Source organism: Nelumbo nucifera, chromosome 5 (genome assembly GCF_055504915.1).
Source record: "Nelumbo nucifera cultivar China Antique chromosome 5, China Antique-T2T, whole genome shotgun sequence".
NCBI lineage: Eukaryota > Viridiplantae > Streptophyta > Magnoliopsida > Proteales > Nelumbonaceae > Nelumbo > Nelumbo nucifera.
In genome coordinates, this window is record NC_142653.1 from 76,181,281 (window position 1) to 76,253,369 (window position 72,089).

Sequence of the window (72,089 nt, forward strand, 5' to 3'; positions counted from 1 at the left end):
GTAATCATCTTTTCTAGATCAATCAACTCCATTATGACAAGTAAATCAACTTTAGGCCTTTTAAAAGAATAAAAAGCTTAGTCGATAATGATGTTAAGTTATTTGAAGCTTAATAGCCATCTTAGACAAATATATTGTTCTATCCCTATTCTATCACCTGCATCTACCTGATTCCCATGGATGCTATCATTTAAGGGTGCTCATGGTTTGATTGAAACGTGGGTCTTTTTTCAAACTGAACCAATGGTATTGATTTTTGGAAAATCGGTAACCAAAACTGAATTGAAGTCGATCGATTAACCGATTGATCGATTCAGTTCATTGGGTTTTTGGTTTTTTTGATTTTTATAATATTATATATAATAAATATAAAATATTATATTATAAAAAGACTAGAAATACATATAAAACATTATATTATAAATAATAAGTAATACATTATACATTATAAATATGTATTATAATATATAGATAATATAAAATATATATGAAAGCTATATATAATATACGTAAATATATATAAATATTGCATATCAGCCGATTCGGTTAACCAAAATTTTTTGTTCAATTTCATTGATTCAATTCGGTTTTTTGATTTTTCTTGCTCACTCCTATTATTATCTTTTTTGTTTGATAGTGATAAAGTGTTCAACGCAGCATCACAACTTTGTTGTGATCCTCGGTGATGGTGCTTCCCATACCTATGGACACTAAAATTGCCACTTACACCCTTTAATACTTTATAGTTCTTAATCTCTTATCAATTACTTTCTTTTTCATCTTTAAAATCTCTTTTAGTATGGCTGAAGGAACTTATAACAAAAAAAAAAAAATTATTGTGGTTAAGCTATCATTGAACAAAATAATTTTACTCCAATAGTTGTGGAGGATCATAAACTTGCTATATGTGGTATTGATCAATTATTGTGTGGCAGTGTGTGTGCATGTCTGATTTTCACATTTTAAATGAGTATCATTATCTTGTAAATTTTTAATGAGAATTATAAACATCTAAGAAATTAAAGGAAGCTGCTTAATAGTTATCCTATAGATTTTAATAGTTATTAGAACCAGATGGGAGGTTGACCATGGTGTTGACAAAGCTATAGAGCCTTTTGTATGGTTTTTGGGCTCCTAGCCCCCCTTCATGATTTATCATTGTTTCCCACCATAGCATATTAAGATAGAATATGCTTGTGGATCTAATAGTAAAGAGGTGCCTAATCAATCATCATCCTTACATAGCTTGGATGAATATTAGAGGTAGCTTCTAGTAAGAACATCTAATAATAAACTTGGATTTGCAAACTTAAGTTAGAACATTTGAATATTGAATGGTTCTGACCAGTCATTTGCTCATTCAAATTTGAATCAGACTAGTATACCCATGTTACTAAGGTTGTGATGTGTGTTTTCTTTTGCTCATTCAAAGGCTTAGGCCATCTTTGTTTCATTTCCTTAGGCCTCATTTTTTTTGAATTCTTTTTCATTGTATACAAAAATGAATAATATGAGTGTTTGGCTACAAAATTCATGTCATTGGCATCATTGCTTTTAGAATGCAAAATTGACCACCACTAATGATCTCTGCTACCTATGAAGATCAAGTAGACACTTTCTTTGTACTAAGAAGCTCTAGAGGACAATAACATGAGATAAGAAGGATACCATTTGCTCGAAATCTTATAGGTTATTTAAAATGCACCATACACTATAGCCATAATGTAGGTAGGAAGAGAATATTAGCCTTGTACTATTGAGCCATATTTACTTCAAATTACTCTTGTCAAAGTACATAAGTGTCCACATAAAACCACTAGATCCTTTTAGACAGCAATACATTAATCATCACTTTCAAGAGGGAAAATTTTTAGAAGGCCAATGGCCATACTTGTCAATGATGGATCAGTTATATAAGAAAGCTCAATAAAGGGAATGCCCTTGGGTCCTAGTTATTTATATAGTTATATAAGAACAGTGATAATACATTGACATTGTGATGAACAAGGGATATTTTGTACATGCTACATAGAATTTGTGATGAATATGGGATATTGAAAAGGAAAAAATGCAAACCAATTTCTTTAACATGACTATTGTGATGTGTTAACTGTGATATCACATTATGTTGTAAGTGATGATGTCCATTTTATAATCAGAAATTACACTTCAAGCTTCAAAATGCTTTGTTATGGATAGGTGATGCTGACCTTCAAAAGTCTGGTTCAAATTATAGTCTTGAAGCCTAAACCTTTTGAGAAGGATGGTGTTGCAATTAGGCAATGCAATTGGTTCCAAAAAGATTTCCTTTGGTTTTCCATCCAATGGGATCTCCTAATCAGCTTCTCCATGTATTGTTTCATGGCTAGGAAAGCCAAATAACTAGTCTAAATCTTCCCATGTGAAACATAATAAATCCATGTTAGTATGGGAGGAAATGTGCTTTTCAGAATTCCACTTTGAGTTTTAATATGATCACTATGAAGTATAAATCTAGGAGTAAATGTACTAATCGCTTCCATCTAACATTTCTCAAGTGACTTAAAGTGAATGGTTTGATTCTATAAAATTTTGAAATTTCTCTTCTCCTCTGTTCTCAGATATTTAGTTATTTAACTAGCATTTCTCATTACAAGTCACATTTCTCAAGTGAGTTAAAGTGAATAGTTTGATTATATAAGATTTTGATATTTCTCTTTTCTTCTCTATTGATATTTCTTAGATCTTTAGCTAGCATTTCTCATAAAAGTCACATTTCTCAAGTGAGTTAAAGTGAATGGTTTGATTCCTATAAAATTTTTAAATTTCTATTCTCTTCTCTATTGATATTTCTCAAATCTTTAGCATCTGATAATTCTCTAATTGATGTTTTCTTACTTCAAACAGGTTGGGATGTGCCATAATAATTCGTCATTGTTGCAATATCGCATTGTTCACTATATGATGGTTTATAACTTGAGTAATCATGACACTCTTTTGTAGAAGTTTTAGGTACTAATCATGCATAAGAGGCACTAGTTTAGGCCCTTTGTTGCTAGTCTTGGAACCACTAATTTTGTTCTTCCTTATCTTCTAAATTAGATAGAAATGGTTAGACCCCAATGACAGTTGAGATTGTTTAAGACACTATATGCACAAGTGCTCCAAGGAACTAGTGATTTGAATTCGTATCATAATCAACAAAAAACATGACATATTCATTAGAACCCTGTTGTATACAAACATTTCAAGAAACAAACTATGGCTTCATCAACACATGATTCATTAACAACCAAACTCTTGACATGCTCAAAAAACAACTAGCTAATATATAATCCTACACTCTAGTTCTTGTACATGCATATGACAAAGAACACAAGGAACACAATGATTAAGGCCCTCGTTGTCTTCAACCCTTCAATAACTATTTGTTGGGATGACTCCAAAGCCTTCAAACGATAGTCCAAATCAGCCACCAATTTCTAAAGCTCTCTAATATGGTCATCTATATTAACCACTGAGTTGGCTTCATTAGAAAAGTTTGTGGGAATTGCCCATAAAAAAAATGCATGGCGGAGTTATGCTGCCCTAAAATCAATCAAATGTAATGGAGGTCAGTATCCCATCACTGTAATAAAGATCATTCAACATGAGATATCTAAATTACTTACAAGACTAATAAGGCAGTTGTAAAATATCCTATTTGGATTATACTTTGTCTTCGACACTTGAATCGCATCCCTCTTTCCACATTTACAATACTTTGGCTTGTATTTAAGGTATCTAGTATGTTGATTGTCACTTGTGGGTTGAGAAGAAGGCATCCCTACACAATATACATTGCAAATCATTCTAACCGAAGCAAGAAAATAAGCAAATGGTAGGAGGATACAAATGGATGGAATCTAATGGTTTCAAGATAGTTCATTCAGCGGGATAGAACCTAATGCATTCCTTGCCCTGTTACAATAGGTACACAACCTGTAACAAGGCAAGAGAAGAGAATAAAGAATCAACACACCTTTAGAACCTATTGCTTTCAAAGTTGTTCATTGGAACAAAAGGTAGCTTCATCTTTGCAAGTTTCAGTAGTGAAGAACCCTAGAACCCTTCTTCACTTGTCCAAAAGTGAAGAAAGCTTCTTCGTTCATTTGTTTAGATTATTGAAAAGGAAACAATTGTAACTTTTAACGTTTAAAGGACAAGGGAAAAATGATCTCAAAAAAAATTTAAAGGGCAATTTTTCCATTTTGTAAAATTTTAACTAGCACATGATACATATAACTAATGGTCGATTAATGATAGGTACTAAGTTGGCATGTTTTGAAAGTTTAGGTACCGAATTGGCATGTTTTGAAGTTCAGGGACCAAAGTGAGACTAGGCCCAAAATATAGGGTACTAATATGCAATTTTACTATTTAGAATTCATAACCCACTCATGAATTTTCAATTTTGTTGAAAATTTTCAATATTAAATAAGTGAATAATTATAGAATTATAGAGCATGAACAATTGTTCTAGATTAGGTTATACATATGGTACTTTATTCTTTTTTAATTTTTTATTTATGACATCGTAGGCCGACCCATCTGACTAGACGGTTGAACCGTTGATCTATCACCTAGAGAAAAAAAGGGGTCAACCTCCGTGTCGATTTTAAAAACATTGGATGGTTTATTAAAAACTTAGCATAATATCATAACTTAAATTACACATCAATAACAATTTACTATATAAATATAATTTTAATAAAAAATTATTAATTTAAAACTCAAATTAAATTTAATTTTATAACAATGAAAAATAAACATAACAAGTTAATTAAGTGCAGGTTTTCTTTCACCTTACCCAGGCCCCTCATTTTGCAACATCAGGAGGCTCTTAGCCTTTGGCCACGTCACCTTGCATCCTATTTCACCGCTATAACAAAGGCAAAAACTAACCATACATTGAACATATAGGATAATTAAAATATCAATTTATTTTCATGCTTTAGTGATTAATTATTCATAAATACATATTTTTTTAAATTAATTTATTTATATCAATAATTATTGAACAAGCAATAATAAATGAAATATTAATAATTACTGAAATTTATTGAAAATTTTCAATATTTAAATAGTAACTTATTTTTAATATATGAAATTAATCATATATTAGTATTATCTAAAATTGATAATTATTACCTACAAATTTTAGTAATTTTGGATAATTATTTATTTTGAAATTTTCAAAAAAATATTTTTAGTAATTTCCAATAATTTTTATGTGATTTCATAATTTTATTTATTTTAAAAATTAGTTTGTTAATAAAATTATTTATTGATATTTTCATTTACATTGGTTTTGGTAGTTAGTAAATATTAAATTTGAAAATTATTGAGGAATTTGAACTATATTTATAATTTCTATAACTATTTAGAAAAATTAATATTTTTTAAAAATAATTAAATTAGAAAATTTTAATATATTCCATAATTAATTATTGTTAATTTAAATTGTTTTTTGGTAATTATTAAATTAGAAAATTATTGGAGAATTTTAATATTGATAATTTACAATTGGTAATTATTAACAATTTCCATAGTTATTGGTATATATTAGAAAATTTTAATTTAGTTATTTCCATAAACTAATTTTCATATTTTTGGTAATTTAATTTAGTTAAAGTTGCTTTAAAAATCTGATTTATTGATTTTTTTAATATTTTTAGTAATTAATTATTCAAAAATCATATTCTGTTTGGAAAATTAATTTTTTCATTTCAATAAAATTTGATTTTTTTTTCATATCAATTCAAAAATTTATTCATAAAATTTTGAAAAACAATTAGTTTGTACTAAGCATTTTTTAAGATATTCAAGTTATTCTATATATTTTTTATTTTTTGTTGTGCAAATAACAATAAATATAGGTTTTTTATTAGTTTTTTTGATAAGTTAGATTTTTTATTAAGGTATCCTACTGGTTGTAGAATAGACTTAGGACCAAATCCAGCTTACGCTAGGGTTGAGGGGCTTTATGGTTTAGGGGGTGATTGGATAACCTAGAAATTGGGTAAGGAGATTTTTTTATTCAACAACAAAATTGATTTTATTTATATTAAATGACCTCAAAATCCAAAAATAATAGAAGATTGTACTATGGCTTGAGAAAAGAGAAGAGAACATAGAAAAACACATATTACATATTTTTATTATACAAAATATTATTGAGCTAGGCCATTTTGAGAAAGCTTAAGCCTGACACAATAAAAGAAAGAAAAAGTCAGGCCTAGTGTTTTAGGCCAAGCCCGAGCCACATGCCTAAAACCATGTTCGAGCCGAGCCGGGCTGGCCCATCGGGCCCTTGATCCATGAACAAGTATACTTGAAATGCAATATATACAATAGAATTGAAGATTTTGTGCTAAGGCAGGTTTTATGATTACCTATTAATTATGAATAGGGATATTAAGTATTGGATCTATACATGTAAACTATGGCTAATGCATTAACTTTATAATCTTCTTAGGTAGTGTAAACTTGGTGAATTTATAGACTTATAGTCCTTCTTGTAAACTAGTTGATCTTGTTTATTTTTATACCGATCTAAGGATTAAGGAAGTTTGTACAGTAAATGTTGTTTGGAAATGAATCATTTGGAGACTAGGAAATTTGTTGTGTGCATTTGATGTGTGAGTTAAGATGTTATATAGGTTTTATTTGTTTATATCTTCATGATCAATTTTTCATCTTCATCTAGATCTTCCTTACATGAGATTAAGGCTCCATTTAGTTTATGGGAATAGGGGTCAGGAATTGGAATCGGAATGGGCTATCTTATTCCAACTGTTTGGTTGGGCGGAATTGGGATCCCATTCCCACTCTTGCTGGAATGGCCATTCCCCCTGTCCCTCCCTTGAGAATGAAATCCCATTCCTACTTATTTTAATTCCCATTCCCATTTTTGTCTGAACCAAACAGATTATGGGAATGGACAATTTTGATGCCGATTCCGATTCCAATTTTGACTGTAAACCAAATAGACCCTAATTCTCATTATTACAAAGGTACATAAAACAACAAAAATGTTACTTCTTTTGATAGACCATTTCTTAGGATCCGTTTGATTCATAGTCATAATCAGAATTGAAATCCTCCAAAATTGGAATCAGAATAGTCTATTCCCATATTTTATTTGGTTCAGATAGAAATGAGAATGAAAATTAGAATCAGTATGAATGAGATTTCATTCTCAAAAAAAGGGCAAGAAATGACCATTCCCTCAAATGGAAAAAAGCCATTCCAAAATAAGAATGAGATTTTGATTACATCCAACCAAACAGTTGGAATTAGAATAGCCCATTCTAGACGCCTATTCTTGCTTAACAAATGGGGCCTTAGTTAATATTCCAAAAGCTAAAACTATAATTTATTCCGATTCCTCACCGAACGCTCCTCACAGTATAGCGTCCTCGCAACACGTCACCGCCTCCCCACATGGCCCTTGGCCCCTGGCCCCTTTCCCGCTAAACATTCAAATCGACTTTTCAGCTCTCCATAAATTTTGGCTTCCCAAAATTTCAAATCTCCATTTTAACCGCCTTTCCCAAATTTTGAATTCCAAACCAAGTACATAAACTTTTAATTTCCGCTTCCTCCCGGGCCTCCTTTTGTAATTTCCCAAACTCCCCAACCAATCCGCCCGTTCCGTTCCGTTCCTTTCGAGGCTGCGAATCTTCGCTTCGTACTACCCAAAAACATATGTTTTTTTTTTTTTTTTTTCACTTTTACCGCTCCGATTTTCAGGCGGGCCCACGACCAGTTTGTTTATTTCCAGTTTTTTTAACCCGTTCAACGTTCCAAAATCTATCGGGGTATTTTCGTCTTTTTACGTAAATACAGGGCATTCTCGTCTTTTTATCAGCTACAACACTACACAAAAAGATAACTGCCTCTCCACTCCAGTCCCCCCCCAAAGGGGAAGGTCAGTTAATTTCGTAAAAGTACGAGGATATTTTAGTAATTTAACTGAGTAATTTACCTCCACTTTCAAAAGACATTGAAGCAGCACAAATTCACAAAAGACGTTCTAAATTTTAATTAATTAATGTTATCAATTAATACTTAAAAAAAAGTAAAAAACCATAAAAAACACAAACGATTCGACTTAAGAGTTAAGAGGAACAGAAACGCTATCCGTACCGGTTGCCAACCCGTGTTTGGATACGGATAGGTTCAAAACCGTCATCTGGTATAACAGGTGGGCCCCAAGTGCTTTGACCAAACCCTGCAAATAGAATGGGTCCCATATGATGTTCCGGAAGAGTGGTGTTCGAGCTACCCGTGTATCAATACGGGTTGAACACGAACAACGAAAAGTAGGAAAAAAAAACAAACTCCAACACCGACTCGAGAGTCTGCTTTATCGAAACCCGAAATAAACAAATAAAAAGCAAAAGCAGAAAGGAAAGAAAAAAAAGGAGAGAGAGAGGTGGAGAGAGAAAGATAAAAGAAAGAGAAGCAACGCGGATTAGGGCAACGCTGTCTCCTTCCCCTTTTCTTTCTCCTGTTTCGAAACTGAAAACCCTAATTTTCCCGACTCTCCCCCTTCTTCTTCGTTTCTTCATCTACGTCCCTAATCAAACCCCCATCCTCATCTTCTTCTTCTTCCTCCCTCTTCTCGACGAAATCGAACCTATCTCGAACCCCAGATCTTCTCCAAGAACCCCAAAGAGAGATCTCTTGCATAGAGTGTACAGTCAGTCAAGATCGCCGGACAAACGCGAGATCTGACGTGCGTCTGCACCAGATCTAGATCTAAAAGAGCAACATCGACACCATGGTTGTGAACGGAAGGCCCTTGAAGCGGATGAAGAGGAGGGTGACTGCCGATCTCTACGACTTCCTGACGTTCCCGGCAGCAGCAGACGGAGTCTCCGTCAGCCTCGAAGGGCCTTTCCGGTCGAACGTTCGGACCTTCCTCTCGAACCACGCATACCTACCGCCTCCCTCGTCCCTGTTCCCGCACCTCCTCACGTGGCAGATCGTGTTCCGGATCGGAGATTTGGTTGACGGCGTCCATGACTCGTCGCCGGCCGTCGTCGCTCTCGATGTCGTCGAAGAGGACGTCACCAGGTCTAGGTCGGTCTACTGCGACCAGTGCCGAGTCGTTGGTGAGTACTCGCCGACTCGCGCTCGCCATTCCCGTGATTCTTTAGTTTCCACTTTCCAGTTCTCTCCCGGTCGTGGGTCAGATTCCGGTCGCTGCCGGATTCCTAACCACCGCTAGGCGGGAACGTTGATTTCATGCTGACGTGGCTATAGCTTAAAATAACGCGAAACGCGAGATTTTGGTTTTATCGCGAGATGTGTCGCTTTCCCCCGTGATACCAAATCATAGTCATTGGTCCCCTGCTGTTGATTTTTCCTTGCTTCCTTTTAATCGGACGTTCCGTAATTCACATGCCAGCTGTCCGTCCTCTTGGCGCGAGATTTCATGAGCTTTAGAAAATTTAAAATATCGCGAGATGGAGATAGTTATATTATTTTCTCACGAGATTTTAGGTAGCTACCGTAATTTCCGGCGAAGTGGTCGTTGCCGGTCGCCGGCTAGCGTGGTTGGGCCCACCGGTCACGTTGTCCACACTTGAATTTTATTATAATAATAGAAGGAAAAAAAAGGAGAAGCCAAATATCGTTGCAGCTGAAAGGTGGATAATGAAGCTTCGCGTTTATCGTACGTACACTGGGTGACTGGTAATTCAGGCTTTTTGTGTACTATATAGTGGTGGGCGGGACACGTGTACATAGATTTAAGATGGGATAATCTAGATAGATGGTAATGGACTGAAACTGGACACGTGGTGGCATCAAAGCGGCCAGGGTTGGCAACTGATTGAAGGTGGCCCCCACCCACGTAAAGGGTTGGTCTGATTTTTGGACACTTGCGTTCTGTCCCATTTTATATATTTTAGTCGTGATTGCTTTTGCCATCCATTTGGACAGTTTCAAAGGTCAGAGTCGTTGAAATGGAACCTTTTTGGTTGGGGTGGTTTGGTTAGAACTCCAAATGATAAGTGAAAACCCGTTAGATTGGAATATTTTTTATCAATCAACGTCGACTAAGTTCGCAATCGTGCATCAAACGGCTAAAAGGTTTCTGTAGCAAGGAATTAAGCCAAATAAGAGGACAGCTGAGCAAGTGGATGCCGCTACGGCTCTTTTTTCTTCTTTATTTATATTTTATGGTTATTATTATTATTATTATTATAGCAAGGTTGCTGTGTTGGTTCGACTCGGTCATGCTTCCGTCGTTGACGACAATGGATGGATCATAGATGGCAACTGTCATGTTCAACCTCGTATGACTATTCTGTTTGATGGGTGGATTCTTTATTGACTTTTTGTTTTATCTTAATTTTGAAGGGTGGAGTGGGCATCCAGTCTGCGGAAAGCGCTTCCATTTCATAATTCGAGCAGACTGCAATTCCTTTGATGGGTATCACAAGCCATGCACAAGCTGTGGAGAATTGCTGCACTTGTCAGATCTGAGGTAAGAATCCATTGTACTCTTGAGATTCTTCATTTATCTATGTTTTTATCTTATAAAATTTTTAAGTGGCATTTTGCTAAATTTTTATGGGTCTCAAGGTGACAGTTAACTTTGTTGCATTACTGACCTTGGGGGCTTTTAAGATGGTACTGGAGGATCTAATTTTGTAATAACAAAATTAAGGCTGAAAACCAGTTTTATGACTTTCATTCATTCATTTTTGTTTATCAGATATGCCATGGTTATTCTTTTGGGTGGGGTCTTGTTTTTTTTTTTCTTTATGCTGATGGATTTACCTTGGGGCGATATCATGTCGTGATGGTAAAGGCTTAGGCTGACAAGAGTGAGAACCTGGGTTTAAGTCATAGATTGGACAATTTACCCTTCCCAAGAATTATCTTGCTGGGACAGGCATTTTTGAGTGGCGGCCCTTTCAGGCTGATGGAAGCTTAGCTAAATCATGTATCTAGCAACAATGTGCCAATAAGGGCAGCTAGGAAATTTTAGTGTCTTTTGACACTGAATGTCATTCCCTTTATTTATTATTTTTCTTGCATGTTTTCACAACATTTTTTGATGTTCTTCGTAACAGTTTTGTATTCCTAGTGTTTCTTCTCCAACACAGGGTGTTTGCTGCATTATCTTGACACCATTTTTTCTCGTGATGTATCCTCCTTGGTTATAACCTTACAGGGGACCTTTCCTGTTTCCTATCTAAAGGATGAAATTTATCACCATTAGAGCTCAAGACTGGATTTCTTGGCTTGTGGTGCTACCAGAAAGATTTGTCCTATGGCCTCAGTTTTTGGCATTACTTTACTCTTCTTGGATCCAAGGGTTTCCGTGTGGCAGGGTCATTGGATGAAATTGCTACCATTTCCATAGCGCCCAGGATCTCATATACAGTACAAAAATTACATTTGGCTTTCTAAATGGTCACATCCAGGGATTTTGTGATGTTGCCTAGGGGGACTACCCTCTGATAGATTTCAGGTGTGTTTTCTGGTTGCTCATGTCACATGTCTTTGTCCTTCTCTAGTTTATGAAATGAATATGTTTTGATTTGTTGGTTGCACTTTTGTAATTGCAGCTTAAATACATAGCCATCCTAAAGGTTAATCTGCAATTATGAGCCCGGGGTTTTTTTGGTTGGGATTAGATCTAGTGCGCCTTCTCCATGCTGATCTTATTGCCAAATGGAGCATCCTGTGCCAGTCATGTTTCTCGTTGTGTTGGAAGATTTGTCTAGGAGATTGGATGTCTGGAATATCTCTGTCAACAAGATAGATAAAATTGCCCTGTAACCTTAATAAGGAAATAAGCTAAGGAAAGCATCTCTGTTAATGGCTAGGCATGTTAGCCATATACATATTTGGAAATGTGTTTAGTCTGTTGTATATACATGATCCATGCAATTTCATTTTTTTATCTGTTGTTATAGGTAATGTTGTATTTGTTATTATAGTTGATTGATTAATTATATGTTTTGAAGTTGTAGCAAGGAGGGTGTTGTCTCTGTGTTATGTGTTTTATGTGGATTGAGTTTTAATTAGTATCATTTGATTGCATATGGAAGTATATCCGTGGAGAATGGATGGATTTGAAGTGTTTTTATCAAAAACAATAAAAAAAAAGATTGCAAGCAATTGAGTTATGTTGGTAAAAAAAGAACCAAAAGAAAAAAAGATGATAGACTTGAGAAATTTCTATGCAAGCATCTCTTTATTTGATCATTTCCTCCAAGAAAGATGTCATAATATTATGGCTATTGTTTCTTACAGGTGCAAGTCGTGCAACTATCTTATGACTGCAGATGATTTGGAAGATTGGGTGTACCACCAATTGGAGGATACTTCTCATCTGTTGCATGGTGTTGTTCACACCAACGGTTATGGGCATCTTCTTAGAGTCAATGGCAAAGAAGGCGGGTCAAAGTTTCTATCGGGATGTGCCATAATGGACTTCTGGGATCGGTTATGTAGAATGCTTGGAGTTAGGTAAGGATCCATTTGCTTTACTTGTTGGGTTCACTGTTAATCCTCGAGGCTTGCATGTATAAAACTTGTGTGAATAGGAAAAAGAGTTTCATAAGCAAATTTGCTTATAGGAATTTTATGCACCTTTACAATTTTGGAAATTAGAAAACCCAGAAATGAAGACGTTATAAAAGGAAAAATATTTATATAGGTGAAAAAATTTGTTAGCAGCTAAAAATTAATTTCGTCTTAATAATCAAATTGATCTTTAAAGGGTGAGGTCAATGTAATAGTCAACAAGAAAACAGGAGTGAAGCAAAGAGAAATAGAGAATTGACTCTCATGGTCTTTTAATTGACATTTTTGGTGCTCAAGGGCATAATGTGAAGGGTGGCAAGAATATATTCTAGATATTATTTTCTGTTGGTGTTTGATCTTTTTTCTATTTTAGAGGCATTTCATAGACGCTAAATGGATTTCTGGAACTACTACATATGCTATTGAGGTTATAAAAAATCTTGGGATGTTTGCTACAGATTGATTGGTTCCTCCTACTCATTCTTACAAATCCACTCAATTGCAACCTTTTTTCTCTCCTAACCAGGAAGGTGAGTGTGATGGACGTGTCAAAGAAGTACGGGTTAGAGTATCGGCTGCTTCATGCAGTAACCAAGGGCCGGCCATGGTATGGTGACTGGGGTTATGAGTTTGGTGCTGGGAGTTTTGCTCTCACAATTGAAGCTTACTCAAAGGCAGTCAATACCCTATCAAACATGCCCCTGGCCATCTTTCTATCCCAAGCCCGGAAACCACGCTCACGACTCCAAGACGTAATTGCATTTTACCAGTCGCTATCAGAATCCGAATTAACGACCACAAGGGATCTCTTCCGCTTTTTGATGAGGCTAATTCATGATGCCCATGAACGTCGGTGTTGTGTTTCTGAGGCCACCATGAAAAAGCCTGGGTTTGTTAACTCAACAGTGTTGTGTGTTTGGACAAGGGATGACGTCGAGCGTGTTGAACATGCCATGATTAAAGTTCTACGAGCCGTTGGTGGGTCACGCTGGGTTACTTGGCGTGCTCTCAAAGGTGCTGTGAGTAGAACGGCATCAGCGGAGCTTCTCGACTATTGCCTCAAGGATCTGGGAGGGAAATCAGTACCCGATGGTATGGTGGTCGGTGTCAGGTGTAATCCTGATACGGATGCAGTTGAATTCAAGTAAGCAACGACGTACATTTTTCTTTCCACGATTATCGAGTCTGTCAAAGGTTTTTTTTTTGTCCCACTAAAATCGCATTTCCCTAAAATAATTCATTTATGCAGGCTTGAGTCCGCGAGTTGCAGGACGAATGATGATGGTGTAGCCGGTGTTTCATCTGATGAATTGGCGAACTCGAACTGCCTGTCCGAAGATCATCTATTGAGGGACCTCAGGTTTCTATACGAGTCCCTTCTGCATCCGCATACAATGACTAGTTACAGGCCACAGAGCACCCGTGAACTAGCAATTAGTTCGGCTGCAAAGCTGTTGGATTGCAAGCAATTCGTTAAAGACTACGAACCCATTCACAAAGCTCTTGTAAACAATCCATTTGCAATACGTCTGTCGTGCCTGGTGGAACTGGTGGATCAACCCAAAGACTATACGGCACCCCCACCAGAGCTCATTGTGTTACCCCTGAATGCTACAGTGGCCGATCTCAAGGATGAAGCCGCCAAGGCATTCCAAGAAGTGTATGTGATGTTTAAAAGGTTTCAGGCCGAGGAAGTGCTTGACTATGGTTTTGTGGACGATTCAACTCATGTCAAGTTCCTAATCGGAGTGAGTGGGTTGGTGCGTGTCCGAGGTAGATGCCTTGGGAAGCACGGGCTGAATCGCTTCCGGATGGAGAGGGGGACAGAGAGTTGGACGGTTGATTGTACCTGTGGAGCAAGGGATGATGATGGGGAGAGGATGCTAGCTTGTGATACGTGTGGAGTCTGGCAGCATACGAGATGTGCTGGAATTGATGACTTCGAAGCAGTACCGGCTAGGTTCATTTGCGGTAGATGTAAAAGCTCCCGGAAGGGCTCATCGTCCAATGTTTCCAAATCTGGCAGAAACTGCAAGGATGAGACTGTTGTCACTACCAACCCGACCGTTGAATTTCGAAATAATTTCACTTTGCCTTTTGGTGTACGCTGAGTGTACCTACCTTTTGTAATTTGTACAGTTTCTCTTCTCGCCTACAAGGATGTACAGTATGACCTGGGTTGAGTTTGTTGAGGAGAGCTGCGAGCCTTTTTTTTCTCAAGTTTTCATCCATGACCATGACCAATGACCATGACCGTCTTTTTTTTGTGTAAATTGAAAAAAAAAATGTTCTCCCAGCCAAAAAAAAAAGTCCTAGCAAAAATTTCAATTATGGACTAGCTTTGTAGTTCCGTTGTGTTTTCTATATTTTGCCTTTTAGAAGCTTATATAGATTTAGCTTTAATAAGAAAAAGAAAAGCAACAGGGAAACAAATCAAGTGTCGCATACGAAACAACAATGAAAGATAAACTCACTAACTCCTTTTTTTACTTAGCCTCGGTGATGTCTGACGCATCTTGTTGCTTTGGCTGCTGGGGTAAAATTAACTGTGCTTCTTGTTGCCTGGGTTGCCGTGGCAAAGTGTCTTGGGCTTCCAAAAAATGTAACGCCGGTTCTTTGGCCAAGGGAAGGCTTTTTACTGCCCTACGCAACCTTGAATACTTGGTAACAACCTCTTTGTATAGATTCAGCAGCTTTTCAACATCTGCCACTGTTAACTCTCCAGGATCTGCTCTCATGAATGGATAGTCTTCCTCCACTGAAATGCAAAAAGAATATCTACCTAGTTAGTACCATTGGATTAGACAAAGCCGTAAAGGTTCAAATGAAAGTATAATCATATAAATGCATCAATAAAGCTAAGTTAGAAACATTTTAAAAGTTTCTGTGAGAGTTCGGCTTCAGTCAGTGCAAAGTCCGTTCCAACAGCCTCCTGCAGCTTTGCATTGGGAATATCTCCCCATGAAATAAAGCACATAAGTACAGAGATATTCCCAATGCAGGGCTATAAAGGCTGTTGGAACGGAAGTTGCACTAACTGAAGCTGATCTCATCTTAGGAGTCTATGTATAAAAAGGCCATAAGCAATGTTGGTCCCAGCTATTTGGGGTCATGGGAGGAACAGTGGAAAGACCTTAGGAAACCAAGCTACCTTTAATTTTGAAGTTCATAAAATTTAGATTAAAAGCAAAAATTTAAACAAAAAGCTACCTTTAACATAGCATTGTATGGTGTAGCAGTGAGATTGTTATTTGCTTTACAAGAGAATTGTGTTAATTCTCTAATAGTGGAACATTTTTAATATAAATATGCATCAAATATAGAGTTAACAGGGAGCAATTAATATGGTAATAATAGTTTAGGATGGAATGACGACTTAATAAAATTACATGCTTTTGAAAACTGGACCAGAGTGGACGGTCAGACCGGTTGACCTAGGAACTGGTCATGGTGGTCTGGTTTTGGACCTCAAACCCGTCTGACGGGTTTGGACCAGACGGTCAAGACCATTTGACCCGGGAACTGGTGACCAAAGCGGTTCCATTTCCGTGTTGGTTTTTAAAACCATAATAAAAATATGGAAAACAATTATATGTAATGCAATAAAGTGCAATTATGGATAATCGAAAAGGTGAGGATTTAGCAAGGTCCCCCAACAGCAGGTATAATACTATTCTGACTGCCTTACAAGATGTGGAAATAGTAAAGCTTTGGCATTTTAGGACTCACCAACCATGTTGATCTCCATCTCATGCCTCCTTGTGGAAGGACCAGGCCCAGCCATATCCTCCAATTTGGGGCAGGGTTCTATACACTTCTCTTGTTTGTCCAACCTAGCTTGAATCATTTTCTCCTGGAACTCAGATTCATTTATGGAAAGAGATTTGGCATCTAAGTCAATGATAAAAGATTTTGCAGACATAAGATTCGTGAAATAATAAGCAGCTTCTGAGATCAGTTTTGACTGCCGCCTATATAGTTGTATGAATTTGAGGTTTGAATGCAACTGAGGAGGATTTGCCTGCCAATGGTGAAATCCTATGTGTGAATAAAACTTAGATAAGCAAGTTAGTGCTATAAACAACATGAATAGACAAATGGCAAAATGCTTGAAAAAAAGAGCTCCAACCAATACAACCAGATTTTTTCTGTTTTATAAATAACAGTTCCTAATAATCCTCAATAATCATTCCATGGATGTAAATTGAGCAATACTTTATTCAAGTTGCCTGAGCAAGCATGTCCTGAACTCACCATTCAAGATGCTAATACTAGAATATTTTGAATTTACATTTAATACTTTTGGGCCCTCAAAGGACATTACAACTATGAAAACCATGCTATTTAAATTGCCTAATAGAAGTCATAGGAGCACCCATTCTAGGTGCAAAAGAAATCAGAAATGCAATATCTACTTCATTCAAATCTGAGCTAGAGATTTAATAAAAGAAGTGCTAGATAAAAGGGAAGTACCATTAGCTTTTCTTACTCATTTAAAAGCAGCCAACCTACAATGTTTTATTTAAGCATTTGTGGAAGAAACTAATACTAAAAATTTCCGTTGTACATGACAACATTTAAGTCAAAAAACAAGAGTTGAAACCACCTTGGTAAAGCTGTGCAAAAGAAGCTTAAAAGGTTTAAAATGGAGAAATAAATGTACCCTAACACCTATTTGATGTAAGGATCTGATTCCAGGCATCCAGCCCTTATTGAGGTTCCACTGGCACATATACAAGCCATCAAAACATGTGGGAGGCCTGCTAGACTGTGTAATTTCCATAATGTACTGTTGCAAACAGAACAGTTAATTGGCGCCTTTGGATTGGCGCAGGTGGTTGCTAATTTCCGAAATTTACTGTTGCAAACAGAACAAAACAGAACAAAACTTATTCTTATCCAGTTAATCAATTGTTATGTATGTAACAAGATTAACAAAGAATTTATAAATGAAGTTAAACTTATGTAATATGGACATGAAAAGACAATTTTTGTTTTCTTTTAATAACTTAAGGTTGATGCAAAAGTCCTTGTAACTTCAGATATTTTAATTGACAAAAATAAGAATGATATAGGCAGAATTACTTATTACCAAGGAGGCCTTGCCTTGATGGTGACATAAATAAGAATTGGAAGAAAGTCATCAGCCCCAGCTGGTACATTATCTGATGACATTGCCACATTGAGCAGCAAATTGTTGATGACCCTGCAACAGTTTAAAATGCAAAGAAGCTTCTCACGTGGAGCTTTGAAAGCATTCATTTTCTGCAGTTCTTTCTGAGCAAACTACATCAAAGAAAAAGAGAATGAAAGATTGTTTCTTCTAGATAAAGGCAAATTAATTATAAGTTGAGAGATAATCCCTCACAAACAGCTCTAGACAATACAATGATGACAAGTTCAGAAAGGTTATGAAGAATACATATTGATGGTCCAAGGCAAAAAGACATCCCTAATTCATCATCATCATCATCCATGCCTTATCCTAACTAATATGGGGTTGGTTACATGAATACTGTTTTGCCAATCCATTCTATTTAAAGCCATAGCCAAATTGTAAAATACATCTCTAGTTACTTTATAATATTAAGTAATTTCAAGAGGACAGGACTTGATTATTGTCGACAATGACAAAATTATTCATCAAATAAAATAAATTCCAAAAGAAAGAAAAGGAAGAGATGGGCGAAAATAAACTCATGTATGTCTTAACAATCTTTTGACAATCATCCAATTTGTCAGCGAAGGAATTCTAGTCTATTTTAGTTACTACTTAGATTATGAAATTATCACATGGTCCGAATTGTATAATAATCTTTCTATATGAACTTGTTTAACTACATCATTGTACAAATACTAATGCATCAATTGTTTATATAGATTAGGACCTACTCTAAATAGAATGCAACAATACTTTGATTTAGTGTTTTAAAATGCACGCCTCAGGCACATGGGCAAGGCACGTGCACCTCACTTCAATCCAGGTGAAGCCCCTTTCAAAAGCTTGATGCCTGGTGCACTCTGTGTCTCAGCTCAAGTGTGCACCTCTTTTAAATGTCTTTTCTTTTTTGCTTTTTTTTTGGTAGAAGAAGATTTTTCTACTTTTTATACCTTTGGTAATGGTTTGTGAACTTTTAAATTTCTTTTTGTTGTTGTTTATATGATACAATGGTCTATCAACTTAAAAAAACAAAAACAAAAACAAAGAGCATTTTTATACCTAAAGCCTTAGTTCTTGCAAATAGAAATTCAAATAGAGGAATTTGAAATCTTGAACTAAAGAAGCAACAAAAATACAACTAATATTTGATACCCAATCATAAAATAGAATGAACTGTCGCCAAAATTACAAAATGAACCCCTTTATATATACAGACTGAAAGCTTAGGTTGGTGACTAGTGCTGTCAATGGATCAGGTCTGGTCTAGGTCAAGGTACACCCAATACCAACCTGATAAGCAAATATGCAGAACCAGTTGCAAACTAGACCTTATAGGGTCTGTAACCGGGAGTTGGGTCTAACCTAATAAAACCTGATTATAATTGAAAATTATGCTTTTAACTTGCAATTTGACAATAAACCTACTTATTTGTTAAATCAACACATACGGACATCATAATATGATAACATTACAAGAATATCATGAGAAAAAAAAGTATTTTTATGGTGAAAAAGAAAAAATATATTAGACTGAGGGTATTTTGTAATATATCAATATGCATATAAAATTATATATATAGTTGGTTCGAGTCTTAATCCATTTAGAACAACCAAAACTGGTTTGACTCAATTATAATTAGGACATAGCGCAGACCCAGACACTATATAATTGGGTTGGTTCAATTTGTGTCTGTTGGATCTACTTGACCCATTGTTGGCAGCACTGTCCCAAACCCCTGCATGGACTTGCTTGGGCTTGCCTCAAGGGGCCTTTATGGAGGCAGTGGGCCAATCTCCTAGGATTAAGAGCGTAAGATGTTTAACATCACACTAGCTACTTGAAATAATGCAACTAGCAGATAAATAAATACATCGAAATTTTCACTTACCTGGATTGTTGAGTCCTTGAAGCACTTTGGAATGATTTAGATATATTTGATTTCACTTTCATCTTATGTACTTTAATTTGAGTCAATAGATTTTTTAAATATGTAATTTCCTTTAAAATTCAAGTTTGCATTTTTATGCATAATTTTTGGAAGGTGCAAACATGGTTACACAAGCCCACTATAGGAAAGAAATCAGGGTGTCTCTAGAAAAGAAGCATAACTGATGCATTAGGCCATGCCTCTCCCTCTCTCTCTATACATGCAGACAAGCATGCTACATGCATAAGTAGATAGATGAACACACAATAATCTTCAAATCAGATGCTTCAAAAATGAATGCCCAATATAAACACACATGAAACAGAGAAGATGAGTTACATGACAATTTCTGTAGTACCATTTTGATTCTTCTACATACATCACTTAAACCAGGTTTAAATATACAAACTACAAGGTAAAACACTAGTAGAAAGTATATAACAATATAAAATGAGTTCACAACAGATAAATTATAATAACAAGAAAACATCAGGAATTATATAACATTACAATTAGAGAAGGAAAAGGGAACATCATGTATACCAGCCATGAAGTTTCGTTATGATAAGGTCCAGGTATATCTAAATGTTCAGGTTTAATAAAATGTTGCAACAGGCATATTTTCTCTGAGATCTCTTGGTCAACTTTAGTGTCCTCTGAAGAGGCAAATGTACGAGTGAACAGTTTTGTCATCACATACTTTTCCAAACCCTGTAGTACACACCCATAGACATACACCAACCAGAGAAATATAAGAACAAAAAGAAAACAACACAAAAATAGAAAAGGATTAAATAAATTTTACTAGAAAAATGTAATTTGCAATCCAGATAAACCATTATGAATTGCAGAAATATTTTCCTATGGAAGTGGTAAAATTTTTTTGATCAGTACCCATCAAAGTTGTAAGTATATCATTCTTTTTCTACCAAGGTCCTAATAAAAAATAAAAGCTTTCCTTGGTGTAATTATAGATTCTGTTGTAATTATTATTATATGTGCTGCAAGGACACTCTTGCCTTTTTCACTTTTAATTGTATGCCATCTAATATAAATAAGACCCTAGGTACCGCCAGCCTAGTTTTTTGGTTCTCAAACTTTTCTTCTTCTTCCTACCTTGATTTCTTGTGGAATAATATGGCATCTGAGCAATTCTCTGGGATCAAAGAGCAGTCTGGTCGTTCTCCTTTATTCTTACCTTTTTTGGACTGAAAGTTTAAGGAACTCCAGTCGGCCAGGTCTGAGACAAATTTTAGTGCTTTCCCCTCTAGGAAGAAAGGGAAAATTGCTACTTTGATAGTTTATGTTGATGATATAGTTATTATTGGTGATTGAACCTCAGAAATACAGAGACTGAAGGAATTCTTGGCCACTCAGTCCGAAGTAAAGGATCTAGGTCCCTTACGTTATTTCCTTAGAATTAAAATTGCCTGCTCTCAAAAAGGGATTTTCATTTCACAAAGGAAGTATATCTTGGATCTCTTGCAGGACACAGGTAAATTAGGGGTGAAGCATGCTAACACTCGTATTGATACAAATCACAGACTAGGTCCCTTACATTATTTCCTTGGAATTGAAGTTGCCTGCGAGGAAATATTTCCTAGATCTCTTGCAGGACACAAATAAACTAGGGGTAAAGCTTACTAACACTCCTATTGATGCAAATTATAGACTGGGTGATGGAGAACCCATAAAAGATGTCAAATAGTTGTAGACTATAGAGGCCTGTGGGAAGACTTCTATATTTATCAATGACCTGGAAAGACAAAGCTTATGTTGTAGGTGTCCTCTTGGAACCATATGCTTTTTTCATTTATTTTAAGTTGCTTTGATCTGTTATTTTTTTTTTATGAATAATAGTAAGTTTATTGATTCAGAAGCAAATTAGAGTGAGTTCATTCATCATCCCAGTGAGAGGCGCAAGCTGCAGCCCCTCCTTGAAACTTACAAGTAAACTAGGAAAAAAAAACAAGAATCACAACTGAGCCCAAAATAATTCTTCCCTATTTACCCCTTGCTTAGCTAACACATCTGACAAGGTATTTGCTGATCTCCCCACCCACTGTACAGTGACCAACATATTCCTTGTCAACCAACTAAATTTCTTCATTTCATTCTTGTATTGCCACATAGCCTCTTCAGAATTTTTCAACCAACCCACCACCACTTTGGAATCCCCCTCAATTATTAGTTGTTGTACCCCTAGCTGGTTTGCAAATTGGACCCCTTGTACAGCAACTAAAAGTTCTGCCCTGATGGAATTCCCAATTCCCAAAGGACCTGAGTAGAGCAACAAAATCTCTCCCTTCTCATTTCTCAAAGCATCCCCCATTCCGGATAATCCTGGATTACCCATGCTGCTTCCATCAAAGTTCAACTTAATTGAGCCTTCGGGTGGAGGAGACCAGCTTGTAATTGATTTGGCCTTTAAAGATGAGCACCTTGCTACTACTAACCAATTTCTCCAAATGTCATTAAAGGAGAATTGACGAAAGATTTCCAAGGTCTTCAGCCAATATATTGCCCTGTTTAACACACAGTCTTTCAAATCTTGGTTGTTCCTTTCCTTATCTTGAAAAATTCTGAGATTCCTTTCTTCCCAAAGAGTCCAAGTCAAGGCAGCACGAGCACATCTCCACATATTTCTCCCTATTTTTGTAGGCCAATAAAAGGTAGAATGGTTGAAGAGCATGTGAACTTCTGCTGGTAGACTCCAACTACCCCCAAACAACGAAAGTAGCCAAGCCCAAAGGTCTGCAGAAAAGGGACAAGATACTAATAGATGGTAACAATCCTCACCGTGAGCTCTACAGAGGATACACCAATTAGGAGAAATACAGAGAAAAGGTCGTCTCTTTTGTAGGTTGTCTAAAGTGTTTACTTTCCCATGGAAAACTTCCCAACAAAAAGCCATAATTTTTAGGGGGATTGGCCTACACCAAATTTCTTTTGACGGAAAGGGTTGGTGAGTAGAAAGTTGAGAGATGGACTTGAAAAAAGAAGCACAAGTGAAGGTTCCATTGGGTCTAGGAGTCCAAACCCTCTTATCTGGCTTTGGGGGATCCAAACAAACCTGATTAAGACACCCAAGCAAAAAAGAAAGAGACTCAATTTCAGCATCCCTAACTCCTCTACGAAAACCAAAATCCCAAGTAGGATCTAAGGGTGTTCCCAAGGGTGAGACAAATTTTGAGACCACCTCTTTTTTGTACAAAGAAATAGAAAAAAGTGAGGGGAACAAATCCTTTAATGGTGAGTCTCCTACCCAAATATCCTCCCAAAAAAGGATAGAGTTGCCAGAACAAACTTCATACCTGATAAAATTGAGGAATTGAGGAAGGGTGTTGTGAATAGCCCTCCAAGGTGCTGCTAGGTTAGATTGCCTCGATACACCAGCATCCCATCCATTCTCTGACCTCCCATGAATGCTTCCCACCACCTCATGCCACAATCTCTCTCTTTCCAAAGGCCATCTCCACAACCATTTCCCTAACAGAGCTTGATTCTTTCTAATTACCCTCCCAATTCCCAAACCCCCCTCTTCTTTACTTTTGCACACAATTTCCCAATTAACCAAGTGATCCTTTTTCTCTTGTCCCGGCTCCCATAAGAAGTCTCTCATCAACTTCTCCAACTTCCTAGCTTCCCTAACTGGTATCCTAAAGACAGACAAATAATAGGTAGGTAAGTTAGCCAAGGTAGCTCTTATTAGGGTAATTCTTCCTCCTAAAGAGATATAGTTCCTCTTCCAAGAGACTAATCTCTTCTCAAATTTTTCTAACACTGGGGTCCAAAATCTACTCTCCCTAGGATTTGCCCCTAAAGGAAGCCCTAAATATGACATAGGCCAAGCAGAGGTGGAACACTCAAGACACTCTGCAATAGCCTCGACCTCCCCTACCTCCAAATTTATACCTGCTACGCAACTCTTTTCCAGATTTATTCTCAAATTAGAGACACTTTCAAATCCTTTTATTAGCTCCTTTAGGTTTGCTACCTTTTCACTAAGACCTCCTTCACAAAAAATCATTAGGTCGTCTGCAAACTGAAGGTGGGTGATGGGGACTTGGTGTCTCCCTATTCTCCAACCCCTGATGGCATCTTCGCTGTCAGCCTTAGTAATGATCCTACTAAGGGAAGCAGCCAACAAAAAAGGGAAGCAGCCAACCAGCCATTTATACCATATATAATGGTATGTATGTATGTATATATATATATATATATATGTATGTATGTATGCATGTATGTATGTATCAATTTTCTAGATATCACCTATTAGTTATCATTTTTAATGACATAATCAGGACCAACCTAAGCATCTGAGAAGATTACACAATGTATCAACTGCAGGGAAGCTCTTGGGAAATCTTGGAAAATCTTGGAAATTGATGGGTTGTTATGTCTATGCACAAATAAATAGACATGAGTACCATATTCTAAAGAAGTTTGCGCAGAATCTTCCAAGTATCTAACTCTTCTCCATTTTGAAGGACCTCAATCACATCAAATACACACACAAAGTCTCAACTAAGTCCATATCATGCTTGAAACCTACTAATCTAGACATGTATAACATGGAATAGGTGTAAATATTAAGTCTTGATGCTAATATAAAGAAACAGTTCATGGCATGAGTGGTAACAGAGAGAACTTGGACTTGAACAAGTCACACTATATGACATCAATACATTCAGGCATCTATTAATACATTTTTTATGACATAATCAAGCAGAGAGGTTTCGTCCATTTTGGGAAACATATGATAAAATTTTAGATAAATGATAACATGAATATCGATACACACTTATAACTCATTGTATAATCAAAACTCCCATTTAGAATAAGATATGACAAGGAAAATACATTGTAATGCATGACCAACCCTGAAAATACAAGTTGGACATAATTACTTGACGTTTGAAAGATGGGAAGAGAGGAAACTAAGCTCACAGATATGTTGATGGCACTGTGTTGTTTAATGATGAAATTGGAGTACAAGGGGCAAAAAAATTGCACTCTTTGATAAAAGGCTTTGAGATGATCTTGAATCTCCTTACCCAACCCCCTCCCCCCCCCAAAAAAAAAAAAAGAAAAGTCTTGAATCTGAAAGTTAATCTTAATAAAAGCTGCATTGCTGGAGTAAACATGCGTGAGGAGGAAGTAGGTAGAATTGCAGGACATATGAGGCATTCAACTAACTGGATGGCCAATGAAATAATCTTGGATTCCCATTAGGAGGAAAGCTGAAGAGTAGCAGTTTTTTGAATCCCATCATGGAAAGGTGTGCAAAGAAATTGTCCACTTGGAAGAGAAGATATGCTATCTTAGGAGATAGGATAAACCTAATTAATTCAAACTTTAGAAAATCTACCAGTCTACCATCTTTCAGTGTTTAAGATGCTGGTCGTAATACTAATATCCAAAAGATTGGGGAACATCATGAGGGACTTCTTATGGGAGCCAAGAGAATCTAAAAGTATCACTTGCTAGACTGGAAAATTGTGTGCACTAAGAAGACAAAAGGGGGTCTAGGTATGGTTGGATTGATGAAGAGGAATTTAGCACTTTTTTTTTTCTTGAAGAGTAAAGCAAAAAAAAAATATTAAAAATAAAAGGAGAGGATACAATCTGGTTAGGTGTCAAGATGACACTCCAATACACTTAGTCCAAATTAAAAAAGATTCACATTGCAAGCTTGGATCTCAAGAATATCCCAAAAGTTTTCTATGAAGTCTGAAATATTAATTTTCTCAAATTCTTGAAGAGATAGGATCCAGCTTGTGACATGCTTTCTGACTGAAGCCACAACCACTTAAACTCTTTTCTTTGTCCTAAAAAAATCCTTCTGTTCCTTTCGGATCACAATGTCCAACACATTGCAAATGGGATGCAGCTCAATATAATTTTAGCTTTCTTGCTTCCTCTGAACCTTAGCCAAGAAGAAAATATTTCGGCTGTTGAGGAGGGGTGGAATATTGGGAGTCCAAAGAGGAGAGAGTAAAACTTCCATATGAAGTTTGCCACTTTGCATGAGAAGAACAAGTGAAAAGCAGATTCCTCCTCCTATTTACATAAGTAGCAGTAACTAGCCATGTTGAAACCTCTGCTCTTCAAGTGTTCTGTTAGGGAAATGATGGAGGTTTGCCATAGACTCGGGCAACTATGGCATTATGTGGTGGCAAGCATTCATGGGAGACATCTTAATAGTTGGGATATCAGTTTAAATGCAAGGGTTCTTCCTATTGTCCTTGGAACTGCTTCCTTGGTTCCTAACCCACACTTGGCTCTTTGTCAACTCTAGGGATAAGGTCAATTTTTGAGAGGACTACTGGTGGTGGGGAGATAGATGACTGAGAAACTGCTAGGACTTTTATAACTTAATTGAAAAACAAACCTATTTCATATTCTTCTTTGACCCCCCACAACCACTTATTTACATATGTAAGGGCCCACAACAATACATGAAGGCTTATCAGAATTATATAGGCTTTCACAAAAAAAAAGGCTCCATTGCAGAGAATTTTGAGATCAATCAAGGTAGAGCAGTATGGTGTCCAAAATTTACGAGATCTCTCTTTGATTGGGAAATTCAAGAGTGTGTGGATCTTCTGGCAAAACCATAGGCAGCTGAACCTCAGGCAGAAAGGAAAGATTCAAGATGGTGGAAAGAATGTAGAAATGGTCTATTTTCAGTCAAATCCTTCTATAAGTCTTTGTCAAGGTCAAATGGAGAAAATTTAGAATCGAAAGGCATCTGGGGAAACCTTGTCCCCCCAAGGGTGGAAACTTTTGCTTGGCTAGTGGCATTGGATAGCATTTTGACATTAAACCATCTTCAAAACAGAGGTTTTCACTTAGCTGGTAGATGCTTTCTGTATTTGTCTGTATTCAGTTCTATAGAAGAAGAAGAAGAGAATAGAAGAAATGGGCTGCACATCTCTCCAGCTCTCCAAGACAGCTTTTATACTATGGCAATAAGAAAGAGATACAATGACAAACCTGCCCCTGATTAGTAGGCAGTAAGAAAACATAAAAAACAAAGTAGGCACAGGCCGATTTAGCCCAGGAAGGAAGTTACACAAGTAAATGTTACGACATAACATAAATAGGCCCAAGCCCACAATGCTAGGCTACACAACAGATGCTATCTTTGTGCAAATGTAGAGGAGAATGTCTATCATTTGCTTGTTGAGTGCCTTTTCACCAAATTCATTTGGGGCTTCTTTAGGCTTTTCAAGGTTGGTGGGTGGTCTCCCAATTCTGCGGAGATCTTTTCCAAATGGCCAAAGGTAAAAGCAAATGTCAAGGCAAAGACTACTTGGAGCGGCATTCCTTTTGCAGTCTATTGGGAATTATGGAAAGAAAGAAATAGAAAAATATTTGATAAGAAGGCTTGAACAAGGGAGCATATCACACTTCTATGCGGCAAAAGAATTATGGACTGGGCTCTCATTCTCCCAGGGTTTGAAGGAATCTCAAAGGAAGACCTTGATTCTGGATTGTGGAACATTCTGGAGTTGGATTAATTGTTTCCCTTTTGTTCGGTTTATGTTTCTTCTCCTTTTTTCTTCTTAGTGTATCCTTTTTATTTGCTCCACTCTCCTTTGTAGCTTTGTTTTCTAGTGATATTTCATCACTATCAGATGTACTTAAATCTCTTATCAATAAATTTTCTTTTTTATTTACTACCAAAAAAAAGTTTAGATCTTTTAAGTAGCAGCTTACTTAAGAGACCTATTACATATTATGCATAGATTTTATCAGTAGAAAGAACCTATTAATCTAAATTTATACCAAATATAGGGAAACAAATCATTTATTTTACTATTAGCAACCAAACCAGAAGACCATATGCTTCTGCACCATATAATAACAAGTTTCTGAGAGAAAATTGTTCTTGTTGTCAGGATTTTAGTGACTTAATCTTCAATGGAGATTTTTCTCCAATTAATTTGTTAGGTTGTCATTTAATTATATGGACATGGATGGTAAATTGTAATTGACATTTTACCAAGGGTAATACCATGTTAAGAAGCTATTGCCATGTAACCACCAAATAGACATCTTGCATATTACACACCAGACAAAATAATTGGGAATTTTTGTATCTCTAACAAGGTTGAATTCTTTTTTCTTTATGTGGACAACTTTGCTCAGATTGGATTCTGACTTTGAACCACCTAGCTTTTTGAAACTATTTATCCCTAATATGTATTTCATGTACAAGGAGAAGCATGAACCAGCCTCCCATTTTATGCTTCATTTCCTTTTCATCTACAAGAATGAAATTATTTCTTGGCAGAATTTGGTATAACTTGACCGTTCCTCAGGTCATTACAGAGCTATTTTTAGTAGGGGTGCAAATTTGGGAACATGGCTCAAAAAATTTCAATATTGTTGCTTCTTTGAAAATCTGACAAATGCTCAACCCAGGTCTTTCCAAGTTGCATCCACTAAATTTTAGGAGGGCTTATCTTCCAGAATCCTTTTTCCATTATAACATTATGTTTGAAAATTAGTGCATCTTTAAACACAACTGTTTACATGAGAATTTGTTGGGAAAGAATAAGATCACTGACCACCTTTTTTTCTTGGTCTTCAATTAGTTTCTGGGTTGTTAACTTCTCCTATTTTAGAGATCAATTGACAGAGATTAAGGGTCCATTTGATTCGTAGTCAGAATTGAAATGGTGTATTCCCATGGTCTGTTTGGTTCAAACAGGAATGGGAATGGGATTCCGATTCCACCCAACCAAACAGTTGGAATCAGAATAGCCCATACCGATTCCGATTCCAGACCCCTATTTCCGCGAACCAAATGGAGCCTAAATTTAACTCCCCTTCTGTAGCTTTTAATTGTGCACAGATCAATCAACACTCTCATTGACCGATTTATCTTGCGTTCTTGTACATGGGGTTTCTCCTTCTCTGTGGCTTAAATGCTACTTGGTAAAGTTCACCTCTTAAGTGCGCTCACCCAATACATGAGGCATATTTGATCCATTAGGATGGACAAAAAAGTCCAATGGAGGATCAATAATCATATTATGTGTTATTCATTACATAAATCTTGTTGTACAATGCCTTTTCCATTACTAACATAAAGTGAACAATTGAAAATCAGGTTGAATAAGTTGCAAACAAATCATGATAATCAATAGAAGTAGCAAGTCATTACTTAATTAGAAAAACGAAAATGAAAGAGTATTTACAATAAGAGCTTAATACACTGAAGAATACATTTACCTCAACAGCACAGTCAATTTCTTCCTCAGTGGCACCAGCCCATAATGGATGATCCCTAATGGAAGACTCCATGGTCAAGAGGAAATCTTGTAGCTTTTTGCTATCACTTTCAGAATTGGCAGTACAAAATGAAAACGACACAATGAAACTGCAACATAACATCCTTGAAGTATCACAAAATCCAATTGCTAAAGAATAAACCATTGAATGAAAGAGTAAGAAAATTTCCTTGGTGAAGAAAGAATGCTAAAAATAGGAAGTCAAAATATGGATTATTAAACAGGAAATATAAGTATGTCATACCAAAAGCATAGTTGCCAAGGTGTAAAGGTAATTCTAGAGAATAGAGGAGTGCCAAGCTAGCATACATGCCAGCCTAGGCAATGGAATTTGAAAAATAAAATCCTATTATTCTAGGCTAATTTTCTAGTGTTATATACCAACCAGTAATCATACAAATTGAAAAATGTAAATGCTTTTAATTAAATAACAATAAATTTCATATCAAAACATGATAAGTCATCATATTTAAAAGAAAATATCATTTTAAATCTATTAATTAATTTTAATATTTCAAACACAACATTGCATTATATATATAATAAGTCTTTGATAGAGCAATTGCATGTCAAAAATATCAATGATTGGGAAATTGTTCCACTGACTGAGCCACCAAGTCTCATTCAAGGTTTCAAGCCCAACCCACAGTCTGATGATGATAGAATCTGGTCTTGGGAGTCCTCTGGTAAGTTTTCTTCTCAGTCCTACAACAACCTTGTTTTGGTGAGGATGGAGACTTCCCTTGGGCTTTAATCAATTCCCATGCACCATTGAAAATTGCCTTCCTGGTTTGGACTGCAGCTCTTGATAATTGTACATGGGCTGGTGTATTCGGTTTTCTTTATTTTGCAATATAATACCTTACCTTCTTCAAAAGAAAACCAAGGGCCCCTCTTTTGTCTTTCTCTCTCCTCAAATGATGGGAGCAAGAGAGGAAAATGGAGTAGTGGAAATCAAGATTTTTATATTCTTGAACCTGTGGCAATATTTTAATGTTTGGTTGATTTGAATTTTAGTATTCTGGTTGCATCATGAGGACACCCTCATTGTAGCATGGTTCTATAAAAATTTGGGTTGATTAATGTTTCCTAGATTATAGGAATCATGTTAAGTTGGCTGAGCATACTTAAACAATGGGGAAGAAGACGCATAATATATATTCTTCTAATATGTTGTTAAGACCATGTTAGGATTCCTTTTAGATTTTTTGTTAGCTACTCTGTAGATCAACAAGAGTCATATGGAACTTTCAAAGTTTTGGGAGCACCATGTTCCCAGCTCACTCCTTGTGCCTTGCTATGTAGGACTGCCTACTCAAACACCACATGATGTAGAATTGTCAGCTTTGATACCAAATGAAATAAGATTGTCTATGACTTAAGGATGAGACAAGGAAGGTAACAATGGGTAAAATGGGCAATTTTATGATTGAAAGAAAGGGTTAAAAGGGTTAGAAAGGTCTTGTATCAAAATCTAAGAATTGTAAAATTCTCTGTGAGACTGAAAAATAAAAAACTTAAGAACTTAAGCATAGAGATGGAACATTTTAATGAAACTTTAATAATGTTTATAATGAATCTGAAGGAATTCTGATTAAGTTTTGCACAAAAGGACAAAAAAATTCCTTTCATAAGAGAAGATTATTCCAAAGACTAGGATCTTAGATGGAGCTTTGGGATGAAATTTGGTAGATAAAAGATGATGAACATCTAATTATCTATGGTCTAATAATGCAAAGTGACTAAATATGAGAACAATAGGAGGCTTTTTGGCACAAAATGACAACGATTGTAAAAAAGGGAAAACATTAGGTTTTTTATATAACTAAAGACACGCGTGACTGTATCAATTTCAGTCCTTTAGGTCTGTTGAATCGAATCCTTTAATTAAGAATTTGAGGGATACTAATTTCCGTAAGAGTTCTCAGATTAGAGAGAGAAGAGAAGAGAACCCAGAGTTACTCAATGGTAGGGGTGATCAGGGCCGGGCCTGAGCTGGGCTTAGCACCTAGAATAAGGGCTATATCTCGGGCTTGGGCCTGGGATGGACCAGGCCAGGCCAGGTTCCAGGCCTATAATTTTAAATATGAAATATGAAATATATTATAAAACCGTCCCTCAAATGGTAATATTGAATCCTTTTTCATTAATAGAAAATAAATCTGGTAAAAAAAATCCAAAAGAAACCACAAATCTCTACCATATAAATTGCAAAAATTGTAACAAATGAGCAAATTTTGGCTTCTAACAGGAAAAAAACTGAAATTAATTTGACATTGTTGCTTCATAAATATTATACCATTCTGATTTACTGCTCAATAGGTTTAAATCGAGAACCTCGGTTTCAAATTCCTTTTCTTCTCTCTGTTTCTTTGAAAGGCAATCTCCCTTCTAACAGCATAGATGAAAAATGCTAATTGATGGTGTTCCATACCCTCCCTGTCATTTCCAACTTTATCAGCTGTGATTGGAGATTGATTTGATTGATGGTTTGTTTAAAAAAAAAAAAAAAAAAAAACAGAACCATTAAGGTTGTTAGGTTGTAGCTTCCCAATGTCGTCTAACTATTGGGTGGAATGATGAATCTCTTCACTGTGGTGGTGAAGATAGCATTTTCATTTCAACTCAAAATACTCGCTAGGGTCAACCAACTCTTACCTAAATAAAGCAAGCTCAAAACCACCATTCTGCCACTCATACTCCAACTTATGAGTCTTGCTATGATACAGAAAACGTACAGAACCTAACAAATTCAAAACCAATCAAAGGGTATTTTCATTTAAATTCACATAAAGTTTTGATTGGTTAAATTGTTTTAGTATGGCACCTTTATGGTACCTTGCCCAGCCCAGCCCATGATCACAACCAGAAATAACTTAAAGAGAGTTTAGATGATAAAAAAAAATTGAAAACAGAACCGGTAGTTGGTAAAGTGGTTAAAATATGGCATACAGATTAGTAACAGCTTGGAAGCGCAGGTTAGAGCCTTAGGCTGTGTTTGGTTGCAGTGTAATTTTAATTTGTTTTGGATTTTACCTTATTCTGCTTGATGTCTTAATTTACTTCATTTGTACTGCAATCAAACAAAATAAACTAAAATTTGAAACAAAAAGAGGTCAGAATTTACACTCAAATCATTTGCACTGCCATGGTTTGCATCAGCGCAAATTTATTTGCATTGCAACCAAACACAGCCTTAAGAACATTATGTTTGAAACAATAAGGAGTAAATATCTTCTATTAAAAGATAAATGCAAAAGTTTAGAACAGTAGCAACAAAGAAGAAAAGAGGAGTATAGTAAAAGAATAAAGAGAAATTAAAGCGAACCAGGGCAAAAATTTGCAAGGGAGAAAAAGGTAAGACTAAAAGGTAAAGAAGAGCACTCACAAGTAAGATGAAACAAATGAACAAAATACTTCTTATAGAGTAAAGATGGAGCCTAATAGAGTGAACTCTATTAAGTTTCTCTAAAATCAGCACCAAACCATAAAAATTGTAAGAACAATTCAACTTTCATTGATTCTCAAATGAATTTTTGCAATGATATTTACAGATGAACATCTCTTTGAGACTAATAGGATACTTATGTTCTCAAGTACAACTACATAGGGAAATACTTGCTAACAAAGAAAAGAAATTCAAACCTAACTAAATCTAAAAGATTTTCTCAATCTCAATCAAATATTTGGTCGAGAGAATCTCCTAACCAGCCTATGGGCCCAACTTGAGATGGATAATTCTAAATTCTTGGGCTTACTGGACTGGGCTTTGGGTTTGCTTACTGGTGCAACTTAATAGGTTCATTGAATTAGGAAGTGTTCACGTGGATTTGTGGAAAACCAATTTGTTAATCTATCATTGCCTAGGTGACTAGGCACTCTTTTCCAGGTGCCTCACCTAAAGGCCTTGCTTGTAGGTTATAGCAATAAGGTGCCTGTGCACCAACCTGGATGACAAAAAATGACAAGGTGGGTGCTTTATTATAATATCATTCATGTTGCTACATCTTACTCACATGTTTGTTAATACATTCTATCTGGATGACAAAAATGACAAGGCAGGTGCCTCACTATAATATCATTCATGTTGCTACATCTTACTAACATATTTGTTAAAGCATTCTATTATATACTATGAATAAAGAGATTTCTTACATTAAATAAAATAATGGCTCAACCCTTGTTCTTTTTCTCTTTTACTTACTCTCTATATTAAATCTTATCATATAAAATCACAGCCTTCTAGTTGCTTAATTGATATGAAGCTGCTCTATTAAATACTTATCATATCAGCACCATTTTTGAAAGTATTGAAGTCAATATAAATGGTATTGTCCTATATATGAGGATTTTCCATGTTTTGAGATGAAATTATATGTAATTAATAAAGATAATTGCTTTTTTTTTCAATTAATATGCATGCTGGGTGGTATATAAAACTAGGGAACTAGGTAAAACTTAGTTTTTTGTTTAAATAAAATTCTTATCACCTAGACCTAGGCAACTAGGCAACCTACTGTCACGCAAAATCACCTAGATGCCTTGACAACTAAGCTGTGCATCCACATAAAGGACAAATACATAAGCATTGGTTTGACTTCCTCCTTCTTAGTCATTGTCTCTATATCATTCTCCCCCTGGTTGGGAAAAACTTGCCCTCGAGATTTAAAGAATTGAAGGATGAGAACTGGATTATCTTCCAAGGTAGAATAATCTATGACCACAGGAATTCAATGCTTCCACAAGCTTGAACTATAAAGCAGGTGTGCTGCACAAAACCTGTAAAAAATCTAGAAAACTATGCACTTCAAAAAGATCATTTATGCCATAGCCATTGTTTTGCTGCTTTAACCCTTAAACTGTATTTCAAGAATAAAACATCTTCATCTTAACTGATTCATGTAAACCACTCTTAAGCTCCTCTGAAGCCAATTAATTGATTACTCTATTATGTGGTTTAAATGTTTATTATGTTCATCAACACTAACTTCTTGATTTGGAGCCTTAATTGCAAATTGAACCTCAAATTCTTCACCTTGCTTCACTACATCATCAACCATAGACTGCTTAAGAAACAGGAAACACTCTTGGACGAAAACCTCAAATATCTACTTGAAATCCTACATTAAGGGTCTTGGGTTCTCAAATGTTACATTGAACCAACTTTTATTGGCTCTTTATGGGTGCGTAAGAGCTGTTAATTTGGTTGGACAATTAGTGGATTATCATTGTATAAAAATGTAACTATAGGATCTCCAATATTCTCCTCTTTGGAGGGTTTTTGTTTTTTATCCTTTCTGACCATTGGTTTTTTGTCTCTGGGCTACAGGTGCTTTAGAAAACCCCTTACCTTTTGACTCTAATCTGTTTATATACTAGTTCAAAGTTCAAACTATCCAGTTGTACAACAAGTTGGAGGAGAACGTGATCCCGTTGCCTATTAGTGAATCAAAGGGGATGTTTGATAATGGCTGAAGTGGATAAATGAATGATTTATTGCTTTGTCTTTTAGTGGATAAAATGTTTAAATAATAAAATACTCAAGGATATAATAATCAACCTAGTTTCAGCTTCAGTAAGGAGCTCACGGCATCCTTAAAAATTTATTTACTAAAAGACAGCAATAAGCCATTCAGATCACCCATTTTAGCTGTTATCAAACAGCTTCTCAAGCTATAGGATTGTTGGTTATCAATAAACCAATTCTGAGAACATACTGACATACCGTGAACTCTAATACTATAAGTGATGCCACACCCACCCAACAAATGCTACATGATGTGGCTGTAGTTGGACTGAGCAAGATGGAATTGGGTCATTAAGCTCTCAGCTTGTTATTTTGAGATTTAGCTTTATGTCAACTAGAACAATGGGCTGGATAGAACTCAAGAGAGCTAAACAATGAGTAAAACAAGTGAAATGAGAATAATAAGTGTGTAAAGTAGTTTGAAATAGGGCCCACAAGTTGGGCGAAGAACTTGGAAGAGTTGGTTAAAGGCTTAGGAAGGTCAAAACAATAAGAAGGAAGTTTACAAGGGAGAAAGGGATTAGTCCAAAAGATAAAAATGACTAAATTGACATTAATAACAAGATTCACAAGTAAGATAAAGAAAAACAGATAAAGTACTAATTATAGAGTAAACATAGAACATAGTAGATTAACACCATTAAGTTTCTTTAGGAGTGAGCACCTTCAGTCTTAGACTCAACACCATTACACAATGTTGGTCCTGTATATCTAGCCATCTAGGGTCATAGGAAGGGTGGACTGGATAAAGATCTAATGTATGGTATTTTTTTTCTGCACAAAATGGGCACTCTCAGACTTGAACCTGCATTCTCAAATTTCTCAGCATGAGGTTTCACTCTTGCACCCAAGCAAATGTCTCCAAACTTAGAATCAATACCAAGCCACAAAAATTGTAAGAACAGTTCAACTTTCATTCAATCTCAAAAGAGTGTTTACAATGATATTTTTAGATGAATATCAAAATTCTTTTGAGATTAACAAGATATTTATCCTCCCAATGAGTGTGACTAGATAGGAACACACTTGCTAACAAAGGAAGGAAATTCAAATTTGAATGAATCTAAAAGATTCTCTCAATCTCTATCATATCTTTGATTGAGAGAATCATTCAGCCAATGGGCCCCACTTGATCTTTACAATTTTAAATTCTTGGGATTGCTGGAATTGGCATAAGTTCATGGGCTTTAAGCCCAACTGAACAACTTATTAGGCAAGCTTATTGGCACAGCTTTACAGGCACATGCAATTGGGTCTTCTTAGAATTTGGTTCTGCATTAATTACCTTGGCCTCCACACCAGCACCAATCAACATAAATAAAACTTGAAGCTTTACCCTGCTCAAGTATTCACTTGAATAGCACTTTCTTAGCAACTAGGTCCTATTCCAAGGCAGTCTTGGCCTTTGAAGTAAAACTAAAGCCTGATGGGATTGCTTTTATTTATTTGATGGACTTCTTTATTTGTAAGAAATTGTAACAAGCATTTATCATTACAACTTGCTGAAAGTATCATCTAAAGGTGGTTCCATTCTAAGGAATTTCCTCTCCCTATCTCCTTCAATGGCTGTTGATAGTTGATACTATGTAGAGATTTTTGTCAAAACACATCTGAAAAGGTTCTTATCCATTTCTTTTACCTTTTCTTTGTGTCACAACAGTCTGTCTGGAAGAAATGGAAATAAAAGCTAAAAAAGTTCAACTTTGTAATCCTACATTTAACTGCCAGGAAAACCTAAATTAAAATCTTCTGCTCCAAGTTCCTCCTTAACAACAGAAATTCAAGCCAATGTTCCACCCTCCTCTATACTAAAGTTTTTCTAGGGCAACCTTGGTCTTGATGTTTATCCCTGATCATATTAATGCAACCAAAGATCTCCAAATATCCAGGTACAATTAAATGTGGTCCCTTTCCAACCGGGATTGACCTAGACACGAGAGAGTCCAGCCCATCATTTCATACTAACGTTTCCAAACCTCGAAATCTAGTCAATTTAAATCTTTCTGTTGCTGCAAAGGCCACATGAGACATTTTTATAGAAATTCATGCAAGTTCTCTGACTCATGCTGCCGTATCCTCAGTTTTCCATAATCAATATCTTCCGTAGCTTTTTAATTCATACTACGACATAAAACGCAGAAACAACGCCAATCGAACCAATTCGGTCAGGCTTATGGAAAGGAAACGACTTTGAGAGAAGAAACCCGATTAAGACTTTTCAGGTACCAAACCCATCAAAACGCAGAACTCAAAACACCAACTTCATGCCAACTAAAACCCTAAATTGAAAAGAAAAAATCGCAGCAAAAAATACCCAAACCAACAAAATTCAAGAAGAACTCGAAGGCCAGAAATCAACATATATTCTTTAAAAAAGATTCAAGAAAGCCAAAAATGCTTAATTTTTATAGACAAAACACAGTTCAAACACCATTAAATTCTGAAGAAAGAAAAAAAGAAATTCTCATGAAAAGAAAAAAAAGATGGAATTGTAGTACCTTTTGATGGAGCGAACGAGATCAAGTGAAGCGGGGTGCCGCATTCGGTCGAGGAAATCGTAGAATGTCAGCGAATTCGACGAAACCTCCATGAATCCGAGCTCCAATTAACCCACCACCACCAGAAGGTCGAGAACCATCTCTCTCCGTCTCTGCTTCTGACTCCCCGTCTGTGGATTTAAATAGTGGAAACGAAGACATTATAATAAACCCAACGAAGCAATTAAGACCAGAGGCCGAGGAGGGTGGGAGGGGAGAAGGAAGAGGAAGAATGTTAGGTCCACTCGCGTGCGTAAGCAAGGATTAAGACAATAGGTGCGTAGTACGCGCCAGGCGTGTAGAGCTTACGACCTGATTAGCAGGCGTATACCGTATACGTTAGACGTCAGTTAATTACAGTTGGTTTCGCGGCTGCGGCAGGGTGCGTAGATCAATATCATCAATTGGATTAGCTCCGATCTAACGACCACAAATCGCTGACCATATCCTCTGGACAAAATATCACAGCCGCACATTGGGAACATCTTTTTGATGTGTAGCGGTAGGGATTTCTCGATTGAGAATTGGATAGGTATCACGTGTTCTCAGTTTTTACATTAAAAAGGTAAAATGTAAAAACCTACCTTGAAATTTCTGACAATCATAAAAACCTCCCCTGAGATTTTACTTTCATAAAATCTCCTATAGTTTACAAAAAACTTGTAGTTACCTCCCTTCTATCTTTGTTTGAGTAACGAAAACTTCAAACTTACGAAATTACCCTTACACATCTTTCAATATAATCCAAAATGCCAGTTTTGCCCTCCTAACCTTCACTAGACCTAACGTTTTTATAGAGTAAAATTCCTTATTATTTTCAATCAAACTCAATGATTTTTAATTAAAAGTGATAATTTTGGGGGGGGCATTTTAGTAAATTTCTATCTAATTGGTATATATAAGGGTAAATGGGTACTTTTGAATAACTAATGCATTATGCCAATGTTTTCCATCCATGACAATAAGAAAAGGGAAGGTAACGGCAGATTTTTTCAATACTACAGGGGTTTTTGTGAAAGTGAAACCTTAGGGGAGCTTTTTATGATGGTTAAAACTTCAAGGGAGATTTTTATATTTTCCCTAATATAAAATACAAGGTTTTGGACTTTACATATTTGTATTTGTATTACTTCTTTAGCTCAATTTGGTACAAATACAAAAACAAATATGTGTAGTGTAAAACAAGGTTTAGAAATACAAAATACATCCTTTTGCACTATATAAATTTGTATTTGTTCTCTTTCCAAACTGGATGCAAATTTTATATCTAGCTCAATTTTGCATCCATTTGTTTATGATTATGATTTGAGCTCTATTCTTATAGTCCATTCATCTATGGAAAAAAAAACTCTCACAAACTATTCTTACCTAATAGAAAGTTTATACATTTTTTTACTCATTTGTAATCACTAACGGTGCAAATTTTGCATCCAAAAAACAATATAAAAAATTTGCACCAAAATTTTCACCACCTTATTTTACATTGGTTTTCTTATGTATCATCTTGTTTCCTACACACTCCTTAAAAAATAACCTTCATCCTATCACCATTCACTTTCAAACTACCAATGCTACCAACCACCCCTAAATATTTAGAAGTGCTTTACAATGATGCAAACGTCAAAGATAATATATGGACCTACAAGTCCATATTGTCATTTACATCTGTGGGTGCAAGAATAGATTGAAGTGTTTTAGATGGAAATGATCCATATACCTTTACAATCGATGAAGGGAACTTTCACCAAATAGGTTCTTTATTGCCACAAAATGGAAGAAGACCAAAATTTGCTCAATTGTATGATTATGATATAAAGCATGAAGTTCAAAACCGAATGCAAGTAATTGGTGAAAATAACGGTGCACCAAGTGTTAATCCATCAATTAAGGAAGGATTGCAATCTATGCTTGATTTATTGAATCCATACATCCAAATACTTCGTAGGGTAAGAGAAATGCTTTGCTAGGAAAATATTTCTAATTTACAAATTCATATCATAGATTCAAGACAAGGGCAATAGTATATTAAGGCCAACAACAAATGAAATTACCACATTGATAGTTGGTGGTAGTAATGAAGAAGTAGACCATCGAGATATTGTTGTTCAAACGAATGATAGAATTTTACAGAAGATTAGTGAAACACACCCATCATATCTACCATTACAATATTCTATACTATTTATGCATGGTACAAATGGGTGGAATATAAATATACTACTTGCATGTGGATCCTGCATATCTCGATAAAGAGTTTCACTATCAGAGTTTATTGCACCAACATTGCAATATAGGGAAATTGAGGAAACAACACTTCTAAAGGGTGGTAAATTATTTCAACAATTTATAGTTGACTCATACAACAATTGAACATCAACGATTGAAGTACGTCACAGATAATCAATCACAAGTACGGTATGATTTGTACTAAGGCTTACAAGATGTTGTTACATTGGAGATGTTGATGCATTTGTTGTTGGAAAAAGATTTATATTGTCATCATATTTTACCAGAGGATCATGCTAAATACAACAATATCAAGATACAATGGCAATATGCAAATGGGCAAGACCTCCAAATTTTTTCATTACTTTCACCTGTAACCCAAAATGGCCATAGCTTAGAGAAGAGCTTCAACGAATATCGTGGCAATAAGTAGAAGATCGACCTGATTTAATTGTCAAGGTATTTCAAATCAAATTGAAGCAGTTGCTTCATAATTTAAAAAAAAAGGAAAACTATTTAGGGATGTTATCGCAAATGTACATGTAATAGAATTTCAAAAAAGAGGCCTCCCACATTCCTACATACTTAAAACTCTAATAGAGCAAGATAAGCCTATGTCAATTGATGATATTGATAATATTATATGTGTAAAATTACTTGATAGAGAAAATGATTCACTCTTATATGAAACAATTACTTGATGTATAATACATGGCCCATGTGATGAACACAATCCAAATAGCTCATGTATGGTTGGTGGTAAATGTTCTAAAGAATACGCAAAATCATTTTGTAGTGAAACAACAATAAATAGTATTGAGTTTGTTGTTTGTTCACAACGAGATGATGGAAAGAAATTTGTCAAAAATTGTATTGCAATAGATAACAGATGAGTAATTCTATAATCCAAACCTATTACTAGGGTATGATGCACATATAAATGTTGAGCAGTGTGCGAAAACAAAAATTATTAAGTATTTATATAAATACATTCACAATGGATCAAATTGTGCAATCGTTATAATTGAAGACAATTGCGTGTCCACTACAAATGTTGCAGGGGATTGATATAGATATGTCGATGAAGTGAAACAGTATTGTGATTGTCGCTAAAATATAGCAACTTCAGTATCATTTACCAAATCAACAATTGTTGATATTTTCATATTCTGCTAACTTGAATATAATTCTCAATCGATAGGGGTAAAAGTAGACCTGTTCATGTGCCGAGTTCGGGCTTGGCTTTTGCCAAAATTTAAATGGGCCCAGCCCAATAAAGTGTAAGTTAGGCTTAAAGCCCGACTTGCGAACAGGTCTAGGTAAAAGATAGTATGTTGACAAAATGGTTTGAGCTAAACCAAAGATATGAAGATGCAAAAAACCTAACATATTTGGAATTCCCTTCAAGTGGGTTTGGAACAAAAAAATAAATGACTGCATAAGGAGAAAGTGGGGATTTGCAATTGGAATGATATATTATGTTCATCCGAACTCAGGGGAACAATATTATTTGCGTTTGTTACTCCATAAAATAAAAGGAGCAATGAGGTATGAGGATTTGGGAACAATCAATGGAATTGAATATGCAACATCTAAGGAAGCATTCTCAGCTTTTATATTTGATGGTAATAATGAATGGCATGAATCTTTAATTGAGGCATCTCTTTGGGCATCAAGATTGTAATTGTGGAATTTGTTTTATGAAATTCCGATGTTTAGTAATGTTACAAATCCTTTGGAGTTTTGGGAATAATATTGGAAGGACCTCGCAGATGATATTCAATTAACCCTAAAAAGGCACGATGGAAATATTTTGATGAACATTGATATTGAAACTTTAAAGGGCATGGCTTTGTATCAAATTAAAATTATTTTAAATCAAAATAGTAGGTCTCTAAAGGAATTTCCCCCTATGCCACTTCCAAAAAGTCAACATTATCAATTAATCAAAAACAGATTGATCCATGAGGCATTGGATTATGACAGTGTAGTGGAAGTTGATAACTTTGCAACATGGCATGCAAACCTTAATATAGATCAGAAAGCTATTTTTGATAAAGTTATGGAAGGACATACAACTAACAAAGGAAGATTATTTTTTATTTATGATAGTGGTGGAATTGGCAAAACATTTTTATGAAAAACAATCATTGCAAAGTTCATGGTAGATAATAAAATTGTTCTACCAGTTGCTTCTTCTAGAATAACCGCCCTATTGTTGCCTAGAGGAAAAACAATCCATTCAAGGTTTAAATTTCTTATATATTTGCATGAAGTGTCATGTTGTTTTATCAACCAGCAAACAAATTTAGCAAAATTAATACAGAAAGTTGATTTAATTATTTAGGATGAAGCGCCAATGATAAATAGATATGCATTTGAGGTTATAGATAGGACTTTCAGAGATTTAATGAAATCAATATCTTCAACTGCGGATAGATATATTTTTTTAGGGAAGTTTGTTATTTTAAGAGTTGATTTTCGACAAATATTACCGGTAATACTGCAAAAAGGTAAACAAGAACAAATAATTGCATCGTCTATTCAAAGATCATATTTATGGGGATGTTGTCAAATTCTTACATTGAAGACAAACATGCGTATTCTGGCTCTAGGATAATAGATGAAGAGCGTTGTGAGTTATATGAATTTCCAAATTGAATTCTGAGTGTAGGAGATAGGAGAGTATCATTATAATCATTTATGGAGGATAAGGATCCAAATTGGACATAGACTCTTAAAAATAATTTGATTGACAACACTCATGGAGGAGTTCAACTTTTAATTGATATTGTGTTTGCAAATTTCAAAGAGAAATATTCAGATTTGACATATTTGCAACAACGTGGAATATTAATTCCAAGAAATGAAGATCTTGATGAAATAAATGCAATTATGTTATCTATGTCATCGGGAAGTAAGAAACCGTACTTAAGTGCCGATAGCATGGTTTCTACAAATGATAGTGATAATGAGTAGGACATGAATCCTCTTAAGTTATTGCACTTGCTTAATTTTTCTAGTATTCCAAATCACAGATTGTAACTTAAAGTTGGGGCACCTATAATGCTTCTACAAAATTTAAACTAATCAATTGGGCAGTGTAATAGAATCCAATTAATAGTTGAGAGGATGGGTAGTCGAGTTATTAAAGTGAAGGTAATTACAAGGACTAATATTGGGAAAACATTGCATGTACCAATAATTGTTCTTTCTCCCTCTGACACTGAATGGCCATTTGTTATTAAGAGAATACAATTTCCCTTGTGTCTTGCTTTTGCAATGAGTATTAATAAGAGCCAAAGACAAATGACGCAACATGTAGGTACATAGTGCTCGCATAGTCCCTCAGAGCACAGTAAACACCAGATTAATACCATATGGACGCTCACGATCAACCAATAGCTCATCTTTCCTATGCGATGAACTTATAGTACGTCGTAGGTCTGCGATGAACCCGTAGTTCACCACACGCTTGCAATGAACCTACGCTTTACGCAAGCCCAAAACAAACTTAGGATGAACCTGCGGTGAGGCTTTACACGTACCCGGCCCTGTGATGAACCCTAAACTACCACGGGATCACGATTCGTTAAGAACCGAACTCAGGTATTAGCTGCACGCGTAATGACGAAGTGACGAACGTGACAAGGGCACCACGTAAATCCAATAAAACGTCGTCCGCCAGGCAATGATGTCATTAGCGCCACGTCAGTTAAGTAAGGTGCAAAAGGGTAGTAACACACGTAGACTATAACGATCTCCGAGTGAAATGAAAGCCAATCCTCGGGAAGATCCCCATAGGGACACGTAGCGAAACCCCAGCAATGCCCTTAATGATTGGTGGTGAATCCAATATTCACTTTCCTAGTATAAGACAAACGCCTCTAGGTCCTTCTTTTTAGGATCTTGGGATCTTCCCCCATAAATAGAGAATTCTTCTCATATTAAAGCTCATTCGTTCAATCACCGATTATCCTTATCACTAATCTCCCATTTTGTCACTCTCCCTTCGTGCCCTAGCCTCCGGATTGATACCCCTGCTCTTGGTCTTTCTCTGTCTTTCAAAGAGACCACCTCCCTATCCTAGCTGCCACCTTACCTACAGTAGAATCTTTGGTTAGAATCTCTGGTGCACAAGGGGCTTTACACCCACATCGGTACAACATCATTAGTGTCTTTTGCTATTTCCCTTCTTGCCATTGGTCAGGGGAGGGGGGATGAAATGCACAAACTTGGCATGGAATTTCCCATTGACAGAAAGGGAATCATCAAAAGACAAGGGGGCTAAACCACAGAAGATAGGGAACCTCATCGAAGAACAAACATTTAACGCATGCCCAAAACCACTAACACATAAAGATGCACAATCACTCGAGTAGTTGACCGTCAACAAGCAAGGGGGCTGACAAAAGTCGAAATTAAGTTTATACCATCCATACAAAATGGCAAAATAGAGCAAATCCCCAGACCCAACGCATGCAAATATCCGTTAATCCATCACAAGACCTAAAAAATAAATGCAAAAGCAAAGTGCTTATCTATAAGCTTCCACTTACTGATAAGCAAGGGGCTAATGTAGATACATAGTGCTCGTACAGTCCCTCAAATCACAGTAAACACTAGATTGATACCACATGGACGCTCGCGATCAACCAGCATCTCATCTTTCCTATGCGATGAACCTATAGTATGTCACAGGTCTACGATGAACCTATAGTACGTCGCAGGTCTGCGATGAACCTATAGTACATCGCAGGTCTGCGATGAACCTACGCTTAACGCAAGCCCAAAATGAACTCAGGATGAACCTGCAATGAGGCTTTATACGTACCCGGCCCCACGATGAACCCTAAACCGCCACGGGATCCCGGTTCGTTAAGAACCAAACTCGGGTATAAGCTACATGCATAATGACGAAGTGACGAACGTGACAAGGCGCCATGTAGGTCTAATAAAACGTCACCTGCCATACAATGTCATCACTAGCGCCACGTCAATTAAGTACGGTGCAAAAGGGTAGTAACACACGTGGGCTATGAGGATCTCCGAGTGAAAGGAAAACCAATCCTCGGGAAGATCTCCATAAGGACACGTGGCGAAACCCCAACATTGCCCTTAATGATTGGTGGCGAATCTAATATTCACTTTCCTAGTAGAAGATAAACGCCTTTAGGTCATTTTTAGGATCTCGGGATCTTCCCCCATAAATAGAGAATTCTTCTCATAATAAAGGTCATTCATTAAATTACTGATCTCCCATTCTTTCACTCTCCCTTCATGCCCTAGCCTCCAGATTGATACCCCTGCTCTCGGTCTTTTTTTGTCTTTCAAAGAGACCACATCCCTATCCTAGCCGCCACCTTACCTACACAACATGTAGGTGTTTATTTGCCTAATCCTATATTCTCCCATGGACAACTTTATATTGCTATTTCCTATGTAACATCTCTATCTAGGTTGAAGATTTTATTTAAAATTAAAGATGATGAGCCAAGTAACTTCACCTAGAATATTATTTACCATGAGATCTTTCAAGATATCTTATAGCGGGAGCTTTTTTTTAATTTAATTTAATTTTTAGTTAATAAGAATTTTGTTATTCTTTTTTATGACATTTTTTGCACCTCACTTCACTAAACATAATGAGGTCATCATTGCCCACCGTTAATAGACGGTTTAATAAACGACTTCTAGTGAGAATGCTAAAGAACCAATTCATCGAGGAACAATTAGTCGAAGGGACGCCGATAAAGCTTTATTGTTTTAATAACATTGACCTGGCCTTGAAATTGAAGGCAAATGGGGTCGATGTTGAGGAACATGCCATTATACACAAGTACTCTTAGGCTAGATTGGGATAGCGTTGTAGTTGGCATATTATCCAATGTTAATTTAAAAATTTATCTACAATTAACTGATGTTCTTAAGGAAGTAGAACACAATATCAATAAACTTAGGATTGAATTGGAAAAGAAACCAAAGAATATGGAGAATTTTTAGAATATCATTTTCATAATAAGATTCATTTATTCAATCAATTGTTTCATTGTGGATTTACAATGACACATGAAATTCTGGATTATGCATATATGCACACATTACAAAATCTACTTAGGGAATTTGGCTTGAGGCTGATTGAAGAACAAGGGCCATATGATCTGAATATATTGGTTGATATTTTAATGAATCGTGATGAGTATTTTCTATTGATTGCTACAACAGAGGAAGTTGAGAGCAATTTAAAATGTCATGTGACCAAAATACTACTTAGATCTGGTATGTATATCTTTTTTACATTAATACATCAAAGTACAACATTTTAGGTGCTCATAAATACTTACAACTAATATATGCTATTCTTCAGCATTTTTGGTCTTCATTTGTAGAGATATGTGAATAAGAAAGGTGTCTGTTAAGAATTTGTTAAGAGTTGATAGTTGTCATATGGATTTCATTTTCTTAAAATTTTAGATTTTATATTTACCTCATATATAGTTATCTTAACTTTATATTGGCATTTTATAAATTTTATAAACCAACGTCAATTTAGGATTACCTTTTTAATACACAGTTGTCAATTTATTTCAATTTTATTGTCTCATATTTTAATTTTATTATCGTACATATTACCAAAGCATTCTTCATTTTCCTTTATTGATTATATTTGTTTAAAAATATAGAATGAGGCCTCCTTTGCTAAAACTTTATTGGCAATTCACATATCGGTTGGTAGTTAGAAGCATAAGGAGAGAATTAGAGGAAAAAAATGTTGGTAGAGGGATGGGAACATCAATAAAGAATCATTATATCAAGGAGATAAATTTGGAATCAAAATTAAGAGAATGTGGATTTATCATAACACCACAGTCTGTAGTATATGCAATTTTAAATACTTTTGGACCGGAGTAGTGTAGGGTAATTTCAAAAATATTCACTTCCTCTGAAGTTAACCAATTTTCTGATTGAAGGAGAATGAGGTATAAATGAATTGTGGATCAAATTTGAGCAAACTCCAAAGCAAAATGGGACATCTCTTGACTATCATTTTCATGCAAATTTGAGTTTATTTCAACAATTAAAAGGAGGTTTTACAATGACAGATAATTTTTTTTATCATGCATATGTTGCTACGTTGCCATCGCCCTTATCAGAGTTTGGTCTTAACTACCTCCAAGAAAACACACTGTGTGATTTCACTAAATTTGCAACCATAATAAAGGCATTTGAAGATGATTTTATTATGGTTGCTACAATGGAAGAAGTGGAACACACATTAAATTTTCTAAATTAGAATGAATTTAAGCATTGTGTACCATTGATCAATAGGTAATTGTTGTACAACATAAACATTTCATATTTAAAACTAATGAATCATCTTTTAAAATTTATTAGACCGACTCTTACATCTTTTAAAAATTTAAAATGTTCAAGTGACCATGTTCAAAGAATTATGCGACTAAGAGAAGACAAGATTATGCAAATGTTATTATTATTTTTTTGTTTTTCTAAATTATTGAGATGTTGTTTAAAGACATTTAATATAGAATAGATTATGATTTACAATTTGAATATTAATTTGAATATTCAAATTTTTAGTAATATTAATTTTAATATAATTTTTATTTTAATAGAATGACGTTTCATCCAATAATAATTTCTAAGATGAACTTAACTATTAAAATAGAGACCTCAAAGGTCGCCTTATAAGAAAATTGGATTTTTAAGGATTCAGAATAAGTGATGGAGTTCATTGAGTATGTAACCTGATTTTCATAGCCTAGGTGATTTTTTTATAAAAATAAACACTTTATTTTATTTACTTAATAAATATTAAAAGACCATTTTTTATATCTTAATTTTTACTATATTTGTAAGGGGATAATATTCAAGTGAAGATGTTAATTGAAGTAATAGAAAATTTTATAAATATACTACGTGAAGGCATGATTTACTATATATCAAGATTGAACATTCGTTGTGCTCATTCTAAGTATACCATGACTCGAATTGATATACATTTGCATTTCATTGATGATACAAAGATTGTATGTTGTATTGACAACTACATGAAAATCTCACTTCAAAAGTATAATTTTATTACATTTGACAACATTGCAAAATATGCAAGAAAAAATATACTCATAGGTATATTCTAACTTATTCTATTTCGAATAAAATGTATTACAAAAAATTATGCTCTACTAAACATTTCTTTTTTCTACAGATGTCATTGGGTAATTGTCTATGTTGGTCACACTTTTTCAGTATATCCGAACTCCAAAAAGATTGAATTTCTTTTATTAGATCAATAGTAAGTATTATTAACTTACATGCTTTTTCTTTTTTATGTTTTTTAATTATAACATTAATTATTATTAATGGTATGATGGTTCTAGAGCGATTTACCTTATGGGATAAATTTATAGATGTAATTCTTTCACATGTTACGGAAATAAAGGAAGAATTTATGATCATCGTTGGTAAATGCGTAAAAGTTATGCACTATAAAGATGACATTATATTATCTTTATTTAACAACACTTTCAATTTCAATTGATTTACATACGAGATATAATTGTAGGGAATCCCATTACCACTACAAAAAAAATACACAAATATCTTTCTATCCTAGTATTACTGAAGAATCACTTAGGTTATGATTAGTAATAAGTTATGATATATTAATTTGTAAATATAATAAATATTTCACCAAACAAATTTTAAACTAATTATTTTATGATTCTTATAAGTTGTGGAGAGTTATACCTAAATTAACTTCTCTTACATGAATGCACATACTTGAATTATTTGTTCTATACATTACTATATTACAATTATATCAACATTTTTACAATATTTATTTCATTGGACATGATTATCCTCCTCTCTACTTAGTTTATCAATTATATAAATTTAGTATGTAATTGACAATCACTATATACTTTAAATGTTTTTTTGTTATCAAAATGGATTGCATTTTCCCGTAAATGCGTAGGTCCCCGCTAGTATCTATCTATAAATATAGCAAGACAGTCCACATCATCATGCCTCTCTTTGCTCCAAACCCCACTTTCTAATTTCCTATTTGTTTGAATTTTTTATTTATTAATTCCACATAATTACCCATTAAACCAATAAGGAAATAGCATATGCTTAACTATTTCTAACAACTAAAAAGAAAGAGGGATTTGCTTTTCTAATGTTTAGCCGAGTGGCGCCACTTTCCTCCACTTTCTCCTAAAATGTCTCTAATTCCTATTTATCTCCAAGATTATCCCTCACTCCTATTTATCTCTTAAATTACTTCTAATTTAGTAGAGAGATTCACTCCTAAACTATTCCTAATTCCTATTTATCTTCTCCCCCACTTTTTGTCTACATCTATCTAAACAAAGTTTCAATTAAAAATTTTCAGAATTATTTACATATTATAACAAAATTATACACTAACTTTAAAATATTTATTCAAAATATAAAAATTAATTATAATATATTTCATAATATTCACATTATTATAGTTTTATATTTTTACAAAATTCATCATGAAGTTATGTAGTAACAATATAAATTATAATTTTATGAATTGTTCAATTTAAATGTTATTTAAACAATACAAATTTAACATTAATAAATAAAACATTATTTAAATATTTCAACAACTAAATATCTTAAATAAAAAACATTAAAAATATCTAAATAATTATACAACAAAATATTTAATATTATGTAATAACTTATAAATAAATAAAATTCAAATAATAAAAAAATTAAAAATTTTACATATTTATATTTAAATAATGAAACATTTAAAAAGACTAAATTTTAAAGAGTTAAAATAACGAAATTATTTAATAAATTTAAAATATTTTTTTAAAAGTAGAAAAATAATTATAATATATTTCATAAAATTCATATTAATAATAATTTAATATTTTTAAAATTAATAACGAATTATGTAATAATACTACTAATTATAATTTTATGGATTATTAAATTCAATAAAAAATTAATATATTAAAATTTTAAATAACAATATTGCTTAAATAATTAAATAATATTGTAAATAACTTATTTCACTTATATCAATTAATAACTATTGAAAATAACTTCAAAAAATTAATATTTATTAGTAATATTTTTACAATAATAGTGTATATTCATTATATATTACTACACTTAATATTTATTGTATTGTCAGAAATTATTTTTTATGTTTTTTGAAAAATATGTTTTCAATAATTATTTATAAATCTATTTTTATTTTGTTATTCAACAGAAAATTATCAATAATTATTGGAGATTAAACAACTATTATTTAGATTTTGAAATTTAATTTGTTGTATTTATTGTATTTTCGTTATAAATTTATTTTTAGTAACTATGTATTTTTTAAATTTATTGATTAATATTTATTAGAGATTAAACTATTATCTGAGATTACACTATTTATTGACTAATTTAATATATTTCCAATATTTATTGTATTTTTATTAAATATCTATTCTATTTCCATTATAACTTTATTTTCAATAATTGTGTATCTTTGCTATAAATTTTCAATAATTATTGGAGATTAAACTATTGTTATTTATTAGAGATTAGACTATTAATTTAGTTGAAATTAGGAGTGTTCAAGGATCGGTTCAGTTCGATTGCAAGTTGTTTCGAAATTGACATCACCCGAAACCAACTGACCATTAGTGAAAACCTGCTCGGGTTGTATTGGTTTGGGTCTATTTTCGGTTTGGTTTGTTTTTTCAAAAGATTTAAAATTAAAAATTAAATTTAAATTTAATAAACTATAATTATATTATTAATAAGTAAATTAAAAAAATAAATTTATGATATAAAATATTTTAGACTAAGAAATGTGGGAATTTTCCCACTTTCCCATATTAAAAATAATATTTAAAATATAAAGTATTAATATATATCTATGGTCGGGTTGGTTCAGTTTTGGTCGATCTGCAAATGGCCAAACCAAAACTGACCTAACTTGGTTGTGTTGAAAAATTGTTAAACCAAAACCGATCAGAAACACTAGAAAACAAACTAACTTGGGTTGAGTTTGATCGGATTGGTTATTAAAAAGTTAAAATATAAAGCAATTACATACTCTTATGTATTTCATTTGTTTAGCTTTTGTTTAACAAAGCTCATGCATGGCACCGGTCCTGCTAGTATATATATACTAAAGTAGAGCTTGCCACGTTAGCAACCCTCTCCTTGCTCAATTACCCAAACCAAGTAATTCTAGAGAAGGTGCGAGATTCCCTCTATAAGCCCATGAAGTTGCCACCTAGCATAGTAATTTCCCATTTTTTGCTCCGAACCGATTAACTTAGGAATCTTTTCCTATAATCTCTCTCTAATCTTTTCCTATAATCTCTGCCAATCTACACAAATGGAAACTTGCCTAAGAACTAGCCCATCCATGTAGGAACGTGGCAGCGTTCTCTTCTTCAGGAGAATCCCACTCCAACTCTTTCTCTCCCCCCCCCCTCTCTTTCTCTCTCATGTTCCCAAAACACTTAGGCAACCCCCCTCCTAAAATTTCTACAAAACTATATCTCCCACCTAAACTTCCTCCTAAAACAACTCTTAATCTATATTACATGCCCAATAAATCAAAACCAACTAAAAACCAAAAAGAAAAACGTGGTTAAATTAATTTGTGAAATATTTTTTATATTTTCAATAATTATTGATATTATTCAGTAAATACCAGCACCTAAACTTTATTTTTGCGTAATTTTGGTAAATTGGAAAATTTAATTTCTAAAAATTACATGCTGAAAATTACAAATTTATTAATTAAAATTACTGGTAAATTTTCATTGAAATTTTTATTTCAATAAATATAAATTTATTTTTTACATTTTCAGTAATTTTTGTCAATTTATTAATATTTAATGATATTATCAGATAATAATTAAAAATTTTCAGTAATTTATTTTTAGTGGAAAATTAATTTCAATAAATATAAATCCATTTTTACATTTTTAGTAATTTTGATATTTACTATCATTTTGGTAATTTATTTTAGTGAAAGTGAAATTATAAAACTCCCAAATATTCAAATAAATAATTAGAAAATTTTAGTAATATACATAAGTATTTGATATTACATTTATAATTACCATAATTATGGAACTATATTTATGGGTTTGGGGGATGACCCCCGGGTAGGAATGGCAATGGGTGGGTTCGGAGTGGGGATCATACTCTCCATCCCGATCTTGAGTTTTAAATTAATTATTGTCTTTGACCTCGATCACCGTCTAAAAAAAATTTAGCTTGCATCCCCAATCCCCAATGGAGAAGGGTTCCCCATAGAGGACTTGAATCCCCACATTTTTTAATTAAAACTTTGTTTTTAAAAAAGTATATATTAAAATTAAGAAAAATTAATATGCAAATAATATTTTAAATATATTTGGATATGTATAATATAAATAATATTATATATTTAATATAATATTTAGGTCCTAGCCTCTGATCTCTTAAGACTGAAGTGGTTTCATACCACTTTCATGCTAAAGAGGTGCTCGGTGGCTCTTAATATTGAAGCCTAATGATAGCTGAAGTACAAATGAGTCAGGTCATTATTTTAATGGATTTTACCCATATTGCCCCTATAATGCTCAATTAACTTATAACATCTCATATGAAGACCCATCGGATCCACCACCAATCTTTTATTTTCCCCATAATGTTATTATAATGTAATATTATAATATACTATAATATTCATATTATACTGTTATAATAATAGTTCATTAACTATATTATTCATCATCGTCTTATAGTGCTATTAATAATTACTTATATTAATTATTATAACTAATTATTTAGAATATTATTTACCAATTATAATATTATAATGAAACCAATAATTATTTATATTAAATAGTATTATAAATTATGAATAGTAATCATAATAAATTATTAATATTATTATAATATTAATATAATATTCATAATACTAGCATTATTACTAACATTATAAATTAATGATTAATATTATAATATTCATTATAATATGTTATAGTAATATTCTAATAGAAATTAATTAATTAAAATATTAATTATTATCGTACAATTTCATTAATTATTAATAACATTTCATTAATAAAGAATAATAATAATAATTCATAATTAAGTAATAATTAATTTTAATTAATCAACCAATCAATCAATCATTATTAATAGCAGTTAATTAATTATGAATAATAGTTAATAATTAATCATAACAATAATTAATTATTATTAATTAATTAATCAATTATTTGTGTTAATTTTTAATTAATCATTAATAATAATATTAATTATTAATTATATGTATAACTTAATCATAAAAATAAATAATTATTAATTAATTAATTGTTATTATTAATAGTTAGTGATTAATAATTAATTAATTGTTATATTTTTTGAATAATCCAAAATTTCATTTTTTTGATTTATTATTAACATGTATACTTAATATTATCATATTTTATTTTTTAAATAGGATATTGGTGGTGTTTTTTATATTTTCTTGAATAATCCAAATTTTCATTTTTTGATTTATTATTAACATGTATACTTAATATTATCCTATTTTATTTTTCTTTAAATTCCCATTATTATTGGTGATCTTTTTGTGTTTTTTTTTTAATAATCCGAATTTTCATTTGTTACACTATTATAAATATGTACCATCCTATTTTATTTTTTTTAATTCTCATTGGTATTGGTGTTTTTTATTAATATGTATAATTAATATTATCCTATTTTATTTTTTTAAATAGAATATTGGTGGTGTTTTTTATATTTTCTTGAACAATCCAATTTTTTTTTGATTTATTATTAACATGTATACTTAATATTATCCTATTTTATTTTTTTGTAATTCTTATTGGTATTTTATTGTTAATACTAACATAATTAGTATTACATAATTACTATTACATCAATAATTATAACTTGTAGGTTATGGCTAGTAGTCAAGGGAAAATTGGGGGAGCTCTCGGGCTATGTGGACTCTTAAATTGCACAAAATTTGGGTGGACGTATTCTTGAATCAAGTCATTGGCGGCCACTGAATCAATACTACCTTGGATAGACAAGAATGGGCAAATGTGATTCAGGAGTTCAACATGATAACAAGGAAAAACTACATAAATGAATAATCATTAGGATGCAGTAAAGAATGAGTTAAAGATATTCCATAAACTGCCGATCTATACTGATTCGGGTTGGGATCCAATAAACGAAATATTCACTGCTAGGGATGACTTTTGGGATGACTATCTGAAGGTATGGTGTAATTTAGCATTTTAAAACAATAAACATATAGGTTAATCATTTTGTTAGGCAAAACCTTACATAGTTATATACTTGTGTGATAGACATACCCTAATGCGGCACAGTTTAAACATAAGGGTCTTCCTCATGCGACAGATTTGGACATCATATTTGGTGGCACAGTTGCCCACGGTTACAATAGTTGGGCACCGAATGAGGGTGCACTACTGGAGGTGGTACCGTTAACCCAACCGATTATAGATGATGACTAGATGATTGAGGAATTACACCATAATCCAGAGACACCCATGGGTGCATCTGAAACAATGCAGGAGGCTGAAAGGGGCCCAACTAGCGCTCACTCATATAGAGTTGTCCATAAAGACATTGGGAGAGTAGCAACTCTATTAGGAGAAAGAAGACAACGAGTGCTATATGGGTCAACACGAATTTGGAAAGAATTGCCTCTACATTTGAGCTATCAACTGCTCATGGAGTTGGAAAGAGCATGAGGCTAAGTTTTATGGAACGTTGCATGAACCTCCTAAATGAGATCCTTGAGATTGAGGAGGGGAATCTTATATTCATGTTTGCTAGTCTCCAGTTCATGAATGGTGAATTCCGTGACTTGTTTATTGCGATTGGGTCTCTTACCTTACAATTGTAGATGATTAAAGAGTTGTATGAGCGCTCCGATTGCATGTAAAACTTGTTTGCATCAATCTGTGTTTTCTTCTTTTTTGTCATATAGATTTGAGAACTTGAGTACTCTTTATTTTGACAAGTATGTCCTAGGGTTATTATCATTGGACTTAATTTACATTATAATGTTAATTAAATGTGTGTTTTTTTTTTGCATTTATGTCTTCCATTCTATGATTATTAATTTTGTTTGTCTTTATTAAATTACATGATAGCGTAAGAGATGGCTATTGATATGGAAGCCAAAGTGGAGATTGAGGTAGTATCGGATATTGAGTTAGATTCCAATAGTATCTCACCTTACAATGGGGTGATGGACACTGATGAGGAGTTCGAGTGCATTATGGAGGTTGCCTCTATGGTAAGTGAGTTTTAGTATGATACTTGGGTATCATAAAGAACCCAAACACACCATGGATTGCATTGGAGCGGTGTACACAAAATCTCTCATCGAATGGCACGATTGTCGGTTCTATGAACTTTGTCATATGGACAAGCATGTATTTATACAACTGCGCAATACTCTGAAAGAGAGTGACCTCATTACAAACAGTTGAGATGTTTTGGTGGAGGAGCAATTAGCCATTTTCCTTCATGTTGTTGGACATAATGAAAGGAATCGGATGATGCAAGAATGGTTCCAACATTCCGGCGAGACGATTAGTCGATTTTTCAATGACATGTTGATGGCAATAGTTAAACTCTCATTGTCAATAATATGTTCCTTCATGTTGTTGGACATAATGAAAGGAATCAGATGATGCAATAACGGTTCCAACATTCCGGCGAGACGATTAATCGATTTTTCAATGACATGCTGATGGCGATAGTTAAACTCTCATTGTCAATAATATGTTCCTTCATGTTGTTGGACATAATGAAAGGAATCAGATGATGCAAGAACGGTTCCAATATTCCGGCGAGACAATTTAATCGATTTTTCAATGACATGCTGATGGCGATAATTAAACTCCCATTGTCAATAATATGCCCCCACCCCAACTTTAACATTGTGCATCCACACATTTGTCAGAATCCAAAATATTGGCCATATTTCAAGGTAGCATTTGCACACTATGAGCCCATTTTAAAACTACATCATAAATGGATACTGAAAGCTATTGGGTTCATTTTTTTTTGTAAAATTGCATAGAGGCTATTGATGGGACACACGTATTAGCATGGGTCCCTACTGATAAGTAGACACTGTACCGGCATAGAAAAGGGCCTTGCACACAAAATGTAATGGTCATGTGTGATTTCAACATGTGGTTTACATTTGTCCTTCCTAGATGGGAGGGGATTGCACATAACTATCGCGTATTTGTAGAAGTTGTACATAATTCGAAATATAATTTCCCGCATTCACCACAGGGTATGGCTCCATATTGAGGTGATCATGGGTCGGGCCGGGCTTTGCACTTATGATAAGGGCTATAGCTTAGGCCTGGGCTCGGTCCGGCCTGAGGTTCCATGCCTAAAACAAAAGCCCTAGCCCAGGTCTACACGGGCTCGGGCCGGGCCAAGCTTGATTTTAGGCCAATGTCTTTCATATATAAAACATTGCATATCTATAATATTTTATATTAAATGACATAAGATGCATATAAACTTATTTTATACATTATATAATATAAAATATTACATATAATATAAATTATACATGTCATGTTATAATATTTATATATAAAATATTAGTCTAATATAAAATAACATGTATACATACGTATACATTATACACAAAATGTGTAAGTTTAAATATATGCGGGTCGGGTCGGGCCTGGGCCAGTCTTGAAGTATTAAGCCCAAGCCTGGCCCTAAAATTTGCAGGCCTGATGTGGGCTCGGGCTTGGCTGAAATGGTCACCCCTAGTTCCATACGTTGCAATTTCTTGCGTATTATCTGAATTTGTGCAAAAATAATATTCATATTCCCATTCTTATTCTTAGGTAAGTATTATGTTGTTGATAATGCGTACCCCAACATTGCTGGCTACATGGGACCGTACCGTAATATACGATACCATTTGCTTGATTTTCGAAGGGGAGGACATCCTACAACCAAGGAAGAGTACTTCAATAATACCCATGCCTCGTTGAGAAGTGTCTTCGAGCGGAGGTTTGGTGTGTTGAAGGCTCGATTCCCTATCCCGGAGTGTATGTCATGCTATCCATTAAGAAACACAACGGTTGATAGTTGTGGTTTGCATGACAATACACAACTTCATTAGGGACAACTAGGGCATAGACACCCTGTTTAATGAGTTTGAGAATGATGAAGATATCGAAATTCAACCTTCGTCTGATACAAATGGAGAAGATTTCGATGAGGTTGTTGTTGGTGGTGTGAATCAACAACAATAAATGTTGTTGCTTAGGCAACAACTTACAGATGCAATATATGCTAACCATACTCAGCCACCATTGAGGAGGCATAGGTCAACATAACTCATGTTGGTGGTCATGGTCTTTGTTTTTTTTTTGTATTTGATAAACATTATGCATCAAATGTGGATGTATTTGACTTTATTGTATTTAGGAACTTTGTGTTTTGGATACTTTATGTTAATCTAGTTGTTGATAGTATATATTCTCTCATTACAAGTCATTAATGGCTGATAGGAAATACTATGTAGTGTTCATTGGTCGTCACCCAGGTAAATGCGATACCTGAGCCGAATGCAACTTGTTGGTCCACCGGTACAGTGGTGCAGTGTTTTGCTCATATAAAACATACGAAGAAGCAGATTGTCAATTCCATTATTTCATGGCTTTATATGATTCTTCAACTATCGGTTGTCTAAAATGACTGATGCATCCGGATTAACCTATGTGTACTAGGCATCCATGTGTGTTCTGGTAATTGGAGTAATTACACTGGGCATGTTGTACATGTCCAATTGAGATGCAATTTTATAAATATCCACACTTTTATGTTACTTTAGGGCACATTAAATGAACATGGACATGAAAGTAGTTTTGTGAATACTTCTATTTAATTACACTTTCTAAAAGTATTTTGTGAAAATTGTGACATAAAAATACTTCATTGAAGTATTTTGTGAAAAACTGTGCCTTAAAAACACTTTTTGGAGTATTTTGTAAAAACTATGTCTTGAAAGTGCTTTTTGGAAGTATTTTGTGAAAACTATGCATTGAAAGTACTTTATGAAAGTATTTTGTGAAAAATGCACCTTGAAAGTGTTTTCTATAAGTATTTTGTGAAAACTACGCCTTAAAAGCACTTACTAAAGTTTTTTGAGAAAATTGCAAAAGTGCTTTCTGGAAGTATTTTGTGAAAGCTATGCCTTGAAAGTGCTTTTTGGAACTATTTTATGAAAACTATGCCTTAAAAACACTTTATAGAAGTATTTTGTGAAAATTGCACCTTGAAAGTGCTTTTTGTAAGTATTTTGTGAAAACTACGCCTTGAAAGTACTTTTTGGAAATACTATTCAATATTTGTTAAATTATTATTGTTATTATTATTATTATTATTATTTATCATCATCATCATCATTATTATTATTATTATTATTATTATTAATTGGATTCACATAGTGCTCTACGTGTGGGCCCACGTGGGCTCTCAGGTGTCATGATATAGCGATTTTTCATTGAAATGTATATTATAATATGTAAAAATCATTGTTTATAAGTATGAGTAAAGTGCGGGCTAAAATTGTCATTTGTGTCAATATAAACATTTGCGGGGAAAGTAGCTGACCAAACATCCCCACCCAAAAAAGTGCTTAAAAAACATAATAAGTGATTTGGCAAATGGGTCACCAAACAACCTTAAGTGGTTGTTAAAATAAGCACTTCTAAAAAGTACTTGTGTTTTTTTAACAACCACTTAATCACCAAATATAGCCTACGGAATGTGAATCAAGCAAATGAACACAAGTTTTTCGAAAATTCATTATTGTCTCTCTTAGTTCAATCTATTACTATCTTATAGAAGGTTTTTCAGAAATTCTTCAACATTGTTTGTTGCAAATTCTCACCTAAGGTTTTATTGTATCCTATAAACAAATTTGCTTGTAACTTAACAACAAACTCAATAAAACTAAGTGGGGGCAAATAATGTTCTAAAGACAATGTCTTCGTATATGCCTTAGAGCTTCTCCTCCAAGTTTCTGTGACTCCTTTTTCTCAACAATGCAAATAGGCACCAACCCACCAAGGCTGACCGACTTTATGACTTTTCTCGGCTCTTGGAAATGCCAAAGCTGCTACTCGAAAGCCCTCCAAAACGGGCACTAGGTCTAGGGCTCAGCTCTCGCACTTAGGGGTGCTCACGGTTTGGGTTTCAGTTAGGGCTTTTTCGGTTAGGACCGAACCAGTCCTACCGGTTTTTTGTTTTTGGAAAACAGGTAACCGAAACCAATCGATTAACTAGTTGACCGATTCGATTAACCGTCGGTTCAACTCGTCAGTTTTTCGGTTTTTCAATTTTTATAATATATATTATAAAAATTTATAAATATAATATTATATTTTAATTAATAAATAATATATCATATATTATAAATATAAATATATATATATATATGTAATGCATATTTATTAATTTATAATATATAAATATATATATATATATATATAATATACATAAATATATAAGATATATAGAATATATGTATACCGGTCGGTTCAATTAACCACCGATTTTTTATATTGATTAATCAAAACCGAACTAATACCTTCGATTTTTTAAAAATATCTAATCAAAACCGAACCAATCGATTTGATTAACCAATTTTTCGATTCAATTTCGATTGGTTTTTTCAGTCCGTTCGGTTTTTCGATTTTTTTTCTCACCCCTACTCGTACTTAACCACTTTGGTCTTCTTTGTGATCGTGGATGGACCAGCCCTAAAATTGGAGGGCCATTCATAAGGCGGGCCCAGCTCTAAATTGCATCACATTCTCACGTGCGAAGGAACAGTCATGAGTCAGCCGTCGGTTTTCTCTCTCTCATAAAATCCTCTCCAGAGATAAGCAAACGTTATTTGCGAAGCCTTCTCTGATTTGCTCCCATTTCCTTCGCTCTTCCATCCTGCAATTCTTATTTGTTGGCCGCTAGAAAGAGACAAGGTTAGAGAGAGAGAGGGATGCAAGGAAGCGAGGAGCTTAGCATCGATGAACTTGCTTCAAACCTTTCTACTTACAAGGAACAGCTTCAACAGGTATTCTTTTTCCTTTTCTTTTAATTTTCTTTCTAATTAGTACTCTTACGCACTGTGTTTCCATGTGTTAGATTCGATTTTGTGTTTTGTGTTTCTGATTTCCTCCTCCTGTGCTTCGCTTTTATAATCCGAATTAGGGTTTATGCTTTTTAAGAATTCTCGTAATCTGCGCTTTTAGTTCTTCGTAGGCCCTGGGTTCTCCTGCTCTTTGTTCTTGTTCTTGGTTTGAAGTCATGAACTATCTTCTACCTTTTTCTCTTGGAGGCTTTTTAACGTGTTTTGACTGAGTTATCTGAAAAATTAGGGTTTTGATGGCAATATATGAAATTAGGGTTTCTGAGACCTTGTTCAAAGTGAATTTTCATCTATTCATTTCTGTGATCTTCAAGGGAGTCTTGTCCTTCGTCTAGGAAAAACTTAGAAAGCATCTATCTCGACGTCTTGTTCTCACTTTCATGAAGTTAGGGTTTTGAACACCAAAATTCGTAGGTCACCCTGGGAGAGTTTTTAGTCTCATAGGTTTTTTTTCCCCCAATTTATTAATTGACTACTTTTCTTTTCTATAATGCAACGTAATGTCTTTTTTGTGTGCCACGTGTTCATGGGCCATACAAGATAGCAAATAGGTTTATTGGAATACACTTGCAAAAGATCTACTGCGGTGGGCATTTCTACATGCTATGATCTAATGATGAAATCCATTTTTACAATTTACTTTGTCAATTAAGAATATATGCACTTTGTCTACATTGTATTCATGTATTTTTGTACTTCTAATGTGGTATTATTCCACATTGGCTTTTGTACTTTTGTAAATTAAATCACTTCAATATGCTTTATTTTATTGCAGTTTTAAATCCTTGACTGCATTCTTCTTCACTTGTATAATAATCCCTCCTGCGCCCTTTAATCAGGTTAGAAAACTGTTGGCTGATGACCCTGGGAATTCTGAATATGCTGACATGGAAAAGGAGCTTGAGGAGGTTAGCTACTTCAAATAAATTCTTTATATATTCCTTTTCTTTCTAGAATTTTCTTTTAACTTTCATTTATTTAGATTTGTTAAGTGTCTCTGGTGGAGCTCCTGCAATATATCATGTTCTAAAATGACTTCAAAAACTTTTTGTAAAGAAATCTAAAGCTTTTTTTGTTTTTTGTTTTTCATAAAGTGTTTAAAATTTGTAGCTTATGTGATTACTTGGATTTCTGGTTTTAGAGCGCATCTTGTTTCTTTGTTTTTTTCAAGGCATCATTATGTTTTTCAAGCAGGGCAGCATGATTTGGCTGTGTAATGGCTGAGGAATTCACGTCGAGGTTTTTGTTTTTTATTTTTGTCTTGAAAAGGTGAGGATCATGTTCATATTAAAGCATAGCTCATACATTCCAAAAATGGGAGCTATGTCGAGAAAAAACAAATCACAGCTCTGTCGAGATGCCCATCACTTGTATCTTGGTTCCTGTGCAGGTGTTATGTTTCGTGATGGCCTACCTGCTTGCCCCCTCCTGATTTCAGATGTTCACGATGAGATTAAGTTTGAAATTCAAATCAATGTTTAGGTTTTTAATGAGTGAGTGGATTAGTCTTTTCTTTTTCTTTTGGCTTACTTGTGTGAGATTGTGGGGATACAGGTGATTGCACTGACAGAGGAACTCTTTGCAACTGCAAAGCAAAATGAGTCTTCTGGATTGGATACTGGGGCAGATGGTGGTGCATCTCCACATCAGAACCAGTCTGAGGAGCCTTCTCATTATGACATGGTAATTATTTTGAGTTCTTCCTTTTTCTATTAATAAATGTGCTATGATCACTCCCATGGTTATGTTCTTTTGCTAAGTCTTTTTTTTTTGACAAAGTTCATTTCTTCTAGGAACTCGAGATTGTATTAATGTTCTGTATAGTTCTATTGCAATCTAGGTAGGAGAAGCTGAGAAAGATTCTACTATTTCATCCATGCATACGCATCTATAACTTTTGTTATTTCTACATGTTTTCTATTTACTTGTTTATTTGTTTATTTGTTTTAATTTTCCGCTCTTTCCCATAGTGCTTACGATCTCCTTTTTTGTAGGCATTGAGCAACAGCTCGGAATCATATGATAAGCTTCCTGTTGGCACAAAAGTTCAAGCTGTTTGGAGTGAAGATGGGGAATGGTATGTATACAACGAAGGATCTAACTTGATGACTTCTCTTTTCTTTTTATTTTTCATTTGTTTTACCATTTTTTCTTTTATGTGTTTGATTAGTTAAATCTCCAGGTATGATGCAACAATTGAGGCACTTGCTCCAAATGGATATTATGTCTGCTATGATGGATGGGGGAATAAAGAAGAGGTGTGCTTTCTGTTACTATTGAATAGTAGATACTAGATACATCCTAGTTCTCCTGAAATTGATATTTTATCATTGGGTATTTTCTTTGTGATGCCACCATCATTATGGAATTTTGGAGTATAATGTGTCAACAATGAATTCTCCCTCTAATTAAAGTCATGCTCCATATCAAGATTTTCATTAATGATGCCATTAAAATTATGAAGCTTAGTTGATGAAACCATTATGATAGAATTCTAGGGAGGTAACATGGTGACTTTGGGAAGCAAAGTAGCCCCTATTAGCCATAGTTTTCAAGGTGCCAAGGCGAGGCTAGGCGACAGGGGGGTGCCTTGTTGCCTAGTCGCCTAGGCAATGGATTTGTTTTTATCCTAGGGTAGTTCCCTAGGTTCCATAAACATATTTCTTTAATAATTATCCATAAAATGAATAAGAAAATAATAAACATATAAAATAAGAGAATAATAAAAAGAAATTAGTATAACATAAAATGAATATTTTAGTTTAATAATGTTTATTTTATAATTATAACCACAAAAATTTAAGAATATAAAAGTATTTTATAACACTGCTCAAACTGCTTGGCGATTAGGTGAGGCGAGCCTCCAAGGGTGCCTTGTTGCCTAGGCGTCACCTTGACAACTATGCTGTCAGCTATCTTGACCTTGTTACGGATATGTATGATACTTTGATGGGGTAATGACTAATGTAAGAACAACAGTGGGAGAGAGGATGGGTCTCTGGTTATAATGATTTGACGGTATGGGTCAGCGCCTAGTCCATATTTTTTTGCATTAGTCATGATTGGGCTGATTAGGCAGTTGCAAGAGGAGGTTTTATGTCGTCCCATGTGCTTTTGTTTTCTGACAACATAGTACTGATTGATGAGACTAGACTGGGGTAAGATGCAAAGTTGGAAGAGAACCAACTTAATCTTGTTGGTTAAGTTGCTAGAAAAAAATTAATCTTCCCAAAAATTAATCTTGTTGCCGGAAGAAAGGTAATGCCTGACATGAGAAAGAAACATCAGAAGAGTGCAATGTATGGCCTTCCAAGGAGAAACAAGGGTAGCTCTGTGCTTGCTGATAAAAAAAGGGTAGCGTTGCGCATAATATCAACATCCCAGCCATTCTCTGCAAGTCCATGAATGCTTACCACCACTTTTTTCATTTTCCAATGGAAACCTCCATATCCATTTCCAAAACAGAGCCAATTTTTTCTTATTGATATTAGCAATTCCTAGACCCCCATCCACTTTCCAAAGTTCATTCTATTCCACTCCTTAATTTTTGCATTCAATATGTGTAGTTTCCTGTAGAATCCCTTCCCTTGCCATTTTACTTGTGATTGTTCCTCCTTCCACCACTCCTTGACCTTTTGTAGGAAGTAGGAACCCTGAGACTGTTAACTACATATTTTCAAACCTAAAAGGAATTGAACCCCCTACCCTACCTCCTTGAAATAAACAAATAGGCCAATGATTGGAATTTCAATGTTCTTCCCAATTAGGAGTTACAAGGAATCTATTGAGCTTAGAGCAAATGGGGGTCTCTTGGAAGTTGGACCAAGTATAGTTTGTCTGCCCTAAAGGTATTTATTTGAGATCAAAAGAATCGATAAGCATATTAAATATCTTCATGCTTGTTGTTATCCTTTGCCTTAGTCTCATCTACAAATCTGATAACATTAAAATCTCCACCTAGGCACCATGCTCCATCCCACAAGCCCTTAATATCTGCCAACTCTTCCCATGTCAAGTTTCTTTCCCTGTATGAATTAGGGCCATACACATTAGTCAGTAGCCACAGCTGCCACACAAATCCACCATTCAGGTTTTTTAATTACACTGGCACAGTGAAGTTGCCCTCTAATTCTTCCAAGCATTCTATTGTTTCCTCCTGCCACAGAGTTATGATTCCACTAGAGGCACTCCAGGATGGTGCTAAAGTCCACTTGACTCCCACAACTCCTCAAATCTTATGCACCCCCTGTTTTGCAAAGAAATCAGCCATCCTGTTAGCTGACCACCTTTCCCATTGGATTGAAATTGTCATATCTCTGACCAGCCACTTGAATCTTTTCAATATTCTTTGTATTTCCAAATTACAGTTTCAGGTTCCTTCAACCACCCTATTACCAGTTTAGAGTCACCTTCAATTAACAGTCTATCATAATTTATATCTCTAGCAATATGTACTCCTTGCAGGACATCTTGGAACTCTGCAAAAACCGAGTCCTCTACTCCAACTGGACCTGAGAACACAACAACATCATGACCTTCATAGTTTCTAAAGCTCCCCCTATACCAGCCGGGCCTGGGTTCCCTAGGCTGCTGCCATCAAAGTTCAGTTTGATGAATCCTTCATCCGGTGGTTTCCAGCCCACAACAGGTTTTACCCCATGTCCAGAACTTCCAGCTACAACTTCCAAATTTCTCCGCATCATCAAAGGAGAAATCAGAAAATAACTTTTGGGACTTGGCCCACATTAAAGCTCTATATAAGATGCAATCCAGAACTGTTTCCTTATTTCTTTCTTTATCATTGAACACTCTGCCATTCCTTTCCTCCCACACTGTCCAAATCAATGCAGCCCTGATACATCTCCACAGAATTTTACCCCTTGTATTTGGCCAACTGAATGTTGGTTCAAAGAGACTTCTAATCTGAGTAGGCAAGCTCCACCTGCGACCGAGAAGTTCAAAAAGCTTTTCCCAGAGACTAGCAACAAAAGGGTAGGATATCAGAAGATGGTAGCAGTTTTCTCCACTTGCTTTACAGGTACACCAGTTAGGGGACAGGCACATAAAAGGTCTTCTTTTTTGCAAAACATCCAAAGTGTTTATTTTCGCATGGAAAACTTCCCAGCACAAAGCCCCAACCTTGGGAGGAATATGTTTAGACTAGGTTTCATCAGCAGGGCAAGGAAGAGAGTTTGGGTCTGAACACAAGAAAGCAAAGGAGGCACAAGAAAAAGGACCTTTGGGGTGTGGAATCCAAATCTGACCATCGGATTTAGAGAAATCTAGGGCAACGCAATAAAGAATTTGCAACAACGAGGTTGCCCTTTCTGATTCAAGGACCCTTAAATTTCTTCTTAACCCTAAGTTCCAGTTTAGCTCAATCAACTCAAATAGGTAAACAAAGTGAGAGACAGGTTCTTTTTTACACAAAGAAAGAGAAAACAAAGAGGGGAACTAATCTTTAAGGGTTGAATTACCAATCCAAAGGTTCTTCCAAAAAATAACCTTATCTCCAGAGCAAACATCATACCTGATTTGCTTAGGAATTGAAGCACTCCACAAATAGATTTCCGAGGAGAAGCCAAAGTAGCCCATTGATGATACCCTAGAATCCCAACCATTGCCTGCAAAACCTTGGATACTACCAATCACCTCTTGCCACAATCTTCCCCTCTCCTGGGTCCACCTCCAAAGCCATATACCTAGTAGAGAGGAACTTTTCTTGTTTAAGTTCCCTATGTCTAAACCCCCTTGGTCTTTACTTTTACACACTACATCCCATTTGATCAAATGATCCTTTCTACCTTCCCTTAATTTCTCTTCCAGGCAGCCAATCTCTTAGAACACCTTTTTTTTTTTGATAATTATATCTTAGAACACCTTTCTACAACTGGTTTCCAAAACATGCTTTCTTTCGGATTGTCTCCTAGTGGCATCTCAAGGTATTTTAAGGGCCAAGCCAAGCAGTTATTGGGCAACCCAAAGACTCTACTACTTTCTCTAACTCCTCCTTCTCCAAATTTATTCCTGCCACACAACTCATCTCGAAATTTATTTTCAACTTAGAAATATGTTCAAACAACTTGATCACCTCCTTCAACTGTCTTGAAGATTGAGGGGGGTTTGGGCATTGGAAATGTTAAGTTGAAGAACTCGGTCTTATTGAGTAAATGGCTCTGGAGATTTCCTAAAGAAAATGAGAGGTTGTGGCTAGAGTTATTTCAAGTATCCATGGGCTGTCAAATAATGGTTGGGATGTGGGCTGCTTACATAGAGCTACTCTGGCTGCTCCTTGGAAGGCTATCCATGACAACTTCCTGTGTTCGTCAATCACATAAGGTATGATTTGGCTTTGGGTCAGAAAATTAGATTTTGGGAGGGTATGTGGGTAGGGGAAGCCCCCCTTTCGGAGGGTTTTCCTTCTCTCTTTGAGCTTTCTAGTTTCAAAGGTGAACCTATTTGTGATTTTATCAGCTCTTCCTCAATCTTGACTTCACTAGAAATTGAGAGAATCTGAAAATTCCAATGTCTTAGCTTTCCTTCTTCTGTTGAGTTCAGTATGTTCGGGGGAGGGTGGTTCAGATTCTAGAGTGTGGACCCTTAGTCAGTTGGGCTCTTTTTCCTGTAAGTCTTTTTTGAAATCTCTTATCTCCATGTCCCTTTGTTCCACTTTTGCACCTCAGAATTTCCCAATTAAAGAATTTTGGACTAGGCCCATTCCCCCAAAGATTGTTGCTTTTTGTTGGGAAGTTTATTATGGTAAGATTAATACCTTTGGAAACCTACAAAAGAGACCAAATTGGTGCTTATCCCCTAATTGGTGTGTTGTTTGTAAATCTCAGAATGAGGACTGTCACCACTTACTGATCTCTTGCTCCTTTGCTACAACTTTATGGAATTGGAATCTTATGTTGTTTGAGTGTAGGTGGAACCTGCCATCTGATACTAGCTTGTTATTTAGTCCGTCTATGTTTGGATGACACACAGAGAGGGAGAATTATGTGGAAGTGCATAAGAGCAGCTTTGTTGTGGACAGTTTGGGAAGAAAGGAACACCATAATATTTTGTGAAAAAGATAGGAGCTTCTCGGAAGTTAAAGAATGTATTCTGACAAGGGAAATTCAGTGGCTGAAAACTCTAAAGCTCTTTGATGCATACTCTTTTGATGACCTATGGAGAAGCTGGTTAGCAGTGGCTAATACTTCTACCAGGAAGGACAGGCATGGGGTTAAATGGGTGCCACTAGGGGAGGAGTTTATCAAGCTGAACGTTGATGGGAGTAGCCAAGGAAATCCAGGACCTTCAGGCATGGGAGTGCTGAGAAACAAAGATAGTAACATTATATCTTTGTACTCAGGTCCTGCGGGTGTGGGAGACTCGTTAAGGGCCAAATTACTTGTTGCTGTACAAGGAATCCAGCTTGCAAATCAGCTAGGCATAGAGCATCTAATCATTGAAGGAGATTCCCAGGTGATAGTGGGTTGGCTGAAGGTTCCATACACTGTGATTTGGGGTTTTAAAGATCTTATAAAAAAGGTTAAATGGTTAACAAGGAATATGACAATCAGAGTTCAGTGGGTAGGCAGATCAGCAAACTCAATGGCTGATTCACTTGCAAAACAAGGGGAAAAAAGAACTCTTATCTCCACCACCCCCTCTCCTCATTTCCCTGTTAACTCGTTAATCAAAAGATAAGCTGTTACAAGCATCCCTGAGGGAGGCGTGAGGTGCAGCCTCACTCTTAATAGAGGCTAAAACTAGCCATTAATGAAAAATACAGAAAATATCAATTACAAAACAGCCCAAAATAGGTTATCCCTGTTAACCCCTTGTTTAGCAAGAGTGTCAGCCCCAAAAATATAGAAAACGACTCTTTTTCTTTCATTACAAGAGTACAAGACAATTTACAATTCAGCCCCAGTTCTAGACAACCCAAACCATTGTCTGCTTTGCCACTCTTGCTTTTGCTTTGTCAGTATTTCTGCAAGTTCATTTGCAGTTCAGAGTTCTTTGAAACAACAAAGTTTATCTGATTGAGAACCTGTATTTCCTTAGAATCACACTTTGTGAAATCAACCATGAGATAACCACTTTGCAGTCTCTGTCCACAACTAGGTTTCTTTATTTCCCTCATCAAACCTTGATTCTCCCAGATTGATTGTGGCTTTTCAAGGAGTGGCTATGAAGCTCTAGTTTTCAAGCTTGCTTGCATCCCACCCATTAGACATTATCTATAGATGCTTTTGATAAAAGTATGCCACTGTTTGTCAGAATCTAAGGGATATCTCCACAACCGTTTCCTCATCAGCGATGGATTCCTAAGTTTTATTCTTCCCAAACCAAGCCCACCTTCCTTTTTGCTTTTGCACATTGTATCCCGTTTGATTAAATGCTCTCTTTTACTTTGTCCTGGTTTCCACAAAAAATCCCTCATTATCCCTCTTTTGGGATCATAAGCCCGTAGTTGTCAAGGCATCACAAAGACTAAATGACTTGTATCAGCAAGGTGTTTGTCTAACATAGTTGTCAAGGCAATGTCTAGGTGGATGCCCTTATTTGTTAGTGCTTTTGATAAAGTCGGTGGACATTGTGTTGAACCCTTGAAGAGTTGAAAACCTAAACAAGGAAGAACTTGAAAGAAAGAAGGATAAAAGAGTTTTTTTTTTCTTCTTTTCTACAATTACTCTCTCCTCTCTCTCGCATCAAGTAGGATAAAAGGTTCTTGGGGTGTATCTGGTCTTGTGCTGGTTGTTGTACATGGGCTATCATTCTGTACTGGCAGGTAGATTTCCTTACTGATAAATGAAATCTGATTTCTGTTGCTTATAAAAAAATCTTTGATGAGAAAACCTAGTGAGGTTCTCAAAGATAACCAGACTCACATTTTCAGTGACATTGCAATGGAGAAATACAAGAATTTTTGAGGGGAAAGAAAGGAGTAAGGAGTCTATTATTGAAAGCGCCACAGTGAAAGTAGCACATTAGGTGAAGACATTGGATTTGTTCTCAGATTTCACAATGCTTTTTTACTGATTGGGGTGCAATCAGAACCTCTTCATCTAAGAAACCAAAGGTATAGAAGGACAGGAGACTACCACTTGAGGTGACTCAAATTTGATGGTAGTAGTATGGAAAACCCTAGTCCATCTGGAATAGGGGAAGTATAGGAATGAGAACGGAATTTTAATTGCAATGTATTCAGCTCAATATGGGAAGGAGATTCTATCTGGGTGGAGCTCAAGGCAGCAGTGTTTGGGGTGTAAAAGGCTAAAGAAATGGCAATTGATAAATTGATTATTGAAGGCGACTCAAAAGTGATTATTAGCTGGTTGATGAAGACCAGTGATGCTAACTGGAGATATAAAAATGAGATAAGAAACTTAAATTGGTTCTCAAGAAATATGCAGTTAGAAATGCAGTGGATACAAAGATCAGCCAATGGTTTTTGGCTGACGGTTTAACAAAACAAGGGGTTACTAGACAACAACTGTCTTGGGCTCAAATGTAATATGTATGGGAGTGAAACAACAGGGGCTATGACAATTTATAATTGGATTTTAGTCTCACAACCTCTTGTTATACCTTTTATTCTAATTAATGAAATTCCTATTTTCTGTTGCTGATAAAAAAGTGTTTCACTTGCTTCCCTGCAAAGTCCTATATCATATGAAGTCTTTTTTTTTGGTATCACTAACAAATATCATATGACGTCTGATATATGAAAACTTGTGAGTGTCTGTTTAAATATTTTCTGACAGAAAATATTCAAAAAATTATCTCTAGCAATGACTGCTAAATATGGAACTCTTAAGCACAGTTTGATCTTCTCAAGTTTTGGTAAGACTGCCATCTGATAACATTTCGTGTTGCCTTGGGCTTTTTATATGAGAAAGCTCTCTGATTATGCCCATTATTATAGTCACTGTAACTTGTATAATCTATGGAACCATTTTTTTGGGTGAATTTCATTATTTTGTAGTCTTAGTGCTTCTCATTTTTTTCTTTTCTTTGCTTATTTTTATTTTACTTCTATCAGAGGCATGATATAATACAATTTTGATGATTGCTCTCCAGGTTGATCCTAGCAATATAAGGCCAATCCAAGGAGTAAATGCTTTGCTAGAAGCTGAGAGAGAAGCTGAAGCTACAAAACAGGCCATCAAACGAAAAATTGCACAATCTGCTGTTGCTGATTTTCAATCACGAAGTTTACCAGCAAAGCTTCGTATAGATCCTAGTGACCCAGAAGATGTGGTGAGTAGGATTAATATGCTTCATCTTCTAGGTTGGATAAATGTCATCCTTGCAAAACTATTCGAATTGGTTGTGATTATTACCTCCTTGAACAGAAGGATGGTTTGCCTTATTAGGTGTCAGAGTTGAGCCATTTATTCAACTAGGATTTATACCAGCTAAGCTTCGTATAGATCCTAATGACCCAGATGATGTGGTGAGTAGGATTAATATATTTCATCTTCTAGGTTGGATAAATATCATCCTTGCACTATTCCAATTGGTTGTGATTATTACCTCCTTAAACAGAAGGATGGTTTGCCTTATTAGGTGTTAGAGTTAAGTCATTTATTTAACTAAGAATTTTCTTCTTTTTTTTTTATTTTTTTTTTTGGCTTCAACTAAGAATTTTCTTCATGGAGGATGGTTTTTAAATTAATAATTGTTCCTTGGTTGGTTCTTTTGTTGTGCATGCAACATAGGCATGATCAAGGACTTGATAACCCATCCTCCTCAGGAGGGAGAAATTACTTCCTTGATTATCTCTTCTTCCTGCTTGGAAGATACATCTATTTGATCGCCCACTTGTATTTCTCTCTCTTAATGGCTTGTTATTAGACCTGTTAATTTTCAAATATCCATGGAGATGGAAACTGATTGACTTTTGTGTTTTCAGAAAGCTGCTAAGCGAAAGAAGATACATGCCTTTAAGTCGAAAGTCCGACTTGAGCAACTTGAGGTCACACAAAATAAGAGACAGAATGCATGGCAGCAATTCCAGACAACCAAAGGCCGTGCTAAGAAGGTATTTTTAAGCACATCAGTCATGAATGTATTGGCAAACCTCTAGCATTTAGTCAGATGATTTCATAGACAGAAATCATGTTATAAAAATCTGCAAGTGTTTGAATATTTAATTAAATTTGATGGGATACCAAGTCTTGAAAAATGTCATTTAGCTTCAAAAAGAAAAAAAAAAAAAGATTTAAAAGCATGATGGGAGAATATTGTGTGACATCCTTACCAGCACCCACGTCTGGGATTTTAGGAAATACAGTGGTATCATTCCTGCTTCCCATATCAGTGCCCTTGTTGGCATTTATATCCGTGCATGATAGATGTGCGTGTGTGCATGTGAGAATCTCTGATTCTATGCTATAGGATTTCTTGGTTCTTGCTATTCTTTCTCTTAAAATGTGTTGTGAGAATATTCAGAGTATTTCTCATGGCAAGTTTTCTTGATGCTTCATCATCATGATCTGCTTTTGATCTTTTGTGAGCAATCTTTTCCCAATTAATATTGTTGTGCATCGCTAAGGTTCTAAAGTAGTAGGACTTTCTTCGTTTACTTGTCAAGAGGAAAATCTAATGTTAATAATTTTACATTTTTTAACTCCTTAGATTGGATTCTTCTCGGGGCGCAAACGTGAGAGTATCTTCAAGTCTCCAGATGATCCTAGGGGCAAGGTTGGTGTGACCGGCAGTGGCAAGGGATTGACAGAATTCCAGAAGAGGGAAAAGCATTTGCACCTAAAGGGACAAGGCGTGGAATCAGAAGATTAAGTTTCCTCTTACCTATTTCTCTGCTCTCTTCCATGGCACCATTTCAGGTTCCTCCATCTCTGCTCCTAGAGAAAACTCTGAAGCAAACAGAAAGGAGAGAGGAATCAGTAAGGGGGACGTAGAAAGTAAAAAAAAAAAAACCATGCACACAACGTACGTGTAATTTTAACAGACACTGTTTGATCTTTTTAGCTACTGTTATTCATCTAATCAGATATAATCTCTGTTTGACATCTTGCATTTCAGGATTCCGCTGTAAATGCCTGAATTTGCTTCTTGACTAGTTATTTTTCACCGGTTTAACCAGCGCTTTACTTGTTCATCCATCCTTCAACCTCCGCGGAAAAAAAAGCCCAAATAGGTCACTTGTTCGATCCCCATCTCTTTGGGACGGGGGAGAGTCCGGATCTGGATATATTTTCTACTACGATGTCGGTGCATTTGGACTCGAATGCTCTTCTTGAGTCCCTATTTCACGACAACCAAGCTTAAATGGCAACCGGGGACTATACTTCCTATCTCTATGCAGTATATGCTTGATTCGGGTTCTGGTAATAAAGGTTAATCAAGTTAACTGTAATTTATTTTATTTTTCATGAAAAATCAAAATAAAGCCCATTTCTCACTCTTCCTTTTGTTATAAATTGCATCCAAAATATTTATTTTCTACTTGTAGTTCAAATTGAGAGCTGCTTGTGGATTATATTCGAACTTCAAACTATTAGAAATGCAGAGTATTATAGGGAAGGTATAGCAATATGCTTTGCATACACATA

General features: G+C 34.9%; 3 protein-coding genes across 5 annotated transcripts; 2 read left to right on the forward strand and 1 right to left on the reverse strand.

Annotated features, from left to right (window-relative positions):
• Window positions 1-7,736: 7,736 nt before the first annotated feature.
• On the forward strand, window positions 7,737-14,904 carry LOC104593940 (RING/FYVE/PHD zinc finger superfamily protein). Its single transcript, XM_010254042.3, has 5 exons — window positions 7,737-9,140; window positions 10,393-10,519; window positions 12,301-12,516; window positions 13,100-13,717; window positions 13,823-14,904. Exons 1-5 carry the CDS (start codon window positions 8,807-8,809, stop codon window positions 14,682-14,684), a joined length of 2,157 nt encoding a protein of 718 aa, XP_010252344.1. The 5' UTR covers window positions 7,737-8,806; the 3' UTR covers window positions 14,685-14,904.
• A 35-nt stretch (window positions 14,905-14,939) lies between these two features.
• Window positions 14,940-37,262, reverse strand: LOC104593941 (vacuolar protein sorting-associated protein 9A-like). 2 transcript variants are annotated; one of them, XM_010254044.3, is made up of 6 exons: window positions 36,993-37,258; window positions 28,909-29,056; window positions 20,206-20,373; window positions 17,680-17,859; window positions 16,303-16,594; window positions 14,940-15,331 (listed from the first exon to the last, which is right to left on the reverse strand). In XM_010254044.3, exons 1-6 carry the CDS (start codon window positions 37,082-37,084, stop codon window positions 15,060-15,062), a joined length of 1,152 nt encoding a protein of 383 aa, XP_010252346.1. In that variant the 5' UTR covers window positions 37,085-37,258; the 3' UTR covers window positions 14,940-15,059. The 2 variants fall into 2 exon arrangements, with proteins under 2 accessions (XP_010252346.1, XP_010252348.1); XM_010254046.3 differs by lacking the exon at window positions 20,206-20,373 and having other exon boundaries at window positions 36,993-37,262.
• Window positions 37,263-59,250: 21,988 nt separating this feature from the next.
• Window positions 59,251-71,982, forward strand: LOC104593939 (nucleic acid binding/RNA binding protein). Of its 2 annotated transcripts, XR_016076342.1 has the most exons (9): window positions 59,251-59,442; window positions 60,357-60,425; window positions 61,072-61,200; window positions 61,512-61,594; window positions 61,700-61,775; window positions 69,592-69,771; window positions 70,427-70,555; window positions 71,152-71,466; window positions 71,560-71,982. XR_016076342.1 is itself a non-coding variant. In XM_010254041.3 (8 exons), the coding sequence occupies exons 1-8, from the start codon at window positions 59,368-59,370 to the stop codon at window positions 71,311-71,313; spliced, it is 903 nt and encodes a 300-aa protein (XP_010252343.1). In that variant the 5' UTR covers window positions 59,251-59,367; the 3' UTR covers window positions 71,314-71,558. The 2 variants fall into 2 exon arrangements, 1 of the variants encoding a protein (XP_010252343.1); XM_010254041.3 differs by lacking the exon at window positions 71,560-71,982 and having other exon boundaries at window positions 71,152-71,558.
• The last annotated feature ends 107 nt before the right edge of the window (window positions 71,983-72,089 follow it).

What these genes read in the sequence shown, in the direction of transcription:
- LOC104593941 (XM_010254044.3), bottom strand. Translation starts at nt 37,084, where the DNA reads ATGGAGGTTTCGTCGAATTCGCTGACATTCTACGATTTCCTCGACCGA. An exon ending in AAATTGACTGTGCTGTTGAG is followed by an intron (nt 20,374 to 28,908) that starts GTAAATGTATTC and finishes TGTGTACTACAG; the next exon opens with GGTTTGGAAAAGTATGTGAT. An exon ending in GATGGAGATCAACATGGTTG is followed by an intron (nt 15,332 to 16,302) that starts GTGAGTCCTAAA and finishes TTTGCATTTCAG; the next exon opens with TGGAGGAAGACTATCCATTC.
- LOC104593940 (XM_010254042.3), top strand. Translation starts at nt 8,807, where the DNA reads ATGGTTGTGAACGGAAGGCCCTTGAAGCGGATGAAGAGGAGGGTGACT. An exon ending in TGTAGAATGCTTGGAGTTAG is followed by an intron (nt 12,517 to 13,099) that starts GTAAGGATCCAT and finishes TCTCCTAACCAG; the next exon opens with GAAGGTGAGTGTGATGGACG. An exon ending in ACGGATGCAGTTGAATTCAA is followed by an intron (nt 13,718 to 13,822) that starts GTAAGCAACGAC and finishes TCATTTATGCAG; the next exon opens with GCTTGAGTCCGCGAGTTGCA.
- LOC104593939 (XM_010254041.3), top strand. Translation starts at nt 59,368, where the DNA reads ATGCAAGGAAGCGAGGAGCTTAGCATCGATGAACTTGCTTCAAACCTT. An exon ending in TGGAGTGAAGATGGGGAATG is followed by an intron (nt 61,595 to 61,699) that starts GTATGTATACAA and finishes TTAAATCTCCAG; the next exon opens with GTATGATGCAACAATTGAGG. An exon ending in CCAAAGGCCGTGCTAAGAAG is followed by an intron (nt 70,556 to 71,151) that starts GTATTTTTAAGC and finishes TTAACTCCTTAG; the next exon opens with ATTGGATTCTTCTCGGGGCG.